Here is a 60948-nt window from a genome sequence, read left to right as displayed (position 1 = left end):
ACAGTCAAAGCCGCTCCTGCAGTCTGGAACAAAAGGTTGCTAATGGTGATGGGGAAACCGTGAGCCTTTCACCCACAACGACCACCACGAAGAGAATTATAATATGAAGGGGGGATAGGATACCCATATGTATAGGTGTACTCTGGTTTCTTGTAAATATGTAACAGCAATGTCCTATATGTATTTGGAAAGTTCGAAGGTTACGTGTGCGTGTTGGTAGAGCATAGACTCCCCGCGCATCCAGCGCTGTTTACTTGCCTTTTATAAATATTCTTTTATGTTACTAAATTCAGAGTGAGTTGAGACTTCATTTATAACACCCTCCCTCTTTCTCTCCTCCCCCTCCCCTCTGTCTCGCTACACTTCATTGTCTCTCTCCATCTCCCCTATTTAAATTTTCCTATTCCCCTCTTTTTAAATCTCCATCTCCCCATCCTCTGTCTCTCCCTTCTCATTCTGCCTCTGCCCCTCCTGCTTCTCCCTCTCTCTGTCTTTCCCTCCTGCTCTCACTTGCTCCCAAGTTGTCTCTCCATCTCTTCATCTATCCCTGTCTCTCCCCGCTTGTGTTTCTCTCTTGCTTTCTCCCCCTCTACATGCTTCCTTCCCTCCATCTTTCTCCCATCTCTCCCCTTTCCATCTCTCTGCCTCTCCCCACTCCCCTTTCCCTCTCTTTCTCAACCCCTCTGTCTCTCTCCCCATCTCTGTCCCTTCCTCTAATTCATCCCAGCTCTCATCTCTCTCCTGCATCCTCTGTCTCCCTCCCTCCCTACCTCTCTCTCTCTTCGTGTCTCTCTCCCTCCTTGCATCTTTCTCCCTCCTCCCTTTCTGCCTTCATCTCACTCTTCCACTTCCTCTCTCTCCCCCATCCCTCTATCTGTCACCGTCACTGGTTTTCTGTCTTCTTCACCATCCTCCTCCCCCCCATCTCTCCCCTTTATCCATTTTTTTTTCTCTCTCTTTCTCCCTTTCTCTGTTTAGCCCTCCTCCCTGCCTTATCACTTTTTTTTTTTTCCATGATCATTTATTATTTAAAAAATATATATATTTCAGGCCCATTTTGTAAAGTTTTGCCCATCTTTACATCAGTCTCACGTCACTTTGCCAGCAGCTCCCGGGCTTGGGCTGGAGCAAGAACCGAGTCTTTATTATCAGCTGGGGGGAGGAGGATAAGGTGTGTAAAGCAACAAACACGGCGCCCTGCGTTCTGCTTCCACCGGGACCTATGCTCTTGTTTCCCCCATTCCTTCTCTACAGTGGTCAGTCAGGCAGTGGTTGGCTAAGCCCCAGCAGGTTGGAGCGCAGACTCTGCCACCTGTGTCGGCCTCTTTGCGCATTTTGCAGCATCATCAGGAGCTGCTGCGGGAGCAGGCAGCGTTGCTGCCCTCCCGTGGGGCCAGAGCAGGTACCTGGGCCAGGCTGCGCAGTACTGTGATGTGCTGTGCCGATGGCCCCTCTCGCATCTCATTATCCCTTTCTCTGTCTCTCAACAGTGCCTGGTCCTGCTGTGCAGTGAAGCCTCCTGGCTATGTGAACCCTACCCGCAATTCTGAAGGCTGTTCTCCCTCCGGTTGTGTGCCCTAGCAGTGGTGGTAGGTGGAGGACATTGGGGCAGAGCTGGAGTGAGCGGCATGATGTCCTGGCTTCAAAGACGTTCATGGCCTGGCTTGGTGAGGCTGTGGGGCTTGTGCTGCCCAGTGCTGGGCTCTTGGTGGGGTGCACTGGGCTGCCCCACGTCCTGCCGCTGCAGCTCCTGGAGGATCTGGTGTGCAAAGCCAGCACCAGGCATAGCTTCCTTCCCTGTGCCGCAGCAGAGTGTCAAAGGTGACAATGTCATTGAGATGTGAGTATGACCCGGCCCCAGCCCTGGACTTGGGGTTGTGGTGATGGAGCCACCAGAGCGATGGGGGGGCAGCGCTGAAATGCACTTGTTCCGCGGGTGGATGTTATGGCTAGAAGCCTGAAAGTTTGGTGTGATTTCATTTCGACTTGACTTCCCAGACATATAATTTCAAACCCATTTAGATGATAAATCCTAGCTGGTCACGATGTGATTTCCTGGGAGCAGGACAGGCAGTGAAGTGGTGCAGAGGTCATGGGACCACGGAAATACTTGGGACTGCAGAAGCACTCAGCTGAGCTGCTGCCTCCAGCCCCTGCATCTGCTGGGGGTGGGGTGCACAGTACCCAAATTGCACTTCTGTGTTAGCAGCAGATTTGGAATTTATATTATATATATATATTTTAAATTTTTTTACTTTTGCTCCCTCCATTTATTTATGTGAATGGAGAGCTTTGGTGGGTGGCTGTCCCATCTCTCAGGTCTCTCCACCTTATATTCTTTTCTATTTAAAAAAGGGAGGGGGTGGGAATAAAGGAAGGGATGCAGCACATTCTGATAGAAAGGAGAGCAAACTAGCTTCCCTGCTTTGACCATAGGCATGGTGTCGCGTTAAAGGGGTGTAGCTGATTAACCGTCACGGGCCCGTTTAGATTCAGAGTACTGAACCAGTCGGACATTCACCAAAACTGGGGGTCCGTTCGGACATTCACCAAAAACGTAATAACAGCCTGGGGGTCCACTCAGACATTCACCAAAAACGTATTAACCACCTGGGGGTCCGTTCAGACATTCACCAACAATGCATTAACCGTCTGGGGGTCTGGTTAGATTCAGAACACTGAACTATCACGGATAACCACCCTCACCCTAGTCGCATTAATGAGAGCTATCACAATGCAATCAAGTATGGTTTATTACAGCAACAGATAATCAGGTTCTTTTGGATTGCCGGCGATAGTGACTGTCTGCAAAAGCAAGCTAGTATGCATGAAATACACGGGTGTTATAGGTGTTACAGATGTGACAGGTGTTATAGGTGTTACAGATGTTATAGGTGTTATAGATGTTATGGGTGCACAGCCTAGAAATAAACGCGTTGAAAGGATCAAAGACTCTATATAGAGATTTATAAGCAAATATTCAGATCTCACCCAAAGGCGTCCCAATGGGGGGGGAAGAGAGGCTCAGCCCGTCGACTGATCCCAGAAGTCAGGAGGTCCTAAGGATGTTGTATGTCCTCGGGATGGTATCTCCCCTAACAATGGTATCTTCCCTAACATCCCCTCTCTCTTGGGCCAATTTATATTATTTTCTATCGTTTAGGTGGAGCTTGAGTGGCTCTAGTCAAGCATATCTTAGTTATGATTGGTGTAAAGTTTTCCCGTCTCCGTTTAAAGTAATAGGCTCCGAGAAATTCAGAGCGCATGCTCAGTGAGGGGTGGTCGCACCTTGGAGGCGGGTAGCTTTTGGGATGGAGGTGTGTTTTGGTATTATAATGATATTATAATGAGCAAAAAGAACACTAGGGTACAGCATTTGTCAAAACATGACAGGTCTTTGGCTTAGGGTGGCAAAAAGTGCAGCTTTGTGCACAAGAACAATCGAGGTCCCACCTGATCACAGAGCCTAGCCGTGGTGTCTCCACTCCACTCCACGCTCCGTGGTGTTCCTTAGAGCTAGCACACCGAGTTTCCCCAGCGCGATAGCATCTAAGGTTGGGAGCCTAGGGAACGCTCAGATAATGCAGTTATGCCCTACCCTGAAAGCCTCTTCAAAGCTGTACCTTTTCCTTAAAAACGTGAATGTTAGTTTTATTTTCCTAGTTACTTCAGGCATTTACACCACACAATCCACCCCGTGACTATAGTCACTCAAGCTTCACGACAGTTGAAATATGTCGGGGATATCACATGCATTCTCGGATTGAGGTTTATCGAGTGTATGTACATTGTGTAGGGATGCTAAACGTTTCATCATAAACCAGAGTTTAACATACAAACTAATTGTCAGTATAAAACACAATACAGTGAGTATTAGCAGAACAATAACAGGGTGAAGCATCTTGTTGAAGATTCCCTTGGCAGCTGGCGACCATCCAAACAAAGTGTCCCACCAACGGTGTCTCTCATCTCTCTGCACTCTTTCCATCACTCGATGTATTTCTTGTGCATCATGGTGGACAGTAATCAGAGTCTTTTGTCCATTTTCTCGGACTTGTGTCATCAGCTGCTTCAGGTCCTCATGTACCAGCAATTTCTTCACCAAGGTGAGGTTCATTCCAATAGGAGTAGGCAGCAGTTCATGAAGCAGAATATAATTAGATGCAATAAGTTGATAAGAAGTGACAGGAGCTGAGTATTTAAAATCACATCCTAGAATTTTGGTAAAATTGCAAACACAAACATTAGAGTGATTACTGGTATCTACCACTGTATCATCTACGACTATAGAATCACAATGAGTTCTCATACAAACACAACCTTTCCCAATATATACAAGTACAGTTTTAAGGGTTTCATTAGGATGTATCTCAAAGTGGCAAATATTTTGCTCAGTGTCAAGACAAATGTCTTGAGATTCCAGCGTGTTACTTTCACAGATGAAACCTTTTTGTTCACGCACAATGCATGCATTTACATCAATTGTTTGCCACTTTCGTCCCTTTTGATGGGCCCATACTTTATGCTCTTTAGGATAAAGTATAGTTCCATTATGATTGAGTCCTAATGCAATGATTGGATATACATTGTATACGGTGGCATTACTTATAGTAAGTATAAAGGCAACAATTTTATCATTTTCTGCATAATGGGTAAAGTTGACTAATTGCCACCAAGCTTGAAACTCCTTTTCAAATTCTGAAGCATTATCCCAAATCAATTTTCGAATTTCAGTGGGCAAAGTTCCTCCTTCTCCTTCTCTAATAATAGCTGCTGCTACAGATTGTATCCATAACTGCGCTTGGATACAGCTCAAGGCAAGGGAGGTATTGCCTTGGGCTTTTCCAAGGGCATTTACAATTAATTGATGATCATTTTCCTCAATTTGTTCCCAATGGGGTAAAATATCTGATAGAAGCCATTGATTTGCTCCTAAAGCCAATAAGGATGATTTTATTGGTTGTTCCAATTTCCTTAGGTCATCTGTAGTAGCAGTTACTCTACTCATTAAAACCTCAGCATCAATGCTATTTAATATACCTAATCCTGTCCCTAATAACCCAGTTGCATCCCGTGGCACGCGCTGAGATTGTTTTAGAGAACGTCCATGTAACCATGCTAACCAGCCGGTGTAGGCAGTTCTCAGAAAGGTGGTACATTTCGAGTTAATTTCAGAGATATTAATGTGCAGCGCTAGCTCTACCCTTTTTAGGGACCAACTAGGGTTAAAGAGAATTTGTTGTTGTCCCACATTTTTAATTATGGAAACTTTCTTTGCCACTCCCTATAAGGTGGCTGGAAGGAGAAAACACTGAGTGTGTATGAGAATGAGCATTGTACTGTCTCTCAGCAAGTGTTAAAGCATTAGGAAACTCATTAATAGAGAAGAAAGTGGAAGAAGTTGTTTTTGTTTTTCTTTTTTACCCATGTCATTTCCAACCTTGTTTGACTGCAAATGATTTCAGTAAAGGAATTCAGTAACTTTTTGTGTTCAGTCCTGCATCCTTTAACAGCTCTGTGGAATCCACATACTTTGCCTGAGAAAAGCTGAAAACACTTGCTGAGCAAAAATTTTGCATGCTGGATTTGTAGATGACAGATATGGGAAAAAAAACAAGAACAAAACAAAGTTGTTTTGTCTGTTTCCATCTTCCCCAGCCCTTGCTGTTTCTGCAGTTTCCCATGACATTTTAAATATAAAAGATACCAGAATATTTTCTCCCATATAGATTTCTAACTCTCTCCCTTCTTATTTATCCTCTTTTTCATTTTCCTTTAGAATCAATGTTAAAATGCCATTAAATTTGGTGTGATTTCAGATTAATTCTAGGGATGGGCTACCTTTCTGCATTTTCTTATAGTCATTTTGCTGCATTTCCCCATCTATTTGTGAGGAAAAAGCTGGAGACATTCATTTCTCGTGCTCATAGATTTTTAGAACTTAAGAGAATGAAGCAATCTTTTAAAGATGTTATTGCAGTTATATTTTCAGATATTTGCTTAATATTCTGTAGATTATTTCTTAAACAAACAAACAAACAAACAAAAGCTTCAAGAACTGCTAAGTTTTGCTGGACTTGTCATCCAGTATGTTTAATTTAGAAGAAGTAACTTAGCAATTTCACCCTAGAACTTAAGCTCTATTTAAAAGACCAGAGAAAAAATGCATATGTAAACATATATGACAGACACGATAAACTTAAAAAATATCCAGCCATTTTGCATTGATGCTTTTAGGTTTTCTTCTTTTTTTTCTTTTTTTTTTTTCTTTTTTTTTCTTTTTTTTTTTTTAGCGTCATTGTTTATCTTTACATGTCTTTTTCATTTTTTACTGTATTATACTGTGACATTGCATGTTTTGTTTGATGATCTAAAAATAATGTTTAGTACTGGATTTCTCAGGAGATGCTCTTGCTTGTATTTAAGATGGTCTTTTTTTTAACATAAAGCATGAAGGCCCTTTAATTAAATTGTAGAAATAAATTAAAAATTGGACTCCTGTAGCTGCCACATTATTTCATTGTGGGAACACAGCAAATAATAAATATGTAATTAAGCATTCTAATATGTTAGATACAGAATGTGAAAACATTCTCTGTAGCTACAGGAGCACAATTCCATTGATCTCTGGTGAAATTACTCCTGGTACAAATGAGAATGAGAAGAGCATAAGGGACTTAATTTTTAGTAATTTGTATTTCCTGAATGTTTTTTGAGACCAATCCTTCACTTACTGCTTATGTCCTGCTCTTGATTGGAGGGTGTCATGCAGTCCTAGGCAAAACATTCACTGACTCCTTGGGAATGTTGCCTGAGTAAAGATTCTCATCTAGGAAGAAGGCCATGTGCACTGGGAATTTTGCAGGTGGGATACTGCATGGTTAGGTCAGGCATAGAATCATAGAATAGTTTGGATTGGAAGGGATTTTAAAGATCATCTGGTTCCAAAACCCCTGCCATGGGCAGGGACACTTTCTGCTAGACCAGGTTGCTCAAAGCCCCATCCAACCTGGCTTTGAACACTTCCAGGGATGGGGCATCCACAACTTCTCTGGGCAACCTGTTCCAGTGCCTCACCACCCTCACAGTAAAGAATTTCTTCATAATGTCTAATCTAAGTCTACCCTCTTTTAGTTTAAAACCATTACCTCTTTTCCTATCATTACATTCCTTGATAAAGAGATCATCTCCAGCTGTCCTGTAGGCCCCCTTTAGGTACTGCAAGGCTGCAATGAGGTCTCCCAGAGCCTTCTCTTCTCCAGGCTGAACAACCCCAACTCTCTCAGCCTTTGTAGGAGAGGTGCTCTAGCCCTCTGATCATCCTTGTGGCCCTCCTCTGGACTTGCTCTAATAGGTCCATGTCCTTCTTATGTTGGGGGCCCCAGAGCTGAACACAGTATTCCAGGTGGGGTCTCACGAGAGCAGAGAAAAGAAGGAGAATCACCTCCCTCAACCTGATGGCCACACTTCTTTTGATGCAGCCCAGCATATGATTGGCTTTCTGGGCTGCAAGTGCACATTTCAGGCTTATGTTGAGCTTTTCATCATCCAACACCCCCAGGTCCTTCTCCTCAGGGCTGCTCTCAATCCATTCTCTCCCCAGGCATGGTGAAACCCGTGGTGATGCAAAGGTCTGGCTGTGGGCTGGGTGGATGACACTGAGCAGGCAGGGTATGAGTGGGCAGTGTTTCCACTTGGCTCCAAGCAGTGTGAAAGAAAGCTGGGGTGGTACTGTTTAACTGAGTACTGAATAACAGAGCTGCAGTACACCATACACTGAACAGCCTCCACCACTTGGTACCTAGGTGCCTTGGCGCTATATTGGCCCATAAATAAATGGCACCTAAGTGCTTAATAATCACTCCCTTCCCACTTCAGGTATTACTTTATTCCTATTTGGATCACTGTCCAGATATACTGAAATCAGCAAAAAGATCTGCAGAGCACTTTTTCATGAGCCCTGTGAGCCCCAGCTGTTGAAACATTGTATGGGAGGACATAGGAGTACTTCTGCCTGATGATTTTCTTAGTCATCTTCCTCACTTTCCCTTCTTAGTTGTTCTTGCACAGTTTTCTATTCTGATATGTAAAAGACTTTCAAAACCTGTGCCTCTAATAATACTGGATTTTTGTTCTGTTGCTGAAGGGTGGTGACGTGCTGGTCTCAGTCTGGAAAGCATGTGCCCATGCTAAAACTGTTTATCATGAGAGCTTAATCATAATAATTGTTTTGTAGTATTAATGTTATTAGAGATAAACTGAACTACAAAGTGAGGAATTAAGAAATGAGCCAATGAAGCTCAAACTGAGCACTAAGGAGCAAGAATGGTGAGAATAAAATTGACATTTTATTCTCACCAGTAATACACCAGTATTATATAGTAATTAACATGATACAATTCAACTCATGGGCTATTCTCACCCAGTATTAAATCCCCTTGAGGTACACAGCGGACCTCTCCATTCTTTTGCATTACCCACCAAGTGCATCCAGGTCCCTGAGAAAAGCAATCCCATGAAGGGGTTTGCCTTTTCCTGAGGCAGGAGTAGCCCAGACTGTCTTACCCAGCATGTTCCTTACATGCACTACAGGAACTTTATCCCCTTCTACAGTACTTAACAGGTTTGATTGAGCAGGTCCAGCTTGGTTGGCAGATCCCCTATGTCGTGGTTTAACCCAGCCGGCAGCTAAACACCACGCAGCCGTTCGCTCACCCTCCCCCCTCCCTCTCTGGGACGGGGGAGAGAAATGGAGAGTGAAGCCCGTGAGTTGAGATAAAGACAGTTTAATAAGACAGGAAAATAATAATAACAAAAATAATAATAACAATAATAATAATAATGATACAATGGTGATAATACGAAAGTAATAGTATGTACAAACAAGTGATGCACAATGCAATTGCTCACCACCCGCTGACCGATGCCCAGCCTAACCCCGAGCAGTCCGGCCCCCTCCCCCCAGCTAGCCACCCCTATATATTGTTTAGCATGACGTCAGATGGTATGGAATACCCCTTTGGCTAGTTTGGGTCACCTGTCCTGGGTCTGTCCCCTCCCAGCTCTTACTGCACCCCCAGCCTGCCCGTTGGCAGGACAGAGCAAAAGGCTGAGATGTCCTTGGCTTAGTATAAGCACTGCTCTGCAACAATTAAAGCATCGGGGTGTTATCAGCACTCTTCTCATCCTAAGCCAAAACACAGCATTCCACCAGCTACTAGGAAGAAAATTAATTCTGTTCTAACTGAAACCAGGACACCCTAGTATTGACTAACCAGGTGGCCTTTGACAAATGCGCATCCCAATTTTTGAATGTCCCAGCGCCCATTGCTTTCAGGGTAGTCTTTAACAGTCCATTGTATCGTTCAACTTTCCCGGAGGCTGGTGCATGATAGGGGATGTGATACACCCATTCAATACCATGTTCTTTGGCCCAAGTGTCTATAAATTTATTTCGGAAATGAGTCCATGGTCAGGTCCACTGGACACAGTACTCCAGGTGAGGCCTGACCAGGGCAGAGTAGAGGGGGAGGATCACCTCCCTTGACCTGCTGGCCACACTCCTTTTAATGCACGCCAGGATCCCATTAGCCCTCTTGGCCACAAGGGCACAGTGCTGGCTCATGGTCAACCTGTCGCCCACCAGGACCCCCAGGTCCTTCTCCTCAGAGCTCCTCTCCAGCAGGTCGTCCCCCAGCCTGTACTGATACTTCAGGTTGTTCCTTCCCGGGTGCAGGACTCTACACTTGCTCTTATTAAATCTCATTTGGTTTCTTCCTGCCCAGCTCTCCAGCCTGTCCATCTCTCGCTGAATGGCAGTACAGCCTTCTGCCGTGTCAGCCACTCCTCCCAGCTTTGTGTCATTGGTGTACTTGCTGAGGGCAGACACTATTCCCTCATCAAGGTTGTTGATGAAGATGTAGAACAAGACCGAACCCAGGACCGACCCCAGACTCTTTCTGCCAGAGGCTCCAGGTGGGTCCATTCTCCCCGGTTGCAGTGTAGAGCACATTCTTTACATCTGGTCCTGTTCGAACTGGCCCAAGGGCTACTGCATGAACTGTTTCCTGCTTGATTTGTTCAAAGGCTTGTCATTGCTCAGGGCCCCATTCAAACTCATTCTTCTTACGGGTTACTTGGTAGAGCAGGTTTACAATCAGACTGTAATTTGGGATGTGCATTCTCTAAAACCCCACAACACCTATATGAAAGTTTGTGTTTCTTTTTTGCTAGTTGGTGGAGACATAGCTGTTATTTTGTTGATCACATCCATTGGGATTTGATGACGTCCATCTTGCCATTTTATTCCTAAAAACTGGATCTCTCGTGCAGGTCCTTTGACTTTATTTTGTTTTATGGCAAAACCGGCCTTCAGAAGGATTTGGACTATTTTCTTCCATTTCTCAAAAACTTTCTCTGCTGTGTCACCCCACACAATAACGTCATCGATGTACTGCAGGTGTTCAGGAGCTTCCCCCTGCTCCAGTGCAGACTGGATCAGTCCATGGCAAATGGTAGGGCTGTGTTTCCACCCCCTGGGGCATTCAATTCCATGTATATTGAACTCCCCTCCAAGTGAAAGCAAACTGTGGCCTGCACTCTGCTGCTAGAGGGATGGAGAAAAATGCATTAGCGATATCAATTGTAACGTACCACTTGGCTGCCTTTGACTGCAGTTCGTACTGGAGTTCTAGCATGTCTGGCCCTGCAGCACTCAGTGGTGGCGTGACTTCGTTCAGGCCACGATAGTCCACTGTTAGTCTCCACTCACCATTAGACTTTCGCACTGGCCATATGGGACTATTGAAAGGTGAATGAGTCTTGCTGATCACTCCTTGGCTCTCCAATTGACGAATTAGCTTATGGATGGGAATCAGGGAGTCTCAGTTGGTGCGATATTGCCGCCAGTGCACAGTTGTGGTAGCGACTGGCACTTGCTGTTCTTCAACCCTCAGCAACCCCACAACAGAGGGGTCCTCTGAGAGACCAGGCAAGGTAGATAATTGTTTAATGCCCTCTGTCTCTAAGGCAGCTATGCCAAAAGCCCACCGTTGCCCTTTTGGGTCCCTGAAGTACCCTCTCCTGAGGTAGTCTATGCCAAGGATACACGGAGTATCTGAGCCAGTCACAATAGGGTGCTTTTGCCACTCATTCCCAGTCAGACTCACTTCAGCCTCCAATACAGTCAACTGTATTGGAGGCTGTGATCCCCCCATCACTCCATAAATACAGATGGGCTCTGGCCCTTTATAGCTCGATGGCATTAGAGTACATTGTGCACCGGTGTCTACTAAAGCCTTATACTTCTGTGCGTCTGACGTGCCAGGCCATCGAATCCACACAGTCCAATAAACTCGATTGTCCCTTACCTCCCCCTGGCTGGTGGCAGGGCCCCCCTAATCCTGGTCAGAATCTTCTTCGTTTCTGTGTTTGAAGGACTGTCTGCTGGAAGTTGGAGCAGCAAACTTTTCAGAGAATCCCTTTTTCCCGATTGTTTTCTTTTGCAACTCACGTACCCGTGCCTCTAGGGTTGCGGTAGATTTTCCATCCCATTTTCTCATGTCCTCTCCATGGTCTTGTAAGTAAAACCACAGGGTGGCACAGGGTGAGTACCCACCATATCGTCTTCCTTGTGCAGATGAACGCTTACCCCTGATAGCTGAGACACTGCTTTGTACAGGTGGGGAGGAGAATAATCTCTCTTCAAGTTGGCGAAACTTTTCAGAAAGTTTCTCCCAAGTGTTCTCTTTTAGTTGTTGGACACTGGTTGGTTCAGGTGGGGAGGAAGATAGATTCTCTTTGAGTTGGTGGAACTCTTCAGAAAGTTTCTCCACAGCTGAGACGCAGGCCTATAAGGAAGAGGAGAGATTTTCTTTGTACTGCTGGAGTTGTTTAGCCACTTCATCCACTGTGGGTTCCTCATCCTCTTTCCAGGCCATTATTGCCAATGAGCTGGCATATGATGATGGTGCACTCCGTACAAACTTCCGCCACATGGGTCGTGTACACCTGACTTCATCTGGATCTGTGGATGTTTGTCTGAGGTCTGGGTCCTCATAAATCACTTCCCGTACGGCTAATTCCCTCAGGTACTGGATTCCCTTCTCCATAGTGGTCCACTTGCCTGGTAGACATAAAAGTTCTTCCTTGAAGGGATACCTTTCCCTCACAGCTGAGAGGAGATGCCTCCAGAGGCTGTGAGATTGTGCTACATCTGCAATTGCTTTGTCAACGCCTGCGTCTCTAGCAAAGGATCCCAGCTGTCTGGCTTCCCTGCCATCTAATTCCACACAATTGGCTCCGGTGTCCCAGCACTGGAGCAGCCAGGTGACAAGCTGCTCACCTATGCAACGACCAAAATCTTTTCGCACATCTCGTAGCTCCCGCTGGTATAGGTTTCGGGTAGTTACTATTGATTTTACGGCATCCTCATCTTCCTCCTCCTGAATCCCTGATGGCCCGGCATCGTCATCTCTATACCTAGATTTGGCAGAAGACTCTCCACATTCTAAACGACCTGAATCTCTATACCATTTTTTCACCTTCTCTACAGGGGCAACCTGCACTGCTACAGCTCGTTTCTCTGACCCTGCCACAGGAGCTGGAGTGGCTGCAGGAGGTGGAACGTCTGCAGGAGCTGGAACTGGAGTGGCTGCAGGAACTGGAGCGGCTGCAGGAACTGGAACTGGAGCAGCTGCAGGAACTGGAACTGGAGCAGCTGCAGAGTCCATCGTAGGGGTCAGAGTGGCCGCAGGGTCTGTCACTACGTTGATAGTAGTATCAGCTACTGGAGGGGGGCTGGAGAAAGGGAGAGTGATCAAGGAGGATAAATGGGTGGTGAAGCAGAAAGGGAGAGTGAACGAGTAAGAAAAATATCTTCCCATTACCCCTCCACAGATTGACTCCCTGATGAAAAAAGGCAATAGGTATAATTGCTAATAGATTCCAAGATACAGTTTCCAAAGTATAGAGTCGACGACGTTGCTGAGTACAAATACCAAGTTAGAGTCATGACCAGATATTTCATCGTCTCATAAGCCACTGTTACAACACACAGTAACATAATGATCTTAAACCAGGGCCCGGAGAGAATAAACAACATGATAGAAAGCAAATACGGAAAATAATGTGCTATAATACTCAATTTGGAAAACAGGCGCAGCAGAGTTGAGATTAAAGCAATCAGCATTATGACAAGTGACTATTAAGCAGGTCTAATACTTATACCAATTTAATTTAACACACTCTGGTCAGATCTCTCGTTATCTCAACCCTCTGTGCCCCACGTTGGGCACCAAAAGGACTGTAGTGGTTTAACCCGGCTGGCAGGTAAACACCACACAGCTGTTCGCTTACCCTCCCCACTCTCTCTCTGCGATGGGGGAGAGAAACGGGAAAGTAAAGCCCGTGAGTTGAGATAAAGACAGTTTAATAAGACAGGAAAATAATAATAACAATAATAATAATAACAATAATAATAATAACAACAATGATGATAATAGTGCTACTAATAATAATGTGTTCAAACAAGTGATGCACAATGCAATTGCTCACCACCCACTGACCGATGCCCAGCCTAACCCTGAGCAGTCCGGCCCCCTGCCCCCAGCTAGCCACCCCTATATATTGTTTACCATGACGTCAGATGGTATGGAATACCCCTTTGGCTAGTTTGGGTCACCTGTCCTGGGTTTGTCCCCTTCCAGCTCTTGCTGCACCCCCAGCCTGCCCATTGGCAGGACAGAGCAAGAAGCTGAGACGTCCTTGGCTTGGTATAAGCACTGCTCTGCAACAATTAAAACATAGGGGTGTTATCAGCACTCTTCTCATCCTAAGCCAAAACATAGCATTCTACCAGCTACTAGGAAGAAAATTAACTCTGTCCTAACTGAAACCAGGACAACACCTAAAAAAGAGGACACAGATCTGTTTTGTTCTCATGTATCATCTTCAGAGATATTCAGTGGACATTCAAATTTAATCATTTAGGTAGAGATTCATTTCATAGAATGATAGGATCATAGAGAAGCCCAGGTTGGAAGGGACCCTGAAAGATCATCATGTCCGAACTTCCATGGGAAAAGGGCTCCTAGATGCCCCTGTCCAGTCAACCTGGGGAGGCTGTTCCAGTAACTGATTGTTCTCACTGGAAAACATTTCTTTCTTATATCAAGAGAAAACCATTCCCCATGCAGCTTGTACCCATTGTCCATTGTTCTCTCCATGTGGCTCCTTGTGAAGAGAGCCTCCATTCTCTTTGTAGCAGCTCTTTAAGTACTGGAATACTGTGATGAGGTTCCCCCTGAACCTTCTCTTTTCCAGGGTGAAAAGACCTAACTCTTTCAGTCTTTCCTCATAGGGCAGGTTCTCCAGCCCTTTGATCATTTTCATGGCTTTCCTCTGTCCCCTATCCAGTCTGTTCACAACTTTTTTGAATTGTGAGGACCAGAACTGAACACAGTACTCCAGATGCAACCTGACAAGTGCTGAGTAGAGTGAGATCAATCACATCTCTATCTTTGCTAGTAATGCCCCTGCATATGCAGCCCAGGATCCAATTTGCCTTTGTTGCTGCAACAATGCACTGCTGACTTGTGTTCAGATTGTTGTATGACAGGACCCCCAGGTCCCTTTCAGCAAAGCTTCTCCCCAACCACACAGATCCTAGCCTGTACTGGGCTCTTTGGTTATGTCATCCCAGGTGCAGGACCTTGAATTTGTCTTTGTTAACCTTCATATAATTCTTGCTTGCCCATTCTTCCAGCCTGTCCAGGTCTCTATGTATTACTGAGGCTCTCCCTTCTGATGTATCCACCTCAACACCCAGTTGTGTTATCAGAAAACTTGGTGTGGGTGCTTTCAATCCCATTATCCATATCATTAATGAAGATGTTGAACAGCATGGGGCCCAGTATTGATCCCTGGGGGACCCTACTTGTGACAGGCTGTCAGCCTGAGTAAAAACCATTGATCACCACCCTCTGAGTGCGGCTTGGTAGCCAATTTCCTACCCACCTTGCAGACCACCCACCCAATCTCTATTTGCCAGTTTGTCTAGGAGAAGGCTGTGAGGAAGTATCAAATGTTTTGCTGAAGTCCAGGAAAACGATATCTACTGCTCTCCCTGTGTTGACAGATGTTATTTTGTTGTAGAAGGTGCTCTTGTCAGTCAGGCATGATTTGCCTTTGGTAAATCCGTGTGTCGCCGATGGAAGGAAGACCCAGACGCTCAATATGAGTGAACAGTGAACTTCAACTTTAATGGATAGCTCAGTCGTCTTTTATCTAGTTTGAACATAATCAACTCATACATATTGCAGAAACTAAGCTCAGGATTGGTTAACACTTCCCGGGCTTTTCAGTCTGGTCCTCCTTCTTTTGGCTACCTGTCCCGCCTTAGGGACTTTCCCGATGGCCCAAGGGCATCGTGTCCTTGAGCCTGATTGGCTCTCAGCCAGCTGCATACGTGCCAAGGCTCATGTGAGTTGAGTACGGTGCTTCACCAGCCCATTGTCTCCCAACTGCTCAACATCCACATGTCCTGCCTCACTTAACGATTCCTCCACAATTCCCCCGTTTTTATTTTGCAGCAACTATAATCAATATAACTATAAGTAGAAAACGAAGTTCCTCTTTGACGAAGAAAAAACCATCCACCCATGTTCCCAAAAACAGATTTAAACCAACCTTCAAACCAACTATCTTGTACTACAATTTTTTGCGTATGATCCCTTAACCATTTCAAACATAATCAACTCATCAACGAAAGGATCAGACGCAGAAGCGAGGAATAGGCAAAATGAACTTTGTCCGGTTTGATTTGCCCAAGTGACTCACATATTGGTTTGAGGATCGATTTTGCTTAGGATGGCACTATTACGTCCAACCGTCATTGTCAAAGATAATGCAACCAAAATCCCTTGTGCCGTTAGATCAGCCATGGTTGCTGTTATTCGTACTTGATGACTTTTCTTCAATGGCTGGTTTAACACATCGACTAGGAACCCAGGTTGGCCCTGTAGGGGAAGAGATACACACATAACCTCGCCCCATATAAATCACATCAGCAGGCCCCAGCCATTGTCCCGTTTTCATATCTCGGTACAGTACTTTCATAATACATTTATTATCGTTTTCAGACTTAATGTAATGACGTGTCGCGGGTGGTTCCTCATCATCTCCAAATACACACAAATGATTGAGAACAAATAAGGTTTTATCCACCCTCTCTCTAATATCTGTAATGTCTTTAAACTTTTCCAAATACTGCTTAACTGTTCCATTAGCTCTTTCTACTATAGCTTGACCAGTTGGTGAATGTGGAATACCAGTTATATGCTTAATGTCCCACAGTTCCATAAATCGCTTAAGTGGCCCACTAACATAGGCTGGACCATTATCTGTCTTTATGGTTTGTGGTACTCCCATTACTGCAAAACAACTGGCAAGATGACGTCGTACATCCCGAACTTTTTCCCCAAGCTGCGGTGTAGCCCAAATCATGTGACTGTAAGTGTCTATCGTTACATGCAGATATCTCAATCTGCCAAATGCTGTGCCATGAGTGACGTCCATTTGCCACACTTCGTTGGTTTTAATCCCTCTCGGGTTTGTTCCGATTCCGATTCCCACACCCGAATTGACTACACGTTGGGCAAGCTTTTACTATCGCCTGCGCATCAGCTCTAGACAGTTTGTAAGCCCGCGCAAGTCCTTTAGCGTTCTGGTGAAAAATAGCATGAGCCTCCCGAGCTCTGCAAAAGGGTGACAGTGGTGCTTCAGTAGCTGTTGCGGCGACTAGTCGGTCCGCTCAAGCGTTGCCTTCTCCCAGGCCTTCTTCCCACTGATGACTCCTTATGTGTATTACTGCGTGCGGTTCACTTCTTTGAGCTATGGCGATCTGTAGACTGATTATTAATTCTGACAGCTGTTCATTTTTTAAGTCTCTTAAGGCTGAGTCTTCTATACGATTTGCTATGCCTACTACATATAAGGAATCGGATACCACATTTAACGGAACATCTCTCCATTTTATAAATGCCCATACTACTGCAAGAAGTTCTAGTGTCTGTAATGAGTCTTTATCTTGGGCTTGTAAAATTTGATGTTTCCAACCATGCTCATCCTTCCAAGTCACTGCAGCAGTTCCAGAACGTTTTCCTGCGTCAGTGAAAACTGTCACTGCATTCTTAAGTGGGATAGACGATCGTTTTGGCTTAGTTATCCATCTCTGGTTTTCCATCCATGTCAGAGCAGTTGATTGTAACGTTTTTGCTACTATAGTAGCGCCATCCTGTAGTAGTGCAGCTTGTAACTCTTCAGAGTTTTGTATATACCATTCCAAATCGCCTGGCTTCATGGGTAACCAGATAATATTTGGAGGAACCCCATCCACTTGCAATATTCGATTCCTCCCCTTCTTTACTAATTCTGCTAATGTTGCAATTTTTTCTTGAATTGTTCGTCGAGGTTGTAACGGAGGAGCTATCCATTCTAATACCACAGTTTCTCCTCCCTTCTCCCCCGTTTTTATTTTTTGCTGTGTTATGGCACCCATCAGGCATTTTGAGCCACATAGAACGGTAAGATCGAGTGGCTTGTCAGATATACGTCGATGCGTGACACTCGTTGTGATCAAAGACGCGATTTGTTGTAGTATTTCTTGTTGTTTTTCTGATAGTGTCACTTTTGAAGCAGGATCAGTTCCTTTTAATAACGGCCGAAGGGGATTTAACAGTTCATTCAGAATCCCGACTACTGGCCTGATCCATTGTAAATCTCCCAGCAGTTTTTGAGCATCATTAAGAGTTTTGATATCCGATTGGATTGTAAGTTTTTGAGGCTGAATGGTGGAATCTGTAATTTTCCAACCCAAAAACTTCCAGGGACTTGTCTCCTGAACCTTTTCCGGTGCAAGTACGAGTCCCATTTGTTTTAAGGTCAGTGTTAAGTCATTTTTCTGTTGTAGAGAAAACGGTTCCTTCTGGGCTAACAAAATATCATCCATGTAATGATAGATTATTGTCTCTGGCCATTTTCGTCGAATCGGTTGCAGAGCTGCGTCAACATAAAGCTGACATAACATAGGTGAATTACGCATTCCCTGGGGTAATACAGTCCATTCAAATCTTTGATCTGGACCTTCACGATTTATTGCCTTTAAACATACTGTGATTTTTTGTCGTGGTCTCTGCTGCATGCCAAGCGTTAATAACGCTATTTTTCCTGTGGAGCCAAATGCTCCGAGTCCTCGGTCCTTATTGACCATTGGTGGTAGAGATGCCGCAAGGTGTGGCAACGGAATTAATGATCTATCTTTGTATTCCGCGGCACATGCATTGGAGGAAACATTGCAGAAACCATAATCTGTATTTCCCCACAATAGTCTCCATCTACAAGTCCAACCAATACCTGCAATCCATTCAAGGCAGCAGACGATCTTCCGATCAATAAAGCTCCCACAGGATCACCATTGACAACAACTGGTCCCATAACTCCTGTTCCTACCCTGGTGGGTTTAGAGTCCAATAGCGTTACATCTACTGCTGTTGCCAAATCCAAGCCGAGACTCCCTCTGGTGGCTGGTCGGAGGTAAACGGTGTCGTTCCGGCCGCTGTGGTAAATGCTGCTTTTTGTGTCGTCGCGGGGCGGTCCTTCCCGCTGCACCATACCAACAGATGACACCACACTGATCTCGTTTTGCACTCTCGTTTCCTATGTCCGGTGATCCCACAGCGAAAACAACGCGGTTGCAGTGAAGACCCTCGGCCAGTAGGACGGCCTCCGGGCATTTGCAAAGGATCAAGGGCAGCGAGTACTTGATTCTGCGATTGCTGTGCAGTCTCTCTGAATACCTGTGCCTGTTCTTTCATGCTATTCCCTAGTTGTTTTATTACATCTACCAACATAGCCTGCGGACCCACGGGTACCTGAGCCATCCTTTCTAAACCCTCCTCAATTGTCCAAGTTCCCGGTAACGTAGCTAATATACTACGAGTTGAAGGGTTGCAGTTTTGAATTGCACACTGCTTTAGAATAGTGCCCTTTAGATAATCAGGTACCCCAGCCGCTTGTATTGCGTTTGCTACTCGATCAATAAACAACCCAAATGGTTCCTCCCTTCCTTGCTTGATGCCCATATAGGATGGTATCCCCCCTGGCTCTCTAATTTGGTCCAAGGCTCTTCGAGCCAATCTCATTGATTCTTTAGGTTTGTCTGGACCCAGCAACGCTTGTGTCTCTAATCTATAATATGGTCCGAGTCCCATCAGTTCCTCCAACGTGACACCATACAACGGATCTCCAGGTGCCCTTATCACAGCTACTGCCTCTTGACAAACACTTTGCCGATGCGCATTAAAAAGAAGCTGTTGATGTTGTGTTAGGATCAGCTTCATTATACCACGTATGTCCCCGGGGAGCAATATATTAGTTCCCCAAATATAATCTAACATTTGCCGAGTAGGTTCCCCCTTTAAACCAGAATCATTTACTGTAGATCGTAATTGAGTTAGTAGTTTCCAGTATAAATTTGTCATATTAATGGTCACATTCCCCTGTGCATCTGGTGGCGAGTATACTACCGGAAAAGCTTGTGTTAACTGTGCTGCCGTTTCATAATTCCCTTCACGCAGTGCCTCATTTGCTATTTGCCTTCATCGCTCCTTTCCAAGGCCAATAGGGCCTGGGTCAAAAGGCACGTTCAGGTCAACAGGGGGCGTAACAGCAAAGGCCTTCGATGGCTGCAGACCTTCTCTTCCCTGCGCCCCCGTTGTGAAGGGATTTATATTTGATAGAAATGAGTTAGCACTGGTCCTTTCACTTGCTCCTTTCTCACTTTCTATTGGAGCAGTTGGAGCTGTTGGTAGTGAGAGCTCCTCCTCTGCTACAGAGGACATTGTCACAGGCACCCCCGAAATTCCCGAGGCCCCCTGTGTAATAGTAAAAGTTCTAACGGAAGGTGGCAACGGGCAATCTATTCCTTCCATATTTATTTGCTGTGGATTAACATTATTAACCCTTCTTGGTGGTCCTAACCACTCTGTTGCAGCAGCGGCAACTCTTTGTTCATCTTTATGTGTGGCTAATGCATTAGCCACTGCTCTCCATGGCCTCATCAAATCTCCCAGTAAACTTAACATCGTTCCTAACATCATCAAACAATTTCTTTCCAAATTTACGCCACTCTGTTTGTTCAAAAAACTGTATCAGGATTTGTAAAACAACCCTTAGCTAGCCCGTATACTAATAACCCTGGCAAATCTTTTTCTACAATCTATATCTAAAATGCTCCGCTTTTCTAAAAAGCATTTGAGCAAATAATACGCCGCTTATCTTTTCATACCTTTATATACGTCGATTGCAGCCTTTGCAAAGACCTCGGCGGCGCTTTTCCGGCGGGACCCTAAATAGGCTCATCCCGGGTGCGGGGACTCCCTTCCACCTTCCGAGCTGCAGATCTCGGCGACGCGCGACCGGCGGGATCCACTCCCGGGTGCGGGGGACTCCACGTCCTTTTCACCTTCCCGGCGCGGGTGCAGGGATTCTTGTCCTTTTCACCTCCTGGGCTGCGTTGCAGGACCGGCTTCTCCTTTATTCCGTCCAACCGTGGCCCTGGATCACTGCCAGCAGTGTCCAAATCCCGTTCAGACCGGTCCCTGTTCGGGCGCCAATTTGTTGCCGACGGAAGGAAGACCCAGACGCTCAATATGAGTGAACAGTGAACTTCAACTTTAATGGATAGCTCAGTCGTCTTTTATCTAGTTTGAACATAATCAACTCATACATATTGCAGAAACTAAGCTCAGGATTGGTTAACACTTCCCGGGCTTTTCAGTCTGGTCCTCCTTCTTTTGGCTACCTGTCCCGCCTTAGGGACTTTCCCGATGGCCCAAGGGCATCGTGTCCTTGAGCCTGATTGGCTCTCAGCCAGCTGCATACGTGCCAAGGCTCATGTGAGTTGAGTACGGTGCTTCACCAGCCCATTGTCTCCCAACTGCTCAACATCCACATGTCCTGCCTCACTTAACGATTCCTCCACATCCGTGTTAGCTTTTCCTAATCACCTGCTTCATTTGGTTTGTAATAGTTTCTAGGAGGACTCAATCCATTACTTTCCCAGGGATTCAAGGAAGACTAACGGGTCTGTAGTTTCCTGGGTCCTCTTTCGGGCCCTTCTTGTAGATGGGTATGATGTTTGGCCTCTTCCAGTCATCAGCAATATCCCCTGATCTCCACAACTTTTCAAAGATTATAGACAGTGGTCTTGCAACAATGTCAGTCAGTTCTCTTTACATCCTGGGGTGGATTCCATCTAGGCCCATAGATTTGTGTAGATTGAGCCCTTGCAAGAGGCCACAGACCAGCCCTTCCTCCACTCCTTGTGGGTAAACACATGCATTGTTGTAGCTACTTGATCCTATGATCTGGGGTCCAGTTACGCTGGTAAAGGCAGAGGCAAAGAAGGTATTGAGAACCTCTACTTCTTGTCAGCATTATTAGTAACTAGTTTCCTTGCCCTGTTCAGCAATGGGAATATGTCTTCCCTGTGCTTCTGCTTACTGCTCATGTATCTGAAGAACCCTTTTTGGTTTTCATGGCTAATTTCAGTTCTAGCTGAACCTTAGCCTTCCTGACTGCATCTCTGCATACCCTAGCAAGGTTCTTTTAGTACTCGTTGGGTATTTGACCACCTTTCCATAGCCAATATGCTTCTTTTTTTTCTCTCTTTTTTTTTTTCTTTCTCTTTTTTCTCTTTTTTTTTTCATTTTTTTTTTAAATTTTATTTTATTTCTTTTAAGCACACCCAAAAGCTCATTGTTAAGACAGTGTTGTCTTGTGATCTCTGCCTTCTTCCTTTGCCTCTGCAGGGGATGGACTGCTCTTGTTCTTCCAGGAGGTTGTTCTTGAATATCTCCCAGCACTCACAAGCTCCTTTGCCCTCCATGGATGCTTCCCATGAAAACCCTTGCAGCTGGGTTCTGAGCATATTGAAGTTGATTCTTCTAAAATCCAGGGTTTTTGTGTTTACTGGTCTTCAGTATGCTCAGCCAGACCTTAAACTTCACAATGTTATGATCACTGTATCCAAGGCTACCACTGATAGTTATGTTGTCAAGTAAGTCTTTGTGGTTTGTGAGCAATAAATATAGCAATGTACTGTTCCTAGTCAACATGTCCAACATCTGTAGCAGGAAGCAGTCCTCAATACATTCCAGGAACCTGATGGACAGTTGTCCAACAACTTCAGCACAGTATATCTCCATGAAACAACTACTGTCAATGTGAGGTACTAGAGGCTGTAGGAGTTATGCTCCCATTGAACTTAACAGATGGAAACAGAACAAAATTGAAATTTTAGGAATCCTTTTCACTGCCCTTATTCTTATAACTTTTCACTCCCCAACCATCAGTGCTAAGAGAGCCACCAGGTAGGCTTTCTCCCACCTGCACAAAACAGATTCTCCCCCATTGCTTCCAGCTGTACTGAAACAATACCTAGCCTTCATAGCCTCCTTTTCCATTCTTTCCCAACTCACAGTCTACCACAAATGCATACACTCTCCATTGCCTGCCACATTGCAGTCATCAATGCCTTCAGCAGGGAGGCAGCACTACTAAGCATATCTGCTGCCTGCTACCAGTTTCCAACAAGTCATGACATTTAATATTAATCTAACATTCAGTTTCCAACATCATGATAGGTGAAGCAGCAAAGGAGTCAATCCAGCAGTTCAGCTGCCTGTACTAAGATCCACTACAAATTATTGTATCAAAAAACTACATTAAATCACACATTAAAACATACAATAAGAATTTCAAAGTTCATTACAGCGTGTCCTCTTTATAAGGAGCATCTGACTTTGGAATTGGTATTCAAGCAATAGTCTTCAAGTTACCTTGAATGTTATTTTGTAAATAAAGAGTTGCTCTCCTTGGCTAAAATTAGAAGCAAAGTCTTGAGCTAAGAAATTAATTGTTCAGAAAAGCATGAAACAAATTAGCAATTTTACTTGGAATGAAAAGTGATCCACTCTTTCAAAAAATTGGGTGAGGGAAGAAGGGGTGTGCACTGATTTTTCCCCCCTTTTTTTTATTGATTTTGATCACCTCACAGTAATATATCTGGTGTTCTGGTAGCTTAGGGTCTCATTACAATCTTCACAATCTCATTAGTCGTATAGTCAAAAAGAGTATACTGGAAACAATGTATATACTTACAGTGATGCTAACTTCATTCTCTTTGTTGGAAACATCCGCAGAAGTGATTTGATTACTATTATTTGTGGTGTCTCCAAGATCATTAGGCATGGTTTCATACTCTTAGAAAAGAAAAAAAAGGTTGTTTTATAATTTCGTAACTTTGGAGGGGAAAGGATTGTCTTTATTATTTCAACTCTGTAGTACCATAATGCTGGGAACACCTATCAGAAATCTGTGCTCTTTGAAAATGATACATTATTTCTATTGTATCTAATACATTTTGGGGAATCCTTGTGGCAAATAATTTTGAATAAATCTGTTGTGACTGACAGACCTGAAAAAAGAATCTGCTTTTCTGTTCAGCTTTATAGAGAAGAAATCTACACCATAATATATAGCTCTATTAGGAAAAACTAGAGTTAAATAAGAAATCCATTCATAAAGTTATTTTTATGTGCTTCTGACTTCCCATTAAAAATTGAAGACTGCCCTCTACAACGAACTTCTCTAGTCTTGTATTCAGCCAAATATAGGACTGACTTAGAAATTAGCTTGGGGTTTTTTGTTTATCTGAGAAGAAATTGACAAGTGAGTTTTTAGCTAGTTTATTGCTATCGAAGATATTTCATTTATCAAAATGATGCTACTCAAAGGTCTTCGGGGTGAATCTAAGACAATTCCATCAAAAGAATGAATATGGCATAATTATTTATAATGAGATATGAGATAAATGAGATAACAAGAATTAAATATTATATATGTGAATTTAGATACATGCATTAAAATAAAGCACTGAATATATTTTATGATTGTATCTGAAAATATACATAATGTTTCAATTGTATGACTGTAATGCGTACAGATGAAATAAACCAAATGAGCAATAAGTGCATTTATTACAAATGCACCTACAGCACTACAATTTAAATTTGCAAATCATAGAATTATAGAATCATCGAATGGCTTGGGTTGGAAAGGACCTCAAAGATCATTTAGTTCCAGCCTCCCTTTCATGGGGGTGGCCCAGGGCCTCATCCAACCTGGTATTAAACACCTCTAGGGATGGGGCATATGCAACCTCTCTGGGCAACCTGTTCAAGTGCCTCACCATCCTCTGAGTGAAAAATTTCCTCCTATTGTCTAATCTAAATCTCCCCTCTTTTAGTTTAAAACCATTCCCCCTTGTCTCGTCATTGTCTGCCTGAGTAAAAAATTGTTCTCCATCTTTTTTATAAGCCCCCTTTAAGTATTGAAAAGCTGCAACTTTGGAGTTGAAAAGCTGTCACTCTGGAACCTTCTCTTCTCCAGGCTGAACATTCCCAGCTCTCTCAGCCTTTCTTCATAGGAGAGGTGCTCCAGCCCTCTGATCGTCTTTGGATGCAGCCCAGGATGCAGTTGGCCCTATGGGTGGCAAGCACGCACAAATAAGTATGTATTTCTTTATATATTTTAATTCAAATCAGTGTCATAAGTCTACAGATGAAATTGTTCACACAAACCAGAAGCAGGAACTCTTCCAACCTGACAGATGCTACCTGGTCAAGGGGAGGGAGTGCCTGTGCCTTGGTAGACTTTATTTTCTTTAGCTCCCGAGACCATTTTGGAGAGCTTGGCTGGTAATGCTAGAAACAAGCTGCATTAGCTTTTTGATCTTCCTGCATGCACAAACGCACTTTCTTTCTGCAAAGCACTCAGTAGGCTGCATATTTTTTGGTATATGAACCAACAGTTACCTCTGCCACCAGTGCTACAGTTGGTCAAGTCAGGTTGTATAAACTTGTAGTCTATTTTGGCTCTACACCATACATGCCAAAGGAAAGGATTTTTATTTTTTTTTTGAAGCAAAATGTATATTTAGTCTACAGAGCTTTCACAAGAAACCAAATTTAATTTCATGTCCTTTGAACATTTAAATTCTCCAACTCAGCATTGCATCCCTATGTCTGTAGCTTCCTATGCAGCAAAGTTATAGTAGTGAAAGGCAAAGTAACAGCAATCTTTACTGAATTACCCACTTGCACAAGCAGTCTGGACAAGGTGCTGTGCAAGCCATCCGCTACTGTGAACACAAGTTTTGCCACAGTATAGGAGGAGACCAGCTTTATTTCATCTGCAGGAAGAACTTTAAACTAGCTATGACGGGGGAAGGGGGTAAAACAGGGCTCACCAGAGAAATGCCTAGGGGAACAATGCTGAAGCTGGGGATGAGGCAGATGTTTCATCTGAAGTGCATCTACACCGATGCACACAGCACGGGCAACAAAAAAGAGGAGCTAGAAGCAATTGTGAGACAGGCTAACTACGACTTAGTTGCTATAACTGAAACATAGTGGGATCAGTCTTACAACAGGAGTACTGCGATGGATGACTACAAGTTCTTTTAGAAGGGATAGACAAGATAGGAAGGGTGGTGGTGTAGCTCTTTATATTAAAGAGTGTTTTGATGTTGAAGAGCTTCGGGTTGGGAATGATGTTGAAGTTGAGTGTCTATGGATAAGGATCAAGGGGAAGGCCTGTAGGGGTGACATCTTGGTGGGGGTCTGTTATTCACCGCCTAATCAGGATGAAGAGATGGATGAGGCATTCTATGAGCAGCTTGCAAAAGTTGCACGATCACCAGCACTCATTCTTATGGGAGTCTTCAGCTTCCCTGATATATGCTGGAAGTATAATACTGCACAAAGGAAGCAGTCTAGGAGGTTCCTGGAGTGTGTGGAAGATAGCTTCCTGACACAGCTGGTTCAAGAGCCTACCAGGGGAGGTGCCCCGCTAGAACTGCTCTTCACTAACAGAGAAGGACTAGTGGGAGATGTGAAAGTTGGGGACTGTCTTGGGCAAAGTGACCATGAAATTGTAGAGTTTTCTATCCTTGGTGATGTCAGAAGGGTAACTAGGAAAACTGCTGTCTTGAACTTCCAGAGGGTGGACTTTGACCTATTCAGGTCACTTGTTGCAGGGGTCCCTTGGGAGTCACTCCCGGTGACAACATTTCTGGTTATCTGGAGAGGTCCCAGAGGATTGGAGGCTTGCCAATGTGACTCCCATCTACAAGAAGGGCCATAAGGAGAATCCAGGGAACGACAGGCCTGTCAGCCTGACCTCAGTTCCTGGGAAACTTATGAAGCAAATTATCTTGGGTGAGATCACACGGCACTTGCATGGCATCCAAGGGTTCAGGCCCAGCTAGTACGGGTTCACGAAAGGCAGGTCGTGCTTGTCCAACCTCATCTCTTTCTATGGATAGGGTGGTTAAGGCCCACCATAAGAACCAGGGCCTGCAAACGTGAGGCAACTTGCAGCTGCCTGTAGAAGGCCTCATCCACTTCCTCTTCCTGATCCGGTGGCTTGTAGTAAACAACCTCCACAATGTCACCCCTGTTGGCCTGTCCTTTAATCCTCACCCCTGGGCTCTCGATTTGCATTTCATCCCCCCCAGGCAGAGCTCCATACATTCCAGTTGCTCACTTATAGAAAGAGCAACTCCACTACCTCATCTTTCTGGCCTGTCCTTCCTAAAAAGCACAAAGCCGTCCATGGCCACATTCCAGTCATGAGAGCTGTCCCACCATGTCTCAATAACTGTGATGAGATCATAGCCCTGCAACCGCACATAAAGCTCCAGTTCCACTTGTTTATTCCCCATGCTGCATGCATTTACATAGAGGCATTAGAGTTGGTCTCCCAATGCATCTGCCTTTCTAGATGGGGCAACCGTAACTCATCCATGTGTGTCTACGGTAGCTCTCCTGTTAAGCTCTGTTTCCTCTCTAGTCTCTGGGCATCCTTTGCCAGCTGTGGTGTTCAGCTGGCATGAGTAGGATGGCATGCCATCCCATACCTTATCACCAGAATCCCTGATAATATCCCCCTCCCCCATCCCAGGTCATGACCAAGGACCCTCTTCCCTCTTTGGGAAAGATGAATCCCATATGATTCCAGCAAGCCTGGTGTACCGGGTCCGGCTGGAATGTTAACTTTCCCTGCAGCAGCCCATACAGTGCTGTACTCTGCACTTGTAGTTGGAACAGCAGTGTTATCACACCAGTGTTGTGTCTACTGCTGAGCAGCAGTGGCACAGTTTCAGGACTCTCTCTAACCCTCCTAGGGGGTGGGCAAAAACGTGAGAAGAGAAACATCACCAGGGCAGCTGACCTAAACCAACCAAAGGGATATTCCATACCATGTGATGTCACACTCAGCAATAAAAGGTGGAAACAGGAAGAAGAGGGGAGGGGTGGGCTCTCGTGAAAACGTTGGTCCTCCTCCCGAACACCGGCTAAGTGCATTGAGGCCCTGCTTCAAGGATGTGGTCAAGCGTCACTCATTTGTGGGAAGTAGAGAGTAATTTCTTTCCTCTGCACTTCCACATAGTGTTAATTTGTTTTCTTTGTTTGTTTTCCTCCCTTTTCCCCTTTCCCCTTTTTTTTCCTTTAGTTAAATTGTTTAGTTCATAATAATCTTTCCTTAATTATTATTATTATTGTTATTTCCCTTTAATTAAATTATCCTTATCTCAACCCATGAGTTCTTCTTTACTTTACTTCTCCCCCTCCTCATCTAAGGAGGGGGAGTGAGAGAGCGGTTGTGGTGTTTAGCTGCCTATCACGGTAAAACCACCACATCCGGTGCCATGTGAGGCTTCTTTTTACCAAAGAACCCGAAATTTTGGCAATGACACCAGCCCTGAAGCCACGTGTTAATGGATGCTATCCTTCTGTTCCTATTGCTGTCAGTATTGGGGAGAATGGAAAAGATGACTTGCGCACCTGAGTTCCTGATCATTCATCCCAATTCCTTGAAGTCCCTTTTGATTGCTCTCAGGCTACACATTGCTACTTCTTCTCCCCCCAGATGTAGGACCAGTAATGGGTAGTAGTCTGAAGGGTTGAATCAAGCTGGGAAGTCTCCTGGTGAGGTCCTAAACCCAGGCCCCAGGAAGGCAGCAGACTTCCCTTAGAGGAGGATACTTTCTACATATTGGACCCTCCGTTCCTCTTGTTGTGGAATCACCCACAACTAAAACCCACCTTTTTTTCCTCCTTCCGGTGGTCATGATACAGGGGGTTGGCCTTTCCAACCCTGGCAATAGCTTTGGTGGAAAGGGATCATTGCCTTCTCCATCCATCGATTGCCTTTCAGCCTCCAGGGCCTCATACCTGTTGCTCAGGGCTACCTGATAGGGTGAGATGGGTGAAGGCGGATTTGTCCTGCCACCTCAAGCCTGGACTGGACTCCTTTCATACACAACCTTACAGCTTATGCCTTGTGTCTGCTGGGGGATGGATACGGCATTCCCTTCTTGTTGGGGAATTCCTGGTGCTGTTCTTGTTTAACAGAGGTCAAAGCTTGGCACCATCAGTCTGTCTCCCTCTCTGAAACCCAGATGCCCCCCAGTTTTTCTACCTCTTCTCGTAGCTCAGCTACCATGCTGAGCAGGTCTTCCACCTACTCACATCTCATGCAGTTGCTATCTCTGCAGCTGCCCAAAAGTGGTGTGAAGCTTTGGCACTCCCTGCAGCCTGGCATCTGGATGGCTGCATGCTTTTTCGGAAGCTCAGTTTGGGTCCCTACCTCCTTTTTGGTAAGTGTGGTTGTAGCCTTCTTCAGCCTGTTTGCCATGACTGGTCTCTCACTGGAGCTTGCTGCTGCACCCTGCCCGCGCAAACTGAAGAGCCACACTCGGTTCGCAGTGCTCCTGGTTGCTTGTGCTCCCTAGGGGCTGCCTTTGTATGACAGAAGAGGGGGGGCTCTTCTGGCTCCACCCATGCCTTGCCAACCACCCTTGGGACAGCTGCTGGCTCTTGGCGGCTCCCTCGGCTACCTTGAAGTGTGCCTCGATGAAGAGAAACCCCTGCATGCTGCGATCCCTTGCTCTGCTGCAGAACGCGTCTGCCCCAGAGACAATCAATCGCCTTGGTGAGTGACTGTAAAATGGCAGTGATGCCTGATTTAAATGTCCAACCGTTGCCATTTCTGGCTACACCCACACCTCATCAGACTCCCTTGTAAAGGCTGCTGGGTCCTGGTGGCTCCCTCAACTGCCTCAAATGGGCCTTGATGAAGAGAAACCTCTGCAAGCCGTGGTCCTCACTCTGTTGCAGAACATGTCTGCCCCAGAGCTGATCGACTCCTAATACCTAAACCTCCCCTGGCTCAACTTGAGGCCATTTTACCTATTTTAATCACTTGATGCTTGGGAGAAAAAAGGTGGTGTGAAGCTTTGGCACTCCCTGCAGCCTGACATCTTGACAGCTGTGTGCTTTTTCGGTAGCTCAGTTTGGGTCCCCACCTCTTTTTTTTGGCAAGTGTGGGGCTCACTGGGTCCTGCCAGCCCCAAGGACTGCCTTTGTACGGGGGTGGGGACACGTTGCTGCTCCTGGACTCACCCAAGCCTCACAAGCTGCTCTTGTGAGGGCTGCCGGCTCCCATAGCTGCCTCGAGTTGCCTCAGTGCAGAAAAGCCCCTTGCATGCCTCAATCCTCAGCTCTGCTACAGCACACCTCTGCCCCGGAGTCAATTGCCTCGGCAAGTGGCCAGATTGTGACAGATGCAGCCCAAAGTCAGTTACAGACTAATCAAACTCAGTGGTTATTTTATATACATAAATGAAAAATGGCAATTAATTGGAATGTATTGGAAAGTGTGGGACTCAAGCATGACATAAATGGTATGGAATAAGGTGTGGATATTGTCCTGGTTTCAGCTAGGATAGTTAATCTTCTTCCCGGTAGCTGGTATGTTGCTGTGTTTTGGATTTAGGATGAGAATGATGCTGATAACACACCGATGTTTTAGTTGTTGTGAAGCAGTGCTTACACTAAGCCAAGGACTTTTCAGTTTCTCGCTCTGTCCTGCCAGTGGGCAGGCTGGGCGTGCAGCAGGAGCTGAGAGGGGACAGAACCAGGACAGCTGACCCAAACTGGCCAAAGTGGTATTCCATACCATATGATAACATGCTGAACAAATAATATGGGGTGGCTGGCCGGGGTGGGGGGACCACTGCTCAGAGCTGGACTGGGCATCGGTCAGTGGGTGGTGAGCAATTGCATCGTGCATCACTTGTTTTGTACACATGTACTACAGTAGTAGTACTATCTAGCTGGTAGATAGGAATGGGGAGGAGAATGAAGCCCTAATGATCCATGAGGAAATGGTTAGTGACCTGCTACACCACTTAGACATACACAAGCCTATGGAGCTGAATGGGATCCACCCAAGTGTAATGAAGGAGCTGGCAGAAGTGCTCACCAAGCCGCTTTCCATCATTTATCAGAAGTCCTGGCTATCAGGGGAGGTCCCAGACGACTGGAGGCTAGCAAATGTGACACTCATCTACAAGAAAGGCCAGAAGGAGGACTTGGGGAACTACAAGCCTGTCATTCTGACTTCGGTGACAGGGAAGCTCATGGAGCAGATTATCTTAAGTGCTGTCATGTGGCACTTACAGGACAACCAAGTGATCAGACCCAGTCAGTATGGGTTTATCAAACACAGGTCCTGCTTGATGAACCTAATCTCCTTCTATGACAAGGTCACTCACTTGTTGGATGAGGGAAAGGCTGTGGATGTTGTCTACTTAGACTTTTGTAAAGCTTTTGACACTGTTTCCCACAGCATTCTCCAAGAGAAACTGGCTGCTCAAGGCTTGGATGGGACCCACTTCTCTGGGTATAAAACTGGATGGGTGGATGGTCCCAAAGAGTTGTGGTGAATTATGTTAAATCCAGCTTGAGGCCAGTTACTAAAGGTGCCCTCAGGGCTCAGTATTGGGGCCACTTCTCTTCAATATCTTTGTCAGTGATCTGGATGAGGGGATCGAGTGAAACCTCAGTAAGTTTGCAGATGACACCAAGTTAGGCATGTGTGTTGATCTGCTCAAAGGTAGAAAGGCTCTGCAGAGGGATCTGGATAGGCTGGATCAATGGGCGGAGTCCAACTGTATGAAGTTCAACGAGGCTAAGTGCCAGGTCCTGCACTTGGGGCACAACGACCCCATGCAATGCTACAGGCTGAGGGAAAGGATATTCTATACCATATGACATCATGCTCAGCAATAAGAGCTGAGGTAAAGAAGGAGGAAGGGGGGGATGTTTGGAGTAGTGGCATTTGTCTTCCCAAGAAACCATTATGTGTGATGAGCCCCGCTTTCCTGGAAATGGCTGAACATCTGCTTGCTGATGGGAAGTAGCAAATGAATTCATTGTTTTGCTTTGCTTGCTTTGAGGCATTTCTCATAAACAAGTTTGACTTGCAATTTATCATCTCAGCACAGCTTATTTTCTGTGCTGGATACATACGTATTATCTTTTGATGACCTTTCTTTTTCCTGGAACAATGCTTCTCTTTCTTTCCCTCCTCACCCTTTTTCTTTAAAAATAATAATATATATATATATAGTAGTTTTATCATTTAATTGCAGGTTTAGAAGCTTAGCAAAGGGATTTTTTTTTCCCTGCAATAAGTCCCATACAATTAAACATCCAATCAGTATAAATTGTAACACATTAATGTTTGCTAGGATATTGAAAGCTGGATATTGGATGTCTCTCAAGTTTAATTAGTTCAATAAATTTAAATGAGAGGAAGTAATAGCCAGGAGAAGACAAATGATTTCCCATGAAATGCCTTTTTTCTTATAAGAAGATTTGAAAATCAGCACAAATACGCAATGACTGCTTCAGCAATTCTCCTAGTGTTTTAAGCAGTGTTGTAATGTGATTTCCAGTAAAGGTGTCATGGATTTCTTCTATTATGTTCACTTTATAAATCATATGTTGAAGCTTATTGAGACAAAGCTGGATGGTTTGTAAGCCTTCATGCAGTATTCTGTTAGCAAAGGTAGCCATCTGCTCTCGCCATCTGTGAAATCAAATCTCAGCAGTGTCTGTCAGCTAGCTGGGTAGGAAATAAATCTTAGGGAACATTTGGATATTAATTATTCTGGTTAGGGAACAGGGAGAGAAGTAATGAGATCGTTCACTTTATAAAGTTAGCCTTCCACACCAGCTCTGAAAACTGTTCCAACTGCTCTTGCCAGATGTAAACTTGAAAGAGATTAAGGCTCCCCTCTTTTCCCTAGCACCACTACTCAGGTCTGCTTGCTGTGCAATTCTGCACAGTTTTTGTTAATATATCATTTCACATAAAACCTCGCATTCAGGAAAAAATAATAATAATAGAAAAACTTTGGACCCTTAGAGCCCTCCTTTAATAGCCATTAAGTTTTGAGACTGCTTCTTTCTGCACTGTGTTTATTTACAGGATAGACCTTTGAAGTTGTATTCCTCTGATATGGGTTTTGGTTCCCACCTAGAATTAGATCTACTTCTGTCTATTTGCAAAAGTCTGTACATGCCATGTTGGTGTTATATCTTTGTGGGAAACAGCTATATTTCCGTGTATCTAGCCAGAAGGTTATAAAATAATAGTGCTTATTATTTTATAGAATTGTAAAGTTGGGCTAGAAACAAGTGTATTCGGTTTATGTGGCAAGGGTTTGGTAGCAGGGGGCTGCAGGGATGGCCTCTGTGAGAAGAATCCAGAAGCTGGCCCATCTTAGATAAACCCGTTTCAGAGCTGGAAAACTGACCTGCTGCTTCCCAGAGCCAACCAATAAGTGATGTTGCTTGTGCTTCTGTGAAAGTAGATTTAAGAAAAAAAAAAAAAATCTTGTTGCTCAACAGCATCTGAGAGAATGATGAGTGAGAAACAGCCCTGCAAACACCAAGGTGAGTGAAGAAGGAGGGGAAGGAGGTGCTCTAGGCGCCAGAGCAGAAGTTCCCCTGCGGCCTGTGGTGAGGATCATGGTGGAACAGGCTGTCCCCCTGCAGCCTGTGGAGGAGCCCACAGTGGAACAGGTGGATCTGCCCTGAAGAAGGCTGTGGCCTATGGAGAGCCCCCAACAAAGCAGACTCTGGGCAAGACCTGTAGCCTGTAGAGGAGCCCACATAGCAGCAGATGATCTGGAGGGAGCTGCTGCCTGTGGGGGACCCAGGTTGGAGCAGTTTGCTCCTGAGGGATGGGCCCTGTGGTACAGACCCCTATTTGGAGCAGTTCTTGAAGAGCTGCTGCCTGTGGGAAGCTCACACAGGATCAGTTCGGGAAGGACTGCATCCTGTGGGAGGGACCCCACGTTGGAGTATCCCTCCCCACTCAGGAGATTGGTTCACCTATCAGCTGCTTCCCGGACAACAAGTACAGCCATGGTCTTCACCAAGTGGAAAGTGCTTGACAAAAAAAATGTGGCAACCCAGACCAAGTGCCTGCCCAAAGATGCGGCTGTTCAGGTCTCTGGCTGCAGGGAGTGCCTGAGCCTGTTGCTACCACTGGAGGGTGACAGAAATACTGCCTGCATGAGGTGTGAACAGGTGGAGAATCTGATCAGCCTGGTGGCAGAGCTCAAGGAGGAGGTGGAGTGATCATGGACCATCAGGGAGGGTGAGCAGGAGTTAGACTGGTGGAGCAACTCCCTGCCGTGCCCGAGAAAAAGGCACCGGGGTGATACACTCTGAATAGTGATGTCCCCCCCGTGGTGGTTTTACTCAGGTGGGCAGCCGAGCTCCACCACAACCGCTCTCACTCCCCCTCTCCTCAAAGAGGAAGGGGGAGAAAATATAACACAGAGAACTCAAGTTTTGAGATGAGAAAGGTTTAATTAAAAGGAAAGGGAATGGGGAGAAAAAGAAACAAAAGAAACAATAAATCTGAGAGGAAGCACAGAGAGAAGGGGAAAAAATTATTCTCTACTTCCCATCAACGAGCGAAGTTCGGCCACGTCCTGGGAAGCAGGGCCTCAAAACGCGTAGTGGTTGTTCAGGAGGAACAGCCCCCTCCCCTACGAGAGCCCCCCTTTTTATTGCTGAGTGTGACATCAGGTGTTATGGAATATCCCTTTGATTGGTTTAGATCAGCTGCCCTGGCGATGTCCCCTCCCCATCACTTGCCCACCCCCAGCCTGCTGGCTCTTGGGGGCTTGGAAGGAGTCCTGATGCTGTGCCAGCACTATGCAGCAATAGACACTGGAGTGATATCAGTGCTGTTCCAGCTACGAGTGCAGAGCACAGCACTGTGTGGGCTGCTGCAGGGAAAGGTGACTACATCCCAGACAGACCCAACACACCTGTTGCTGTCAGGCAGAGGAAGGGGACCTGAGAGGTGGAGAGGAATGGAAACAGATCCCTGCTCGGCATCACAGGCAAGCCCCCTCCCTAAGCACCTCACCTCACCTCCCCCTTACACAATAGGTTTGAGGCCCTGGAGCTTGAGGGACAGGTTGATGAGTATGTGGGGGAAAGTCCATCCAGAAGGTTGTCTAGGGCAAGGAAGTCAACTCCATGCCTCACAAGTGCCTCCACTAAGAAGGAAAGAAGGGTAATTGTTGTAGGCGACTCCCTTCTGAGGGGAACAGAGGGCCCTAAATGTCTTCCTGACCCTACCCGTAGGGAAGTCTGCTGCCTCCCTGGGGCCTGAGTCAGGGACATTACCAGAAAACTTCCTGGCCTTGTTTGCCCATCCGATTATTACCCCTTAGTGGTAATTCAGGCTGGCAGTGATGAAATTGCTGAGAGAAGCCTGAAGGCTATCAAAAGGGACTTCAGGGGATTGGGGTGGTTAGTGGGTAGAGTAGGAATACAGATGGTATTTTCCTCTATCCCATCAGTGGCGGGGAGGGATACTGAAGCTAGAAGAGCATTGGTATTACACCAATGATTGCTCTATTGCTGAGCAATATTGGCACAGTATCAAGACTCCCTCCAAATCCCCCCCGGGAGCCAGGTGGCTGGGGGTGGGCAAGAAGTGGGGAGGGGACATTGCCAGGGCAACTGACCTAAACCAACCAAAGGGATATTCCATAGCATACGATGTCACACTCAGAAATAAAAGGTGAAAAAGGGGAAGGAGAGGAGGGGTTCTCATTATGAAGACATATGTCCTCCCAAACAACTGCTATGCCTATTGAGGCCCTGCTTCCCAGGATGTGCCCGAACATCACTCATTGATGAGAAGTAGAGAGTAATTTTTCTCTCTCTCTCTGTCAACCCCTAAGCCTTTTTTTTTTTTTTTCTTTCCAGCCTACTTTCTTCTCCCCCCTCGTCTTCTGAGGAGGGGGAGTGAGAGAGTGATTGTGGTGGAATTCAGCTGCCTAGCAAGGTAAAACCACTACACTAACCAAAGTAGCAAAAAAGTACATGAGACTAATTTGTTCTACATATAACAAATATATATGCAGATTAGCTATTTGTTTACATATGTAGTCAGTTAGTGGGAAGTTTGTCTGACCTAGTGTCGTGGTTTAACCCGGCCGGCAGCTAAACACCACGCAGCCGTTCGCTCACCCTCCCCCCTCCCTCTCTGGGACGGGGGAGAGAAATGGAGAGTGAAGCCCGTGAGTTGAGATAAAGACAGTTTAATAAGACAAGAAAATAATAATAACAAAATAATAATAACAATAATAATAATAATGATACAATGGTGATAATACGAAAGTAATAGTATGTACAAACAAGTGATGCACAATGCAATTGCTCACCACCCGCTGACCGATGCCCAGCCTAACCCCGAGCAGTCCGGCCCCCTCCCCCCGGCTAGCCACCCCTATATATTGTTTAGCATGACGTCAGATGGTATGGAATACCCCTTTGGCTAGTTTGGGTCACCTGTCCTGGGTCTGTCCCCTCCCAGCTCTTACTGCACCCCCAGCCTGCCCGTTGGCAGGACAGAGCAAAAGGCTGAGATGTCCTTGGCTTAGTATAAGCACTGCTCTGCAACAATTAAAGCATTGGGGTGTTATCAGCACTCTTCTCATCCTAAGCCAAAACACAGCATTCCACCAGCTACTAGGAAGAAAATTAATTCTAACTGAAACCAGGACACCTAGGAACTGTGTGATTTTACAAATGCTAACATTTTTTGTCTGTCTCTATTTGTGCATTAAGTACTGTGGAGGGTGTGCGTTGCTCTTGGTGCTGTTTGTATAACTGACAAAATTTTAGAAATCATTTCCTTCTATGTACACATCATTTAAAGAGACAGGTTCATCAAAGCAAGAAATTTCTTTCTTTAATTGGAAAGCCACATTTTTATAAGCAACTATACAGATAACTCTAAACAGACTGGACTGGGTATGGCTTCATTTCAGTCTATGCTTCTGGTGGTAGATTTTTGTCCTAGAGGTAAGTAAATAAGTAAATGGAAATATGAAATTATAGGCAGGTGGTTATAAATTCTAAGTGGGAAAAAGGCAAACTGAAGGACTGACATGTTTATTCTCTGAATTTATAATGCCCTGGTTTCATCAGAGATAGAGTTAATTTTCTTCATAGTAGCTAGTATGGTGCAGTGGATGAAAATAATGTCAATAACACAACAATCTTTTAGTTGGTTAGTTGGTTTTAGTTGGTTTAGTTACTGAGAAGTGCTTTAACAGAGTCAGGAACCTTTCAGCTTCTTGTGCTGCCCTGCCAGAGAGGAGGCTGGCAGTGCACCAGAAACTGTGAGGGGACAGAATCAGGACAACTGACCCAAACTGGCCAGAGGGATATTCCATACCATATGATGTCATGTTGAACAACAAAAATGTGGGGATTTGGGACTGGCTGGGCATCGGTCAGGGGTGATGAGCAATTCCACTCTGTATCACTTGCTTTGTACTTTCTTTTACCATCATTATTATTATTATTCTCCCTTCCTTTTTTTGTCCAATTAAGCTGTCTTTATCTCAACCCACAAGTTGTTTACTTTTTTTTGTTGTTTTTCCTTCTGATCCTCTCCCCCATTCCACTGGTGATTGGGGAATGAGTGAATGGCTGTGTGGTGCTTAGCTGCCTGCCGTGTTAAACCACAAAAGGAACCATTCTATGGAGGACACCTTCCCCTTCCCCTTTCCCTTCTCCTTCAGGCTCTTGATAATTTTGAATATCCTTGGGATGTTCAAACAAGCATGTTCCTATTGCTTTGTTTCCTGCGTGCATTTCTGGTTTTGTCTAAGGTTCAATAACTATTTAAGAATACCACCCAGAGATCTGCTCTGAGGTTATGGTTATGGGTGGCAAAGTGTATAGGAGACTATGAGCAGGTATCTATCGCAGTTGTTGCCTCCTATCATTTTGGACTTCACCCCTGAACAAGTGCAGAAAACTAAAAAACTGATAGAATGTTTGGAAAAAGTATGCCCTGACCCTAGCAATACAAGAGAGTTACAGCTTTCCACACTGTGCTGGGGCCTGGTTCATAGCTACTGAGCCGTGTTCAACACTATTCAGCACCCTCAAGGGGAAGAGTATGCCTCTATATCTGATCCAACCCCTGTAACAGACACTGTGACTGATCCAACTCCTGCAACAGACATGGCAGCTAATCCAGTTCCCAAAACAGGCACTGTGGCTAATCCAGCCCAGCAAAAGGAATAAATGAATCAGTCATAGACTGGTTTGGGTTGGAAGAGACCTTAAAGATCATCTAGTTCCGATCCCCCTGCCATGGACATGACACCCAATAGATCAGGTTGCTGAGGACTTCATCCAGCCTGGCCTTGAACACTTCTAGAGATGATGTAGTCACAACTATTCTGGTCAACCTGTTCCAGTGCCTCACCACCACATACAAACTAATTTCTTCCTTCTGCATTTGTGGGTGACTGTTTTTTGTTATTTCCTGAAACAGGAAAGCGATTTTAGAGGGATAGAGATTTCATCCCCATTAGTGAAGCATTGCTTCTTTTTTTCTGTAATTAAAATACTGAATCTGGGACTTCCCTTAGAATTTAAAATATAACTTCAGGAAGTGAGGTTAATTTTTCTGTATGGGACAACTTTACATAGTCTACACTGAATGAGTTTCCAAATAAGGAAAAAATAATAATAAACTTTCATTATTTTTTAATATACTTGTCCTGGTTTTGGGTAGGATAGAGTTAAGTTTCCTCCTTTCCTCCTAGTAGCTGGTATGGTGCTGTGTTTTGGATTTAGGATGAGAATAATGTTGATAACACGGATGTTTTAGTTGTTACAGAGCAGTGCTTATACTAAGCCAAGGACTTTTCAGCTTCTCATACTGCCCTGCCAGTGAGGAGGCTAGGGATGCACAAGGAAAAGGATCTGAGCAATTGCATTGTACATCACTTTTTTTGATTTTTTTTTTTCCTTCTTTTTCCCTTTTCTGTCTTATTAAAGTGTCCTTATCGCAACCCATGAGTTTTACTTTTTTTTCCTATTCTTTCCCCTACCTCACCAGGACAGGGTGAGCGAGTAAACAGCTGCATGGTGCTTTAGCTGCCTGCTAGGATAAACCACAAGAGAAATGATCTGTACTAACAGCAAGTCAATAAAATAAGCATTGGATCATAGGCAAGGTACAGCACAATGTAAAACTATAAACAAAGGCATAATACATTGGGTGATGACATTTTTTTTCCATTATCAGTCAGATTTCACAGATAAAACTACTAAAACAAGAACATGACAGGCAGGATGAAGTAACTTCAAAAAAAAAAAAAGGCTTAAACATTCTCTGTGTTTACTTTTCTGTGTTTACTTTTCAGAACACTGATGGGCTCTCAAGCCCATGTTGTTTATTTTAGCTCGAGAACTTCATGTTATGCATTTGGTGGTAAACTGTTCTTATTTTCTCTGTAACATTTTTAATTCTTACTTATGATCATGAGCTGCATGAAAAATGTTTCTGAGAGTTTTGACAGAAGTAGTGTTTACACTGCAGCTCTGAAGCCAAGTTTGAATTTTCTCAACTTAATTACATGTTTTCAATATTCCATCTTTTAAGTGAAAAAAGACAGTAAATTCTGGATATTTGATGAAGCAATAGGAATTTCACTTTCAAAGACATGTACATAACTTCTTTATGTGCATGTACATTTTGATGTGCTTGGGAAGTAGCCAGTAATTTCCATAAATATGTCTAAACATATGCTATTCAAATCAGGGCTTGTGAATAATGAAAGTTGAATATATGCTGTGTATGTGAAAGTCTTGCATTAAAAAAAAATAAATTCTTTTTGTACTTATGATTAGATCATAGAATCATAAAATCATAGAATGTTTTGGGTTGGAATCTATTCCAACCCTCCTGCCATGGGCAGGGACACTTTCCACTAGACCAGGTTGCTCAGGGCCCCACCCAACCTGGCCTTAATCACTTCCAGGGATAGGGCAGCCACAACTTCTCTGGACAACCTGTTCCAGAGCCTCACCACACTCAGAGAAAATAATTTCTTCCTTATATCTAATCTAAATCTCCCCTCTTTTAGATTAAAAGCCATTATTCCTTGTCCTATCACTACACTCCCTGACAAAGAGGCCTTACCCAGCTTTCTTGTAGACCCCCTTTAGTTATTTGAAGGTTTTTATAAGGTCTCCCTGGAGCCTTCTATTCACCAGGCTGAACAACCTCAACTCCCTCACCCTGTCTTCATAGGAGAGGTGCTCTAGCCCTTTGATCATCTTCATGGCCCTCCTCTGGACATAATAGGTCCATGTCCTTCTTATGTTGAGGGCCACAGAGCTGAATGCAGTACTCCAGGTGTTGTCTCACGAGAGCAGAGAAGGAGAATCACCTCCCTCATCCTGCTGAGGATTGCCATCACATTGCCAGCTCATGTTGATCTCATCAATCAGCACCCACAGATCCTTTTCCTCAGGGCTGCTCTCAATCCATTCTCCACCCAGCCTGTATTTGTGCTTGGGATTACCCCAATCCAGACACATGATCTTGCACTTGGTCTTGTTGAACCTCATGAGCTGCACCCCTTTCCCAATTTCCAAAACACCTGGCACTTCTGATGCCAAAGTGTGCCACAATATGAATGAAACACATTCCAGAAGCTCCTGTTCAGAAATCTTGATGTGTTTACATTTGCAAAGCTATGGAAAGGAAGCTAGGGCAATAGTTCTGAAGTGCTGGTTGTAGTGTGTTAATCCCTAAAGGGTTTGGGTTAGTGTTTTGCTTGATTAGGGTTTGGGTTAGGGTCTGGGTTAGGGTTTGGGTTGGCAAGGGTTCAGGTTACGGTTTCAGTTAGGGTTGTGGTATGTTTTGGGTTAGGCTTTGGGTGGGTTAGGGTTCAGGTTAGGGTTTAGATTAGTTCTTGGGTTAGGGTTTTGATTGGTTAGGTTTTGAGTTAGAGTTAGGGTTAGGGTCAGGGTTAGGTTTAGTGTTTGGGTTTGTTAGGGTTTGTATTAGGTTTTGGGTTAGCGTTTGGCTTTGGGTAAGGGTTACAGTTTCGCTCAGGGTTTGGATTAGGGTTTGTGTTGGTTAGGGTTTGGGTTCGGGTTTTGTTTCGTTAGGGTTTGAGTTAGGTTTTTGGGTTAGGGTTTTGCTTGGTTAGCATTTGAATTACGGTTTGGGTTGCGGTTTGGGTTGGTTAGGGTTTGTGTTGGGGTTTGAGTTAGGGATTAGGTTGGTTAGGGTTTGTGTTAGGGTTTGGGTTTGGTTAAGGGTTACGTTTTCGCTTAGGGTTGGTTAGGGTTTTTGTTGGTTAGGTTTTTGGGTTAGGGTTTTCGTTTAGGGTTTTGCTTGGTTAGTGTTTCTCTTAGGGTTTTGTTTAGGATTTCTGTTGGTTAGGGATTGGGTTGGGGTTTTTGTTACGGTTTGTGTTATGGTTAGGGTTTGTGTTAGGGTTCTGGTTAGGGGTAGTGTTTGGGTTAGGGTTTATGCTAGGGTTTGAGTTGTTTAGGGTTTGGCTTAGGTTTTTGGTTGGTTAGGTTTTGGGTTAGGGTTTGGGTTTAGATTGGTTAGGGTTTGGATCAGGGTTAGAGTTTGGGTTAGTTTTTGTGTTAGGTTAGGGTTTGGATTAGGGTTATGATTAGAGTTAGGCTTAGGTTAGGTTTAGGTTAAGGTTTGGGTTATTTAGGTTTTGGGTTAGGGTTTGCTAGGGTTAGGCTTTGGGTTAGTTTTTTTTTTTAGGGTTTGGGTTGGTCAGGTTTTGGGTTGATTCTGGTTGATTTGGGTTGATCAGGCCCAGTCAGCATGGGTTTATGAAAGGCAGGTCCTGCTTGACGAACCTGATCTCCTATGACAAAGTGACGTGCTTGGTGGATGAGGGAAAGGCTGTGGATGTGGTCTACCTTGACTTCAGCAAGGCTTTTGACACCGTCTCCCACAGCATTCTCCTCAAGAAACTGGCTGCTCGTGGCTTGGACTGGCGCACGCTTTGTTGGGTTAGAAACTGGCTGGATAGCCGGGCCCAAAGAGTTGTGGTAAATGGAGTCAAATCCAGTTGGAGGGCAGTTACTAGTGGCATTCCCCAGGGCTCGGTGCTGGGGCTGGTCCTCTTTAATATCTTCATCGATGATCTGGACAAGGACATTGAGTGCACCCTCAGTAAGTTTGCAGATGACACCAAGCTATGCGCGTGTGTCGATCTGCTCGAGGGTAGGAAAGCTCTGCAGGAGGATCTGGATAGGCTGGACCGATGGGCTGAGGTCAACTGCATGAAGTTTAACAAGGCCAAGTGCCGGGTCCTCCACCTGGGGCGCAATAACCCCAAGCAGAGCTACAGGCTGGGAGAGGAATGGTAGGAAAGCTGCCTGGCGGAGAAGGACCTGGGAGTATTGGTTGGTAGTTGGCTGAATATGATCCAGCAGTGTGCTCAGGTGGCCAAGAAGGCCAACAGCATCCTGGCTTGTATAAGAAACAGTCTGACCAGCAGGGCTAGGGAAGTGATTGTCCCCCTGTACTCGGCTCTGGTGAGGCCGCACCTCGAGTACTGTGTTCAGTTTTGGGCCCCTTGCTACAAGAAGGACATCGAGGTGCTTGAACGAGTCCAGAGAAGGGCGACAAAGCTGGTGAGGGGCCTGGAGAACAAGTCCTACGAGGAGTGGCTGAGGGAGCTGGGCTTGTTCAGCCTGGAGAAAAGAAGGCTCAGGGGCGACCTTATTGCTCTCTATAGATACCTTAAAGGAGGCTGTACCAAGGTGGAGGTTGGTCTGTTCTCCCACGTTCCTGGTGACAGGACGAGGGGGAATGGGCTTAAGTTGTGCCAGGGGAGTTTTAGGTTGGATCTTAGGAAGAACTTCTTTACCAAAAGGGTTGTTAGACATTGGAACAGGCTGCCCAGGGAAGTGGTGGAGTCACCATCCCTGGAGGCCTTTAAAAGACGTTTAGATGTAGAGCTTAGGGATATGGTTTAGTGGGGACTGTTAGTGTTAGGTCAGAGGTTGGACTCGATGATCTTGAGGTCTCTTCCAACCTAGACAATTCTGTGAAATTCTGTGAATTTAAATAGATTAGCAAAATAGATAAGCAAATTTACCAAATACTATTTTAAAAATTGAATACAAGCACAAACCAATATAACGTAATAAAACCCAAGTGAAATACAAACAGAAACATACCTTTACCTGGCTAACAAATGACACAGTATCTCATTTTTTCTCCTAAAAGCATAGTTGAGGTCCAATAAAGCCTGTGTGAGTGTTTGACGCATTTCATTATAAGAACTACTATTCTTACCAAAATTTCACCAGTTTTTGATGTACAGAAACTAAATTAAAGTTGCTCATAAAAATCTGTGCTCATAAATTCTGGAAGCTGTCTTCTGAGGATATGAGTGTGCAAATAATCATGAAATATTCAGCTTCTCAGAGATGAAACCTGTTTCCCCAAAAGCCACCTATAGTTCCTTGAGGATAAATAGCTGCAAGAATCATTCTTGCAACTTCCTTAAGGAGCAATTCATATTCACAGAAGTCATCTGCTAGATTTTCACAGCACTACTGCATGCACAAGAACTGCTTGTACAAGTGTGGTGGGTTAACCGTGGCCAGCAGCCAGCTGCCCACCCAGCCACTCACTCATTCCCCCTCTTCAACAGGACAGGGGGAGAAAATAGGATGAAAAACCTCATGGGTCAAGACAGGGAAATTGCTTACTAGTTATGGTCACAAACAAAAGAGACTTGACTTGAGGGAATGAATTTATTGCCAATTAAATAGATTTTGATGGTGAGAAACAAAGAAAAAGTTAAAACAACACCTTCCTCCTTCCTTTTTCCCAGGTTCAAAATTTACTCCTTCATTCCTGACTCTTCTACCCACCCTGCCCCCAGTATTGTACGGGGGGATGGAAGGTTATGGTCAGTACATAATTGTTCCTCTCTGCCACTCCTTCCTCCTCAAAATTTTCCCCTGCTCAAGCATGGGACCTGCAGTCCTTCAGGAAAAAATCTGCTTCAGTGTGGTTTCTCCACAGGTCACAATTTCTACAGGAAACATCCAACTGCTCCCGTATGGGGTCCTCTGTGTGCTGCAGTGTGGATATGTGCTTTGGCATGGTCTCTTCCAAGGGCTGCAGGGGAATATCTGCTCTAGCATTTGGAGAAACTCCCCCCCTTCCTTCTTCTCTGACCTTGGTGTTCGCATTGCTGTTTCCCACTTTTTTTTTCCCCTCTGCCTCTGTCTGGTGTTTTTGTCCTTTCTTAAATATGTTTTCACAGAAGCACCACCAGTCTGATATAGCAAGATAGAATATGAACATTAGGATCCTGTGGGTCAAAACCTACAATGTATATTTTCCAAACAGCAAGATTTACTTCTGATTTTCTGTTTCCTCTGTAACTGAATTGTTCAACTGATTCTATTTTTATCTCTGCTTTTACACCCTTTAGGCTTGTCTACTTCCCCCTAATCTTATAAGCACCCACTTCACCCATAACCTAAAATAAACCATTCACCTGAGATGGAGAGGTTGAAGAATGGCCTGATCTGTATTTTGGAATAAATCTTTTAAAGACAGCAGACTAATTTCAAGGAATCACCAACATAACTGAGAACAGAATATACCTTTAAAATTGGAGTCGCTTCCTTTTTTTTTTAATACATCTCCTAAGCTAGAGCATATCCATCCCTACATTTCTGCATTCCAGGGGGGCAAAGTCAACTACAAACTAGAGAAGTTGCAGCCAAATACACATTTATATTGGCTTATTGGCACAGACTGGATATGGCGTATAAAGAAACTGGAACTTCAGAATCAATAATGCTGTGCAGGGCGTACAGTAACAGGAATGCTCTGCAACTAGCTAGTCTTTCCATCAGAGTACTCAGTAATCACTAAGTTATGAAAGAAAATTCCAGTAAGCAATATTACCTGGGCTGTAAAGAGAATGATTATACCAATTTAATTATCAACAAAACATACTTAAGGGGCATAACCTCATTTTGCACCACTGGGATTTACTTAATTTCTCACATACTCAAATAACAACATACACCAAAAATGTTGAGGATTGCAAGGCTGGTGTTGCAGTTCTTGGGCTGGTGTTTAAGGCTAGTTGTGACCCTGCTCTGAGCTCCAGGAGAGCAGTCTGTCTCTTCCCCATAACTCTGTCTCTCTTGAAGCTCTTACAGGTTCAATGCAGTTCCACGTGTTAGCAAAGACTGTACAAGACAACCACTTCTCCTACACTTTGAACACAGCAACACAACTCCAGACCTTAAAAAATCTTCTTTTTTTTTTTTGTGTGTGAAATAACGTCATAAAAATATTTTGAAGTTGAAGAGAAAAGGCTATTTTGACCTATGCATTTATGTTAAAATATATACTTGATCTTTTCTGAAGGACTCTGCATTTAAGTTACTAGAAACATCTTTGCCACCTTCTTTGGATCAGAATTTAATTTCTAATCTTTGATGGACCTCTAACTTCATCACTTCATCAGAGTAAACATCAAAGTCCCATTCTTTCACTGGTAGCCACAAATAAACTTTACTTTAAAAAAAAAAAAAAAAAAGACAACTTACAGATCAGACAAACTCAGATGGCGAAAAGGCTTCCTGGACAAACTTGAGAGATTGTTTCTATGGGAAAACAGAAAATTTGCATTGATTAGGGCTGCTTCTTTTTATACTTAAAATATAGTTTGCGTCTCTCAAAAACTGAAGAGCCCAAACCAGCTCTAAAAGACCCTTATTCCTTTAACTTCCTTTCTTTTAACTTCAGTGGGAAAGGAATAGTCTCCTTTTACTGTTTGATGAGGTTCAAGGATTTGAAATCCATCCTGTGTCCAAAGTCAAATGCATTCTTTGAAATCAAAATCAACAGGGATCAATATTTTAACTTTTAGCACTACTGGTCATTACAGAAAAACAGCAGATTTAATTGTATTTCACAAGTATTCTGTAAAGTCCGGGTGTTAATGATATGCTCAATTTAATCATAAATTAAATGGGTGTATCCCTTTCTTTGATGCTGCACCAAACTTTACTCACATAAGCCATCCTCACATGCTAGCACAAATCCACAAATAATTTAGTTATTATTTTAAAATTATATGTGCAATATGCACCCACAGAAAAGATCAAAACAAAATTGTAAAATGCCTATATTGGGCTTTTTATGTTAATTAACAATTTATGGTTTCCAGTGGTAATTAAGTGAAAGGTCCTCTCCCATTATGCAGAGCAAAGAAATGTTCATCTGAATAAGAAATGCACCCCCTCCCAGACTTACAAAAATGCTTTCTCCACTCCAAACCAAAATAGGTCTGTTTTTCTATAGTCTTATCAATCCACAAATTAAAGATAATGAAAGGAGTAAACTGTAGAACTGCTAGAAGAGTACTGCAAATCAGCATTATGAGCAAAAATACCATGAGTCTTGTGTGTTATTATAGAGGCACCATAGGGGCTCAATATTTACAGTTGCATAGCACTTAAAATAGGGATTAAACCTCTTCCCCCTCCTCCTGAGTAAAGAACACAGTGTTTACTCCTCTGACTTTCATCCCTTGATCTCTGAATACAAGATAGTTTTCAGAGAAATTACAGGCATACAAGTTTGATCTTTTAAAAACATTTAGAATGGAATCTTTAAGATATTTTATTTACTATACTTCTTTTTCAATTCCTTCAAGCAAACAATGGCCTGAAGTTAGCAAGCTGACTGGTCCTAATGTGTGAGAAAAAAATGGGTGAGCTACTGTTTCATTAGTCAGGTCAACCAAGCTACCTTACAGTAGATGCTGGTGGAAACATCTCATGTGGACCCTGATAGACAAAATTCAAGTACAATTTATATGTAGGACAGAAGTTGTGGTTAAGTAAAAAATAGGCAATATGATAACTAACTATGATCTTTTCCCTAATATTCAAAAACAATAGGTTGAAAGAAAGATGTTAAATCCTCCTATGAAATTAGGCTCTACTCTATGGCACTGCAGCAACACAAAACATGTCAAAACTTACCACTCCATAGGTGATTCTCATTTATCAAAAAAATAACCTCTAGGCCTGACACTTCTAAGCAGTGCACACAGATGTCCCTGTGGTATTCTAAAACAAGGCATGCACCTGCTTCTTTTACCTGCACAGTGATTAAATCCCACCTTTCTTGAAAGACAACCAGATACACAGTGAGTTCTACCTGCAGATAGCTACCCATGTGTAGTGCCAAGGTTTTGGTAGCAGGGGGCCATAGGGGTGGCTTCTGTGAGAAGAATCTAGAAGCTGCCCCATGTTAGGTAAGGGCCCCACTGCTGACCAGGGCTGAGCCAATAAGCGATGTTGTTTGCACCTCTGTGAGAGCATATTTAAGACAGGACAGGACAGGACAGGAAAGGAAAACACTGCTACTCAGCAGCTGGGAGAGAGAGGAGTGAGGAACAGACTTGCAGGCGCCAAGGTCAGTGAAGAAGGAGAAGGAGGTGCTCCAGGCATCGGAGCAGAAGTCCCCTGCAGCCTGTGGTGAGGATCATGGTGAAGCAGGCTGTCCCCTTGCAGCCCATGGTGGAGCAGGGTTCCATGCTGCAGCCCATGGAGGACACCAGAGTGGATCAGGTGGACCTGCACTGACGGAGGCTGCAGCTTGTGGAGCTCCCCCCCCAGAGCAGATTCCGGGCCAGATCCATAGCCCGTGGAAAGGAGACCATGCAGGAACAGGTGACCTGGCAGGAGCTGCTGCCCAGGGGGGACCCAGGTTGGAGCAGTTTGCTCCTGAGGGATGGACCCCATGGTACAGACCCATATCTGGAGCAGTTCTTGAAGAGCCTGCGGGCAGCCCACGCCAGATCAGTTCACCAAGGACTGCATCCCGTGGGAGGGACCCCACAGCACAGGGGACGAGAGTGACCGAGAAGGAGTGGCGGAGAAGAAGTGCTATAGACTGACCATAACCCCCATTCCCCCGTTCCCCCGCGCCACTCAGGAGGAGGAGGTGGAAGAGGGTGGATGGGGGGGGAAGGTGCTTTTGGTTTCTTTCCTTTGTTTCTTGCTTCTCTAGCTTAGTAGGATTTATTGATTATTACTAACATCTCCCTACTCTGAGTCTGTTTTTCTCATTGTGATAATTGTTGAGTGATCTCCCCATCCTTATCTCAACCCGAGCCCTTTTCATCGTATTTTTCTCCCCATTCCTCTTTGAGGAGGGGGAGTGAGAGAGTGGTCATGGAACTCGGCTGCCCACCTGAGTAAAACCAGCACACCATGTCACTTACTATTCTAGCAGGGTGACACTTTTTTAGAGTGGGAGTCAACATATTCCAGATCATGGGAGGATAAGATTTAAATCTTGGTTTCTGTACAGTAGAGGACCCTGCTTTTCCATACCAGGATTCTGTAACCATCATAGGATGCATCCCTCAGGGAAATTTGCATCCAGATGTTGTTTCATTTAATGTGATCTTCCCTGGCACCCTAACAAGGAAAGCCCAGGCTCAAGCTCTGATTTCAGACCAAGCCAAACAGAAGGGGATTTAAAAATCATTACTCTCTCACTTCCCAAGTACTATAGTATCACAATACAGATCTGAAAATGAGCCTCAAACATCTTACGTAAGAGCCCCAGCCATCCTATGAGATGGTATTTGTCTTTTTTTTTCTTCTTAGAAAGATACATTCTTAAAAAAATAAAAAATAAAGCAAATCTTAAAAATAATAAAGACTGACACTAGGAAAGCTTTTGCTGTTGGTAACCTGAAGTGGACATAAAAGCCTACCTATTTCACAGGCAGGACTGAAGTTCCATCTTTCCTATGGATTTCCACCTGGCTGCTTCCTTGCTTAACTTACTCATGGTCATCAATTCTCCATGCCTCATTCAGACCTAAGAGCTCTACTGGACAGCAAACTGTTTGGTGTTGCTGTAATTGTATTTTGTTCTTAATTAACTTCAGGTCACTCATCACTTTTGGAGAATTACTGCAACCCCCTAGGCATAAGAACAGTTGTTACTTGTTTAAATTCATAAGTCAGACTTACTGCCCAAATATCAGTGGGTATGTTACTTTCTGATCACTTCATGCAGGTATAAATGATTGCATGAGCCAGTGAGAACTGGAATTATTAAGTAAAATTATCAAAAGAATAAATTATTATTATTTTAACAAATGCATTTGGTTAAAAAAAAAAAAAGTAACTCAATAGGTTTCATTGTCTTTTTTTGACTTTTACCAGTTGTGCTTGATATATACCAGACAAAGGAAGTAAGAAGCAGTAAAACCAGTAAAAACAAACAAACAAAAAACCTGTTCCAATATTCTTGGCCATATGTTGACACATTTAGTACTTTACGACTGTAGCCTTTTCCTCCATCTAGTTTAGGTTTTTCAAGCTGACAACTTGTTGCCTTCAGGGGGCAGTGGCGACCTGGTTCAGGAACGGCACGGCGGCCAACCCCAGGCCGCTCGGTCCATCGGCTCACAGACACCAATGTGGTGGATGGCAAATGGCATTTATTGTCGAGTCACATGGGCTTATATACCTGAGGCCCATAGCGTCACTTCCGCTTGCTTACATCACAGGCCATGCGCTACTGTCCATCAAGGGAGGGGCTCCACCTTTCTGTACATCGCGACATCTTCCGGCCGCCAGACCCTAACTACCCACATTTCCCCCCTCCCTATGCATAACCAAATTAGCTAAAATATAACAATCTTAAGACGTAGACATCATAACTTAACTAAAAAACATAAGGCACAATAACCAGGAGAAAACTAAGAGGTAACTGGTAACCCTGAGTAAATACACTCTTGAAGTAGTTGTTGGTGTTCTACCAACATAATGTTAACTTTCTCTAACCAACTTTTAACAAACAACACAAGCATATTTAGTATACAAGGTCCAAAGATAAGATCACACAAACGCATTGCAGCCCCCCACCCACGGAGGCCGCTTCGCTGGTGTCTGGATTCTGCCAGTGTGGAACTCTCAGGCTTAGACAGGATGCTTGCTGACTTATTGTCTTCTCATGTCACCGGGGTATACAGATTACGGGGGTGCCCAATGATCCGTTCCTGTGAACAGAAACTCAGTTTTCATTAGTTTTGTTCTGAAGTTGGGGCGTCAGCTGTTTGGAGCTTCTCTGGCCGCACGAGTTGCCATACCTTTGTGGGCCCTCAGGCCCTGGACTTGCACCTGGGGGGTGATCACTGTTGGGTCCGTACCCATTAGCCCCTGCAGGCTAGAGCCATACAGTGTGTGATCCGCCCCAGTTACTTGGGCCAGTTGTCTCATACAGTTGTCCCCCCATTCTCGTTTAAAAATGATCATCCCACCCCCGTCAAAGATCAGTCTACAAGTTTGTTTTATATCGAACGGGAGCATGTCGTCTCCCCTGAAAACACCATCTATGAGGGTGGAGACCATTGCAGAATTAAGCCCTTTGTCCGCAATGGCTTTAACAATTGTCTGTACATCTTTAGGGTTTATTGGTGAGTGAATCCTCTGCCCCCCGTCTGTCACCCAGACTGGGAACGCTAGCATGGCCAATAAAGCCCAGACAGCGCACGCAATCTTAATTTTCCTCCAATCCATGAGAGGAATTTCTCCGCCTCGCGGTGCAGCTTTATTTTGGATGGGGATATTTTTGCTATCTGTCCCCATTTCCTCCTCCGAATTTGAATCGGTATCTGATCCGGAGTCAGAGCTTGACTGACTGGTCACCTCCGAGTTCCAGTACGCTCCCATCGAGTTCCGGCCCCGTCCCCCACCCCTGCGGGCGGGCCGCTCTCTGCCTCGTGGCTCGCCCTGCCGCCTTCTCAGCGAGGCGTTTGCGCCACAGGAGCGTTTTTTCGGATGGCCGTTCCGATCGGCTCTCTGCCCCTCTCTCATGCTTCTACCTCCTCTCCGGTCGTCCCCGCAACCGTTCTCTTTCTCCCATTTCCACGTGTTAGTAAAACCTAACACTTCATCCCCGTTCCTGCCGGAGGCTTCTTCACTCGACTCTTCGTCTTCTAGTTCAGCACCGTACTGGGGCGCACATGGCCGTGGTCTCTCCCAGATTTCCCCAGGCTCTGGTTCCCCACCGGCACCCCTGGCTTCCTCAGCCGAGCCACCCCATAGCTTCCACAACTTTGATACGACCTTCACAAGGGTTTCCATCTTCCTTGTTGGTCCGGGAGCGTCCACCCCGCCGGGCTGGTCCCGCCGCTCCGGCCGCCATTCACCCAAATCCAGGAGCTTTCCCGGGTTTCGGCACCACTTGTTGCTTTCAGGGGGCAGTGGCGACCTGGTTCAGGAACGGCACGGCGGCCAACCCCAGGCCGCTCGGTCCATCAGCTCACAGACACCAATGTGGTGGATGGCAAATGGCATTTATTGTCGAGTCACATGGGCTTATATACCCGAGGCCCATAGCGTCATTTCCGCTTGCTTACATCACAGGCCACACGCTACTGTCCATCAAGGGAGGGGCTCTACCTTTCCGTACATCGCGACGTCTTCCGGCCGCCAGACCCTAACTACCCACACAACTACTGTTATTGATTTATTACCTTAAACTACGCTTTGATAGTAAATTTACTGTTATAGATATATTTCATAAACTGAGCACTTTATATTGATTATAGAGATGCCTGCTGTGAAAAACATGGTGAAAGCAATGACCATTCATACACTTCCACAGAAAGAGAGAAAGAGAATATAAATTAGCTCCCCATTCAATTACACACGTGTGTAGCAGCCCAAAGAAGATCCATCTGGTGTTAAAAAGCCTTTTCTTTTAAAAAAAAAAAAAAAAAAAAAAGGTTTGGAGTACAGAGTCTGGCTCTAAGGATAGGACCAGCATGCAGTCAAAAGAATGACTGTATTTTACATATAGGAAGGCTCTGCAGGAGGATCTGGATAGGCTGGACTGATGGGCTGAGGTCAACTGTACGAAGTTCAATAAGGCCAAGTGCCAGGTCCTGCACCTGGGACACAACATCCCCAAGCAGAGCTAAAGGCTGGAAGAGGAATGGTTGGAGAGCTGCCTGACAGAGAAGGACCTGGGAGTATTGGTTGATAGTTGGCTGAATATGATCCAGCAGTGTGCTCAGGTGGCCAAGAAGGCCAACAGCATCCTGGCTTGCATAAGAAACAGTCTGACCAGCAGGGCTAGGGAAGTGATTGTCCCCCTGTACTCGGCTCTGGTGAGGCCGCACCTCGAGTACTGTGTTCAGTTTTGGGCCCCTCGCTACAAGAAGGACATCGAGGTGCTTGAGCAAGTCCAGAGAAGGGCGACAAAGCTGGTGAGGGGCCTGGAGAACAAGTCCTACGAGGAGTGGCTGAGGGAGCTGGGCTTGTTCAGCCTGGAGAAAAGAAGGCTCAGGGGCGACCTTATTGCTCTCTACAGGTACCTTAAAGGAGGCTGTACCAAGGTGGAGGTTGGTCTGTTCTCCCACGTGCCTGGTGACAGGACGAGGGGGAATGGGCTTAAGTTGTGCCAGGGGAGTTTTAGGTTGGATCTTAGGAAGAACTTCTTTACCAAAAGGGTTGTTAGACATTGGAACAGGCTGCCCAGGGAAGTGGTGGAGTCACCATCCCTGGAAGTCTTTAAAAGACTTTTAGATGTAGAGCTTATGGTTTAGTGGGGACTGTTAGTGTTAGGTCAGAGGTTGGACTCGATGATCTTGAGGTCTCTTCCAACCTAGAAATTCTGTGATACATACGAATATCATGCCCACTCTAACTTAGCGAGCCCTAATACAGCTAAAAGCATACCTATGGCAACACAGAGTGGCCTGAGAAGCTGCATAATTATTCACACAGCTAGCAACACAGTTGCATTTCAGTATCCTGAAATGATTTGCTTTACATACTCCTTATAGGTCTGTTGCTCTTCGCTGTAATACCTTTCTAGGTGGGTAGATTCAGTTTCCTAATCTGTATACAGTATTCCAATAAATGCCTTACCAGCAGCTAAAGTAATGGAGAAAAGATGCACTAGTCTAACACAAAATTACTTTTAATCTTAGACTGAATTTGCTTTGTCCTGCTGCATCACGCTGAGATTCTGTTCCAATATAGCCACTAAACATTTCTCTGCAACTGTGTCACTTAGCCAATAATTTCTCATTGTGCAGTTCCACAGTCATTGCATATGCACTATATGGAATTTCATCTTATAAAATCATAATTCACTGGAAAATTATCACACAGGTTGTGGGGCCAAAGGCATATATGAACTTGGATAGCCACCAAAGTCTTATCGCTTTGGTCGGCAGAAAGCCCCGGGAATGTGATGATTAGGAAACCTGGGCAGTGAGAAAGTAACAAAGTGCATGTAGGCTGTATTCTGTTGCTAGGAGGTTTCTATGGTATTGTGCTATCTTGGGACAGATATAAAAGAGTAGAGGTAGAGACAATAAAAAAGTTATTTTCCTTCGCTTGCACCTTGTATTCATTGCCACACAGATAGACACAAACTCATTCTGAAAGATATTGCCCTTATCCACCAACTGATTATAGTAAAAGTGGCTGATGAACCTTGGATGGCCAACCCCAGTCATAGAAAAGGCAGCCCTAGGGAGTGCTAGCAACCAGGAACACTGCAAACAGAGCATGCAATCAGGGACAAGGACCACATTGCAATTTGTGTGGCAGTTCACATGGAAGGGCATGTGGGAATGGCTGGCCACCCTGCTCATTGACCCTGAAAGTTCCGGTAATAGTTGCTGAGACAGAATGGTGGGTACTTGTCTTAGAGCAAAGGTTGCAGCTCCAGCTGGGGTATCTCCTCCCCCTGCCTCACAGTTGTCTGATGCTTCCACCCAGACAGAGCTGTTGAAGGGAGAGGCTGTAGTTCAGACCTCAGACTGTAGGAAGTGCCTAGACCTTTCTCTTGTAGCAGGGACAGGCAGCAAATCTGCCTGCAAAAGTAGTGCCCAGGTGGAGGACCTCCTGCAGCAGGTGACCGAGCTGCAGGAGGCAGTGAGAAGGCTGTGCAATATCAGGAAAGCTGAGAAGGAGCTAGACAGGTGGTTCCATATGCATTCTGCTCTGGACCCACAGCCAGAAACTCCCCCTCAAGACCACACAGAAAGGGATGATACTGAAAACACAAAGGAATGGAAGCTTGTTACAGCAAGGACCAGCAGAAGGAATAGATTTCCCCCATTGCCTAAAGTGCCCTTGCAGAACTGCTTCACTGTTCTGGGGACTGCAAGGGAAGTACCTGTCACATCAGGAGAGGCACAAGCGTCAACTAATCCAGCTTGGCCTGTTCCCTGTATAACAACCAGTCCAAACAAGAAACAGCAATAGGTGATAGTTGCAGGCAAATCTCTTCTGAGAGGCACCCGTTTGCTGATCTGATCTACTCTCAAGAGAGTTTTGTTGCCTACTGGGGGCTCATATTAGGGATGTTGCCAAGTGACTACCAAGCCTTGTACAACCCTTAGACTACTATCCAATGCAGTGATTTCACGTGAGCATGAATGACACTGTCAAGAGCAAAACAAGGTGTATCATGAAGGACTATAGAGCCCTTGGAGAAGCTGTAAGAGGCTCCGGAGCACCCGTGGTCTTCTCTTCAATCCTACCAGTCAAAGGAAAGGGCTTCAAAAGGAACATTCAAATCCAGCAGATAAACAAATAGTTGTGAGACTGGGATTTCACTTTTTAGACCATGGAACTCTCTTTGAGAAACCTGGTTTACTGGGAGTTGACAGGGTCCATCTGTCGGAGTGGAAGAGCTGGAGTCACAGGCTTGCCAAGCCGATGAAGAGGGCTTTAAAGTTGCTGGGGAAGGGGAACCTCAATCTACCTGACTTATTGGTTTGATGTCAGTGCCAGAAATAGATGCCCAGAGCCAGGAAAGGAATCAGAGGTCAGCAGGACAGCACCCAAAGAGCAACACAAAGGAATTCCATCCACTTCATCTAATAAAACAGTCTAATCAGGGGCCCAAGTTAAATGCCTCTACATGAATGCATGCAGCATGGGAGCTAGATGTGGGGAACTGGAAGTTTTAGCTAAGTTTCAGGGCTACGATATTATTGGACTCAATGACACATGGTGAGATGACTCATAGGACTGTAGTGCTATGATAAATGGTTACAGGCTCTACAAGAGAGATAGGCAGGGAAGGTGAGGAGGTGGATTAGCCCTGTACATTCACAGAATCATAGAATGGCTCAGGTTTGAAGGGACCTTTAAGATCACCTAGTTCCAACCCCCTTGACACAGGCAGGGACATCACCCACTAGACCAGGGTGCCCAGGGCCTCATCCAAACTGGTCTTGAATACCTCCAAGGATGCGGCATCCATAGCCACTCTGGGAAACTTGTTCTAGTGCCTCACCACCCTCTGAGTGAAGAATTTCCTCCTAACCTCTAATATTAATCTCCCCTCTTTTAGTTTAAAAACATTCCCCCTTGTCTCGTCATTGTCTGTCTGAGCAAACAGTTCACAGAATCACAGAATTGAAGGGGTTGGAAGGGACCTCGAAAGATCATCGGGTCCAACCCCCCTGCCAAAGCAGGTTCCCTAGAGCAAGTTGCCCAGGTAGGTGTCCAGACAGGCCTTGAATATCTCCAGAGAAGGAGACTCCACGACATCCCTAGGCAGCCTGTTCCAGTGCTCCGTCACCCTCACCATGAAGAATTTCTTTCGCGTGTTGGTGCGGAACTTCCTGTGCTCTGTCTTGTGACCATTACTCCTTGTGCTGTCCCTGCAAACCACTGAAAAGAGGTTGGCCAAATCCCTCTGTCTCCCACACCTCAGGTATTTATACACATTGATGAGATCCCTTCTCAGTCTACCTTTTTCCAGGCTGAACAGACCCAGGTCTCTCAGCCTTTCCTCATAAGGAAGATGCTCCAGGCCCTGTATCATCTTTGTGGCCCTCCGCTGGACTCTTTCCAGGAGATCCCTGTCTTTCTTGTACCGGGGAGCCCAGAACTGGACACAGTACTCCAGGTGAGGCCTGACCTCAGGCCAGAGTAGAGGGGGAGGATCACCTCCCTTGACCTGCTGGCCACATTCCTTTTAATGCATGCCAGGATGCCATTGGCCCTCTTGGCCATGAGGGCACACTGCTGGCTCATGGTCAACTTGTCATCCACCAGGACCCCCAGGTCCTTCTCCTCAAAGCTCCTCTCCAGCAGGTCATCCCCCAGCCTGTACTGATACATGCGGTTGTTCCTTCCCAGGTGCAGGACTCTACACTTGCTCTTGTTGAATGTCATTTGGTTTCTTCCTGCCCAGCTCTCCAGCCTGTCCAGGTCTCGCTGAATGGCAGCACAGCCTTCTGGCGTGTTGGCCACTCCTGCCAGCTCTGTATCATCAGCATATCATATGTATCATTTGTATCATATGCTGAGGGCAGACACTATTCCCTCATCAAGGTCGTCAATAAAGATGTTGAACAAGACCGGACCCAGCACTGACCCCTGGGGAACACTGCTAGTCACAAGTCTCTAGCTGGACTCTGCGCCACTGATCACTACCCTCTGAGCTCAGCCAGTCAGCCAGTTCTCAACCCACCTTACTGTCCACTCCTCTATCCCACACTTTCTCAGCTTTGCTATCAGGATGTCATGGGAGACAGTATCGAAAGCCTTGCTAAAGTCAAGGTAGACGACATCCACTGGTCTCCCCTCATCTACCCAGCTGGTGATGCCATCATAGAAGGTAACGAGGTTGGTCGAGCATGACTTCCCCTTGGTGAATCCATGCTGACTACTCCTCATAACCTTCTTCTCTTCCAATTGCTTGGAGATGGCATCCAGAACAAGCTGTTCCAACGCCTTTCCAGGGACAGAGGTGAGACTGACTGGCCCGTAGTTTCCTGGATCCTCCTTCTTGCCCTTCTTAAAGACCAGAGTGACATTGGCTATTCTCCAGTCTTCAGGCACCTCTCCTGTTCTTTGAGACCTTTCAAAGATGACAGAGCAGTTTGGCGATCACCTCTGCCAACTCCCTCAGCACACGTGGATGCATCCCATCGGGACCCATGGATCTGTGTGCGTTGAGCCCACTCAGACGCTCCCGAACCACTCCCTCATCAACCAGGGGGGAGACCTCCATTTCCCAGACTCTTTCTCCTCCCTCCAGGTTCCAGGAGTCCCGGGGGGGAGTCCTTGAAGCAAAGATCAAAGGAAAGAAGGCATTTAGTATCTCCACCTTTTCAGCATCCCCCGTTACCAGGACACCCCCTCGTTCAGCAGGGGACCCACATTATCCCTAGTCTTCCTTTTACTGTTTACATAAAAAAAACAACAACAACAACAACAAAAACTTCTTATCCTTTATCTGCTTTGCAAGCTTCATCTTCAGGTGGGCTTTAGCCTTCCTCGTCATGTCCCTTCAGGCCTTAACAACACTCCTATGCTCCTCCCAAGAGGACAGGCCCTTTTTCCACATTTCATAGACCTTCCTCTTCCTTTTGGTCTTGCTCACCCACGCAGGTCTCCTGCCCCCCTTCCCCAATTTCCTACTCTTAGGGATGCTCACTGATCCTGAGCTTGGAAGAAATGTTGTTTAAGTACTGCCCAGCTCTCACAAGCACCCTTGCCTTCTAGCAACCTAGCCCATGAGATACCCCCAAGTAAGTCCCAGAAGAGGTCGAAGTTAGCTCTCCAAAAGTCCAGGGTTGCAATCCTGCTTTTAGCCTTACTTCTTCCACCAAGTTCCATCTTGAACTCCACCATTTTGTGGTCGCTGCATCCCAAGCTGCCCCCCAACCTTCACAACCCTAAGAAGCCCATCCCCGTTGGTAAGAACAAGGTCCAGAAGCACCCCCCGCCTCATCGGTTCCTCCATCACCTGCATCAGAAAATTTTTTTCAATGCATTGTAGGAACCGTTTGGACTGCACGTGCCTGGCTGAGTTGCTTACCCAACAGATGCCTGGACGATTAAAGTCCCCCATGAGAACCAGCACCCAGGATCGTGAGGCTACTTCCAGCTGCTTGTAGAAAGCCTCATTTACCTCCTCCTCCTGATCTGGTGACCTGTAGTACACCCCCACAACAGCATCACCCATGCCAGCCCACCCCTTAATTCTCACCCACAAGCTCTCCACTTGTTCTTCACCTGTGGGAAAGGAATTCACAGATGGCTTTGCGCTGTTTCACACATCCCTGAATTAGAGCTAATGAGGAAATAAGCAGTAGAAACAAAAACTTGAGCAAGGTCAAAATAAATTAACTTGGCTACAGTGTTAAAGATGAGCTTTGGGTAGGGGCCAATTGCTGGCTGGCTTGAGGCACATGTCTGAGGGTCTCTAACCAATTGTATGACAGATTCAGGCACATGGACAGCACATGGGGCTACAGGGAAAGTATATGTAGTGGTGAAAAATGGCAATAAAAGTCTCCTGTTCAAGATCCGTCAGGAGTCTGTGTCTTTCATCCCTTCAAATGGTGACCCCAACATGATACACGGAGGAGCAGCGCTGCAAGGAGCATCTGAAGGGAACCCAGCCGAACGAATCAAGCTTGCAGCTGGACTGCAGCTTCAACCCCGGGACATCACCTGGAAGGCAAGTGAGCAGCTGGGCATTAATCATGGGAGCTAACCTCTCTGCAGAAGAAGAGGCCATAGTAAAACTATTAATGCAACTACTGGTAAAAAGGGGAGTAAAATATGATCCGTATAAGATAAAACTATTGTTGAAATTTTTGCAAAAGAATGGGGCCCCATCGACAGTTTCTGCGGTTTTTGATTTAAAAATTTGGGAAAATGCTGGGACAACTCTATAGGATGCTGCCTCACGGGGAGATACAACATCTGCTGAGGTGACTGACAACCTGGCACTTAGCGACTGAGACACTGAGATCATGACAAGTGGGAAAAAAAGGTACAGACAGCGGCCGCTCAGGCTACGCAGGTGGGTGAAATAAAAAGCGGTGACTGCGTACCGCCAGAGAAAGCAAACCTAATAGACTTGGGAACAGAGGCAGAGACAATATCCCAACCCATAGCGGCCACTCTGCGCTCGATGCAATTGCGGCCATCAGCGCCGCCGCCCGCTCCGCTGTCAGCTCCGGGCACCCGCCGCCGGCTACTGCGTTTCTCAGGTTTGAGCGCCCGCACGCACGCACCGGGAGCTGCCGTGTTCCGCCTGCTGCTGCGCCCGGGCCTGCCGCTCCGCGAGCCCCTGTTCGCCGCCGCCCGCCCCGCCATCCCCCCCCCAAGCCCCGCTCCCGGGTCGGCCTCCCCTCAGACCGCCAGCACCTCTGCTGGCGCTGTGGGCCGCCACCAGCAGCTCAGACAAGGATGTGGGTGGATCCCCTGAAAAGGCAGCCACAGATCCCAGCAGTGAAAACAAGAAACTCAATTAATCCCAGCAGCTGAAAAAAGTTTTCAAAGAACGTGGTGCTGTAGGCGCTGTCTTTCATCCCTTCATTCACCCTCCCCCAGGTGGAGCTGGGTACATTCTAATTGCTCTCTCACATAATGGGCAACCCCTCCCCCTCACTTCCCCAACCTGTCTTTCCTAAAAAGGACGTAGCCCTCCATGACTGTTTTCCAGTCACGTGAGCTGTCCCACTATGTCTCTGTGATCCTAATGAGATCGTGGCTCCATGACTGTACACAGATCTTGAGCTCATCCTGTTTATTTCCCGTGCTTCATGCATTGGTATACAGGCACTTTAGGGAAGCAGCAGGCACAGTTACTCCTAGAGGGATGCAAGAAGATTCCGGACAGGGTATCGCGATCATTACCTTCTCTGAGGAGCCCTTGGACAATCCTATGGGACAACTCAGAGGTTTTTCCCTACTATCTTCAACAGTGACAGCAGTGACAACTAAACCCAGCCCTTCTCTGTCACATTTTACTCCCCTCCCTTTCCCCATCAAACCTAGTTTAAAGCCCTGGTAATCAGCCCAGAGAGCTTGTGCCCCACTTGCTGAGTTGGAGTCTGTCAGCAGCCCATGTACCTAGCTTCTCAAAGGCCTGCCCCAGATCAAAATACCCAAAGACTTGGTCTAGACACTACCCCCTCAGCCAGTCATTTACCTGTCCTGTTCTCCTTCTTTCTGGATCCTGATCACCCATGGGGAGGACAGATGAGAACGCTACCTGCACCCCTGATCCCTTCAACATCCTTCCGAGGGATGCAAAGTCCTTTTTAATATTACTTTTTAATATTACCAATTTTTCTTGTTGCAGCTTCCCGGGACCCAGCCTGAATGACAATAAGAGGATAGTAGTCCTCCGGTTTAATGAGCTGAGGCAGAGCCTTCCTAACGTCTCTGACGCGCTCCAGGAAGACAACACACCTCTCTGGAGAGGTTATCCGAGTGGCAAACGGGAGCCTCAGTGCCCCCCAGTAAGGAGTCCCTGATTACTAAGACTCTCTGCCCTTTTTTTGTGGCACTGGTTTGGATGCAGTGCCCCGACTGGCCCCGCTCCTTATGCTTTCCCTCAACCTTGACATGCTTCTCAGGGCCTGGGTTCCAACTACTGTCCAGATCCTCGTCCCTTTTCTGTCTGAGAGCCTCAAATCTATTACCCAGGGACACAGTGGGGGTTGGGGGCAGATGCCTTCTTCTGCTTCGAGTAGAGATGAGGGTCCAGCCCCTTTCCTCTCATGGGTGGTCAAGCCCTCTGTCCTGCAGGTGAGCAGCTGGATCAGCTACTACCCCGTGCAGGGACTTAGGAGGGGGCTGCTAGGCCTCAGTAGGGGCAGGTTGACACCTCCTGTCTGTCTCCCTCAGAGACTCCCAGGAGACCCTCAGGCTGCTGATTTCTTGCTGCAGCCCAGCCATCTGCTCAAGCAGTTCCTTGAGCCGGGCATACCTGCACCCACGACAGCCCTCTCTTCCTTCAGGACCCAGGGGGGCCTCCAGATTTTGGAGTTCCCCACAGTCACCAGTCTGGACTGCTACTTCACCCTCAGGGGATTCACCTGGGTGCCCACATGAGCCCAGAGAGGCCATGTCCCCTCAGTTTGGGTTGCTGCCTCAGCCCGGCCATTGCAACGAGTGCCCACCATGGTGAATTATAAATTGTAAGAGGTAGAGTTCCCAGAGGAGAGGAGAGGAACGGAAAGGGAGGTGAGAATCCTCCCTGCACTCCTCCCTGCCCCACTTGAACTGCCTAGCCTGTCCTGTTTGCATGTCCTGTTTGCAGTGCATCCCGTTTGCGGTGCTCCCTAGGGACTGCTTTTATACTGTCAGGGGGTTGGCTGATGTCACCCCAGGCTCTGCCCTCAGCATGTCAGCACCTGCGAAGGCACAAGCACAGCTCCTGCCTGCTCGGGTGGGGGGCTGCGGCTCTGACCAAACAGCTCTGCGGCTTGTTATTGGGGGGTTCTTAGAGGTTGGCTCCATCTGCCTCCCTGCCAGGAGCCCTCTCTGCAGTCGATCCGTGCGAGGTCCTCACTAAAAATAGTCGTTCTCCATCTTTTTTATAAGCTCCCTTTAAGTATTGAAAAGCTGCAATAAGGTCACCTTTGGAGCCTTCTCTTCTCCAGGCTGAACGTTCCCAGCTCTCTCAGCCTCTCTTCATAGGAGAGGTACTCCAGCCCTCTGATCAACTTTGTGGCCCTCCTCTGGACCCTTTCTAACAGATGAACGTCCTTCTTGTGCTGTG

General features: G+C 45.6%; 1 long non-coding RNA gene across 1 annotated transcript; it reads right to left on the bottom strand.

Annotated features, from left to right (window-relative positions):
- Positions 1-15235: 15235 nt before the first annotated feature.
- On the bottom strand, positions 15236-21027 carry LOC140000580 (uncharacterized). The gene is made up of 2 exons (XR_011805625.1): positions 20345-21027; positions 15236-16016 (listed from the first exon to the last, which is right to left on the bottom strand). It is a non-coding gene; the product is annotated as an uncharacterized lncRNA (long non-coding RNA).
- Positions 21028-60948: the final 39921 nt, after the last annotated feature.

Source organism: Anas platyrhynchos, chromosome W (genome assembly GCF_047663525.1).
Source record: "Anas platyrhynchos isolate ZD024472 breed Pekin duck chromosome W, IASCAAS_PekinDuck_T2T, whole genome shotgun sequence".
Classification (NCBI taxonomy): Eukaryota; Metazoa; Chordata; class Aves; order Anseriformes; family Anatidae; genus Anas; species Anas platyrhynchos.
This window is presented reverse-complemented; position numbering and strand designations above follow the sequence as displayed.